Source organism: Zosterops lateralis, assembly GCF_965231275.1.
Source record: "Zosterops lateralis genome assembly, contig: HAP1_HAP1_SCAFFOLD_238, whole genome shotgun sequence".
NCBI lineage: Eukaryota > Metazoa > Chordata > Aves > Passeriformes > Zosteropidae > Zosterops > Zosterops lateralis.
In genome coordinates, this window is record NW_028154457.1 from 1 (window position 1) to 51,999 (window position 51,999).

General features: G+C 54.2%; 2 protein-coding genes across 3 annotated transcripts; one reads left to right on the plus strand and one right to left on the minus strand.

Moving 5' to 3' along the window:
• Nucleotides 1-12,840: 12,840 nt before the first annotated feature.
• LOC310923729 (uncharacterized protein) lies at nt 12,841-21,514 on the plus strand. Its single transcript, XM_083885649.1, has 2 exons — nt 12,841-13,069; nt 20,068-21,514. Exon 2 carries the CDS (start codon nt 20,095-20,097, stop codon nt 21,016-21,018), a length of 924 nt encoding a protein of 307 aa, XP_083741775.1. The 5' UTR covers nt 12,841-13,069; nt 20,068-20,094; the 3' UTR covers nt 21,019-21,514.
• Nucleotides 21,515-36,947: 15,433 nt separating this feature from the next.
• LOC310923730 (class I histocompatibility antigen, F10 alpha chain-like) lies at nt 36,948-40,656 on the minus strand (the record flags this gene model as incomplete). 2 transcript variants are annotated; one of them, XM_083885651.1, is made up of 8 exons in its annotated part: nt 36,948-36,979; nt 37,510-37,542; nt 37,662-37,697; nt 37,796-37,903; nt 37,982-38,254; nt 38,473-38,748; nt 39,093-39,356; nt 40,590-40,656. In XM_083885651.1, 8 exons carry the CDS (start codon nt 40,654-40,656, stop codon nt 36,963-36,965), a joined length of 1,074 nt encoding a protein of 357 aa, XP_083741777.1. The 2 variants fall into 2 exon arrangements, with proteins under 2 accessions (XP_083741777.1, XP_083741776.1); XM_083885650.1 differs by lacking the exons at nt 36,948-36,979; nt 37,510-37,542 and having other exon boundaries at nt 37,593-37,903.
• Nucleotides 40,657-51,999: the final 11,343 nt, after the last annotated feature.

Below are 51,999 nucleotides of genomic sequence, written 5' to 3' on the forward strand. Positions count from 1 at the left end.
GGACCCCCGAGATTATCCCAGTCCATCTCAGTCCGTCCAAGTCCATGCCCAGACTCCTCCAGTCCATTCCCAATCCATCCTACCTTATCCCAGTTCCTCCCAGTCCATTCCCAGTCCGTTCCCAGTCACTCCCAGTCAATCCCAGTCAATCTGAGTCTTTCCCAGTCCATCCCAGTCACTCCCAGTCCATTCCCAGTCCCTCCCAAGCCCACACCGCCCCTCCCCTCTCTCTCCCAGTGGCCCCCAGCTGATCCCAGTGTGTCCCCGCTCTCTCCCAGTGCCCCCCAGCGTTTCCATCTCGCTGCTGCCCTCCAGCTCGCAGGCCGGCAGTGCCAGAGGCCTGCTGTGCTCCGTGATGGATTTCTACCCCGCCCACATCCAGGTGAGGTGGTTCGAGGGCCAGCAGGAGCTGTCGGGCCAGGTGGTGGCCGCCGACGTGGTCCCCAACGGGGACTGGAGCCACCAGCTGCTGGTGCTGCTGGAAACGCCGCCCCGGCGCGGGCTGAGCTACACGTGCCAGGTGGAGCACGTCAGCCTGGAGCAGCCCCTGAGGCGCCACTGGGGTACGGGGGAGCCACTGGCCGGGCTGGCAGAGGCACTGGCGTGTGCTGGGAGCGAGTGGGAGGGAACTGGAGAGATCCTGGTTGAACCTGGGAGAGGGGCTGGGGGCTGTGGAAGGGCTGAGCAGGAGTCGGGAGGATGCTGGGGAGGGGGGTGTGGGGTCCCGGGGGTGCTGGTGGGCGCCGGGAGGGAGTTTGGGGGCGGCGGGTGGAAGCGGGAGGGATTGGAGTGAGGCTGGAGGGGCTGGGAGGAGCTGGGGGAGGGGCAAGCGGGGCTGGGGCTGAGGTGGGTTGTGCTGGGAAGAGAGTGGGAGGGGTGTGGGGGAGCGGTGGAGGGGCTGGGAAGGGACTGGGAGAGGGTTTGGGGGGGTCGTGGGGTGGTGGGGGGCGAGCGGTTTGGGGCTGTGGGCTGGTGAGAGGGGCCAGGAGGGGCTTTGCTGGGCGGTGGGGAGGGCGGGCAGGGATCGGGAGGAGGTTTTGGGGGCCGGTGGGTGGTGTGGGGGAGAGTGGGAGGGAGCCTGGAGGGGCTCGGGGTGTGGGTGAGAGGTTTTGGGGGGTCCTGACCCCTCTGGACCCCCCAGAGATGCCGCCGGACGCCGCCCGCAGCAAGATGCTGACGGGGATCGGGGGCTTGGTGTTGGGCTCGGTGTTCCTGGCGCTGGGGCTGGGCCTCTGCCTGTGCAAGAAGGTCAGGGGGGTCCCGGGGGTCGTGTCCCCCCTCCCCCAGAGCGTGTGTGCCCCCCCGGGGCCCCCCAGCCCGGTGTCACCCCCTTTTCTCTGCCCACAGAGCTCCTGAGCCGCCGGCGGCCGCAGCCCCTCCCCGTGGCCTCGGGCCCGGCCGGGACCCCCCGCTCCGTCCCCGAGATGATTTTGGGGGCCTCGTGTGTCCCCCCTGCCCGTGCCCAGAGCTGTCCCTGTGTCCCCGCCCGGCTGCTCCCAGTGTTCCCAACAAAGCTTCCCAGTTGTGCCCGGTGGGGTTTGTGGGGGGCTCTGGGGAGGGACTTGGGGGGGGCTGGGATTGGGGGGGCAGAGGCGGCCCCGGGCTGGATCGGGAATGGGGACCCCCGTGTGTCCCCCCGTGTCACCCCAAGGCTCTGGGGGGCCTCGGGAGGCTCCTGAACCCCAAGGCGGCTCCCAGGGAACCCCAAAAGGCGCCAGGACCCCCCGAAGGCTCTGGTGGGGGAATTTGGGGAGGGGGCGCGGGGGAGGCGCCCAGGCCGGGCCCAGAGCCCAGCGCTGCCCCAGCCCGACCTGCCCCGGCTCCATCGCGGCTCCTCCCGCGGGAAAAGGGGCACAAAGGGGGGCGCTGGGCCCGGGGGGAGCGGGAGAAGGGATGGAGGAGGAGGAGGAGGAAGGAGCGGGAGAAGCGCTGGAGAGAAGAGGAGGCCGAGGCAGGATTAGAAGGGAGAAGGAACGAGACCCCTCCCAATGCAATTTGGGTGTCCCAGACCCCTCACCCACTCTTTGGCCGTTCTGCCCTGGGGTGACTTTATGATGGTCAGTTCTATCCCCGTTTGTCCCTTTAGCCCAGGAATATTTTTTTCAATTTTCAATCCACATCTGACAGTGACGGGAGGGAGAAGGAGAAGTGTTGGAACGTCTCAGGCGTTTGTTCTCAAATCACAGACATGAGGACTTCAGTTTCCCTTCTCCTGGACTGTGTTGTCTGTGGCACGGACGGGGCTGTGAGCTCTCCTTTGCTTTTAGTTTGGGTTTTCTTTAGTTATCTGAGGGCAGAGGTTTATTGGGGCTGTTCAGGTATTGTTTGGCCCGGGAACACCAGGACACACCCACAAGAAGGACTCTCTGTCTCTCTCTGATCCACACAAGGTCTTTTCTGAATTTTCTGTCTCTTTAGAACAGCAGGACGTTGTTCCACTGTTTAATACTCTTTTTTTTCACACAAAGTGAATATTTTGCTTGTTAAATAATCAGGGTTTTTCCACTTTTCTCCAAGGAAATCTTTTACCAAACCAGTTTGTGAAGAATTTCCTTTCTAGAAGTACCCCATTGAGAAGTTTCTTCCCAAATTTTGCCCTAAACCAGGACAAATACCATTTGTTTTGGTGCCCAATGTTTGGCTCGAGAAAGTGGACGAAACCTGAACTGATTGAATTTTGGGTGCCCTCACCCTGTGCTGGGATAAAGCAGTCAGGACCCAGGTTGCTGCTTGTATTTATGGTGTCTCCCAGCGTGGAGACCTTCCTGTGTCTCTGGTCCTGGAGCTTCTTTCAGGTTTAAATTCCTTTCTGTTCCGTAGGTTAATTTTCTTATCAGGAAACAGCTCCAGGATTGTCCCTAACACGGAACTTTTACAGTAGAGGGGCCTGGATTAGAACAGCCCAAACCAGGACTTGGTCCCTGCCCGTGTTTTCCCTCCTCTCTCCCATCCTTTCCCCATTTCCCCCCAATCCCCACCCTCTGCCCCAGGTTGGGTTTGGGGGTCCCAGGCCCCTCCTGCCCAGTCTGGGGGTCCCGTCCCCCCTTTCCCTCCATTCTGGCCCCTCCCAGCAGCTTTTTCCTGGGAGGAATCCCCGAGTTTGGGGATTTTGGGGTGCAGGTCTGGAGGGGGACAGCTCTGGGTGGCTTTGCCCTCCCTGTTGTGGCCTTGTCCCCACATGTCACTGGCCATGTTTTATGGTGTAGCGGTTTTACATTCAGTGAATTTGTTTGCAAAATTTATCATCGTGGTTTGAGTGTTTACCTTTTTTTTTCCCTGTGAAATGTGAACTGGAGAAGCAAAACAGGCCTAAACTTAAACAAATAGATTCAAAGAACACCAAAAAAGTGGAAAACTGATTAAAAAAAAAAAAAAAAAAAAAAAAGAAACTTACAAACACTTCTCCTTCTGCGAACTGTTTGCTTTTTTACAAACAACATTGAGAGACACAAGCTGTAATTTTCAGTCAGTTTTATTATTTAAAGATAATCTTTTATCATTTTGTGAGAAGAGTCTCTGTAGAGTCTGAGGGAGAAATTCACTACAAGAAAAAATAGTCTGGTGGCTCTTTATGTCACAAATCTGCCACCACTTGGAATTTTTGCAGATTTCTGCAGTTCCACTCACTTGCAGCCGTTCCCTGTGGCTGCTCACGGGTCTCCCATGATATTTGGGGTACTATTTAAGAATGCTTCTTCTAGTGTAAAACAAGGATTCTCTGCTTTTATCTCTAAAATTGTCTCTGTCTCAAAAGAAACAGAGACTTTTTTTTACCCCAGGAGCCAAGGCCTCAAATAACTTTTTTTCCTAAAATTATTTTTGTCTCAAAGGCTGAGATCTTATTTTACCCTAGGAGAGGGAGCTTACTCTAAAATTCTCAATTAAATATCAAATATATTTGTCTACAACTTTTGACTAGAATTAGCATTCCCCCAAACAGCATGAATAAGTTACAGAAAATAATTGATTCTCTATAATTTACTAGAGAAGTCTAGGTAATAAGGCAACTCCTCACTCTCTTCTTCAAATACTTTTCTCCAGTTCTTTTCCACACTCTCCACATTTAAACTGCGCTGTGTCAATTCTTTCTCTCAGAGAAGGGTCGGTGCTGTGAGGAAAGGGTTAAATCTGCTCAGAGTTTTTCTCTCTCTCTGGCTGCAGTTTATGGTGTTGGATTTGCTGGTGATGAGGGGGAAAAGAACTCACACTGAGAGATCAGAGCACCGGGGGCAGTCTGGAATTAACAACAGGCAGGACCATAAATGCTTTTTTATAATTATTTTTGCCCACCCTTCAGTCTGCCCCTCCAGCCAAAAGGAAAAGGAAAACTCGGACAAAGCCTCATCTTTGCGTGGATATTACCAAAAGTCTCATTCGGGTTTCTCAGTGGTCAAACCATGTGCCAATAGCTCAGAATTGGCTTCTGGTAATTCCCTTTCCTTTCCCAAACAATCCTGAAGTCCCAACAGGGCAATAATCCATATTCCTCTTTAATTAAAAATCAAATTGTGTTAACACATAACACAGGTGTGACAGGCCATGTCCCAAGTGTCACTGGCCATGTCCCCACGTGTCACTGGCCATGTCCCCACGTGTCACTGGACATGTCCGAGGAGGAGGAGGAGGAGGAGGAGGAGGAGGAGGAGGAGGAAGAGCAGAGCAGGAAGGGTTGGATGGACGGGCACAGCCCAACAGGATGAGGTTTAACAAGTCCAAGTGCCCAGTCCTGCCCTTTGGCCACATTAACCCCTGCAGCGCCACGGGCTGGGCACGGTGTGGCTGGACAGTGGCCGGGCACAAAGGGACCTGGGGACACTGGGGACAGCAGCTGGACACGAGCCAGCAGTGTGCCCTGGGGGCCGAGAAGGCCAAGGGCTGCTGGCCTGGATCAGGAGTGGTGTGGCCAGCAGGAGCAGGGAGCTCATTCTGCCCCTGGGCTCGGCACTGCTTGGAGCCCTGGAGAATGAGAATTTCAGACTTTCTGTGCTGACAGGCACTGACCCCCCAGGAAAACTCTGCATTTGACCTGAGGCCGTGGAAAAGGCTTCCCAAATTATGGGATGGCACTGGGATTGTGGGTGTGCAGTTTGAATGGAGCTGTGTGGTCTCACACGGTGGAAAAATTAGAGTTTAGGCTTTTAGAATATACCAATATATATTTTAACAATGGAGGTTTTAGGGTGTGGGCTCAGTCTTTGTTTTGACCTTCTTCCTTCATATTCCTGGGTTTGGGTGGTATCTTTTAATTATGTAGAAAAATCAGTATTGTAGATCACAGGCTGTTGGTTATTGGGTTAAAAGTAAAAATAATTTAGATATCATTTAATGATTGGAGAGTTTGTTCTTAAAAGATCTTGGAAAGAGTTAGAGATGGAGCCATTTTTCACTTAGTTAGCCAGAACTCACAACTTGTGACGCTGTAACAAAGATAAGAATTAATTAACATCTGAGTCCAAACATGAAACAACCTCTCTGGTTCAATTAAACCCCGGCTCTAACAAGGAAAAGAAGATAAAAACCCACAGGCACTGGTGAGGGCTCACCTGGAGTGCTGTGTCCAGTTCTGGGTGTCTCAGTTTGGGAAATCCAGAATTCGGCCACCCCCAAACCCCCAAAATCTCGGAAAAGCGAGGAAAACCCATAGAAAAAAAACCCTCATGGGTCAAAGTTTTTCCCTAAAATCCCCCCAAATCCCGAAGAAATCTCCAATCCCAGGGTTGGACCCCCTTAACCCCCTCCATCCCCACATTCCCACAGATCCCGGGAACCCCAAATCCCAACCCCGCGGCTCCAGGACCCCCCAAACCCCACCTTGGACCCCCCAAATTCCGGGCAGGGTCAGGGCCAGCAGCAGCAGCAGCAGCCAGGGGAGGCTCCGCGCTCCATCCATGGCTCCTCGGGATCCCGGGAAATTGGGAAGGGCCGGTGCCGGTGCCAGAAAAGCGGCGGGAACTGGGGGGAGCGGGAGTGGGGGAGCAGCGCCCCAAAAAGCGCTCAGCCAATGGGAGCGCGGCGTCGCTGCGGGTCGGGACTTGCCGGAAAAAAAAATTAAAAAAAGGTCGCCCTGAAAAATTCCAGCCAATCAGAGTTCTTATTGCTGATGACTCATTAGTCGCCGGGTAGATCCTCTAAAAAACGGGTCGGAAACAGAACCCGCGAATCAGAGCGCGCAATAAACACCTCCAGCCAATCAGAGCGTGCCCCAAAAAAAGCCCCAGCCAATGAAACTCCGTCCAAAACCACGCCCGACCAATCAGGGAGCGCGTGGCTGATGACCCCGCGCTGCTCCGCGTTATTACTCTCAGTTCAGCTCTGCTGCTTTGGGGCTGGCGGCCCCTCCCGGCGCTGGCCATGGGGCGAGGGGCGGCAGCCGGGGCCGTACTGGGGGCACTGGTGGTGCTGGGAGCGGCCCCGGCTGCGGGCGCGGAGCTCTCGGGTGAGCGGGGGGACACGGGGGAAAAAGGGAAAGCTCGGAATGGGAGCGGGGGAGGAGGAGGAGGGGAGCCCCGAAAGGAAGAGCGGCGGGGGCTGAGGGTCGGGGGAAGGTGAGGGAGGGGTGGGAAAGTGGGGAAAGGTGGGTAGGGTGGGAAAGCGGAAGCGGCAGCGCGGGCAGGAGGGTCCCGGGGCGGCCGTGGGGCACAGGGGGTGCGGGGTGGGGATCCGGGGTGGCCCCCGAGCTCTGGGGGTGCTGGGGGGACACTCCCTGACCTGTGACCTGCACACCCAGGGGTGTTCCAGATGATGAGGAAGTCCGAGTGTCACTTCATTAACGGCACGGAGAAGGTGCGGTACGTGGAGAGGTTCATCTACAACCGGGAGCAGCTCGTGCACTTCGACAGCGACGTTGGTTACTACGTGGGGGACACCCCCGATGGGGAGAAACAGGCTCGGCACGCGAATAGCCAACGGGAGGACGTGGAGCACAAACGGAGTCAAGTGGACAATTACTGCCGGCGCAACTACGAGGTGTCCGCCCCGTTCCTCCTGGAGCGCAGGGGTGAGCGTGGGGCAGAGCGTGTCCCCTCGGGCCCTGCCCTGGCAGTGACCCTGGAGCCCCTCAAACCCTCCCTGGGAATCACCCCAGAGCCCTCAGCCCTCCTTGGGCCCATCCCCGGGGCCTCCTGTCCCTCACCGGGACCCCCGAGATTATCCCAGTCCATCTCAGTCCGTCCAGGTCCATGCCCAGACTCCTCCAGTCCATTCCCAATCCATCCTACCTTATCCCAGTTCCTCCCAGTCCATTCCCAGTCCGTTCCCAGTCACTCCCAGTCAATTCCCAGTCAATCCGAGTCTTTCCCAGTCCATCCCAGTCTCTCCCAGTCCATCCCAGTCTCTCCTAGTCCATTCCCAGTCCCTCCCAAGCCCACACCGCCCCTCCCCTCTCTCTCCCAGTGCCCCCCAGCGTTTCCATCTCGCTGCTGCCCTCCAGCTCCCAGGCCGGCAGTGCCAGAGGCCTGCTGTGCTCCGTGATGGATTTCTACCCCGCCCACATCCAGGTGAGGTGGTTCGAGGGCCAGCAGGAGCTGTCGGGCCAGGTGGTGGCCACCGACGTGGTCCCCAACGGGGACTGGAGCCACCAGCTGCTGGTGCTGCTGGAAACGCCGCCCCGGCGCGGGCTCAGCTACACGTGCCAGGTGGAGCACGTCAGCCTGGAGCAGCCCCTGAGGCGCCACTGGGGTACGGGGGAGCCACTGGCCGGGCTGGCAGAGGCACTGGCGTGTGCTGGGAGCGAGTGGGAGGGAACTGGAGAGATCCTGGTTGAACCTGGGAGAGGGGCCGGGGGCTGAGCAGGAGTCGGGAGGATGCTGGGGAGGGGGGTGTGGGGTCCCGGGGGTGCTGGTGGGCGCCGGGAGGGAGTTTGGGGGCGGCGGGTGGAAGTGGGAGGGATTGGAGTGAGGCTGGAGGGGCTGGGAGGAGCTGGGGGAGGGGCAAGCGGGGCTGGGGCTGAGGTGGGTTGTGCTGGGAAGAGAGTGGGAGGGGTGTGGGGGAGCGGTGGAGGGGCTGGGAAGGGACTGGGAGAGGGTTTGGGGGGGGGGTTGGTGGGGCTTTGGTGGGGGGCGAGCGGTTTGGGGCTGTGGGCTGGTGAGAGGGGCCAGGAGGGGCTTTGGTGGGCGGTGGGGAGGTTTTGAGGGCTCCTGGGTGTGCTGGGGGAGACTGAGAGGGAGTTTGGAGGGGCTTGGGGTGTCTGTGAGAGGTTTTGTGGGGTCCCGACCCCTCTGTCCCCCCAGAGATGCCGCCGGACGCCGCCCGCAGCAAGATGCTGATGGGGATCGGGGGCTTGGTGTTGGGCTCGGTGTTCCTGGCGCTGGGGCTGGGCCTCTGCCTGTGCAAGAAGGTCAGGGGGGTCCCGGGGGTCGTGTCCCCCCTCCCCCAGAGCGTGTGTGCCCCCCCGGGGCCCCCCAGCCCGGTGTCACCCCCTTTTCTCTGCCCACAGAGCTCCTGAGCCGCCGGCGGCCGCAGCCCCTCCCCGTGGCCTCGGGCCCGGCCGGGACCCCCCGCTCCGTCCCCAAGATGATTTTGGGGGCCTCGTGTGTCCCCCCTGCCCGTGCCCAGAGCTGTCCCTGTGTCCCCGCCCGGCTGCTCCCAGTGTTCCCAATAAAGCTTTGAAGTTTGCCCTGGTCTCGGGGAGCAGCTGCCCCAGAACCTCCCCCAGGGGTCTCCCAGCACAGCCAGAGCCGCTGGGCCTGGGGTCCCCAAAGCCCTCAGCAAGCCCCATGTCCTTCCCAGGAACCCTCAGCTCCCTCAAACCCAGCATCCCCCACAGCCCCTGCAAGTTCCCCCCATGGCACCGGCCATGCCCATGTCCCCACATGTCACTGGCCGTGTCCCACCCTGTCCTCACCCGTGGCTGTCTCCCCACAATGTTTCCATCCCTGTCATTGTCCCCCACGTCCTCATCTGTACCCGTGTTCCCCCCGTGTCCCCATGAATGACCATGTACCCCCCAAATATCCATGTGTCCCCATGTCACTCTCCATGTCCATGTCCCCTGTCATCCCAACCATGTCTTAGTTCCATGTCTTTATTTTTACCACAGTGTTGGATATTTTAAATGAAGAGAAATGAAAAGCAAATGAAGGCCAAAAGAAAAGGATTTCCCTGTCTGTGCCAGATGAGGATCCACATGCTTAGATGGGAGGGAAGTACCATTTCTGGAGGGGTTTCCACCGCAATCTCCAAAATCTTGGTCTTTGCCCCAGATCATCACCATTTGGCTGTGGAAGACACTCTTGGGCAATAGGAAATCAAAATCATGGAATCCCTGAGGTTGGAAAACACCTCCAAGACTATCCAGTATTTATTGATGCCCCCATGTTGGAGTTGAGATGGCCATGAACTCAGAGTGCTTCAACAAAAACTTCAGAGGCCTTCAAGTATCAGCACCTTGTTATCTAGAAGTTCTTCATACCTTTTCTATGTAGCAATCCTCCAGGCAGCTCCACACAGCTCAGGCTCTTTTTCTCCTTCTTCTCTCTTTCTTTGGCAGTTCCAGCTCACTGCTTCCTGTCCCTAGAAAAGCCACTGAACCCTGTCTGTCCCTCATGCAGTGGCTCACCTTATCTGTCCCTTGCCCAGCCTCCTGTCCCTTCCTCCTCACAGCACGGCCAGCAGATGCCAACTGACTCTCTACCAACTAACTCACTTTTGTATCACACCCATAGCTGTGAGGGCAAGGCTGTTCTCACTCTTCAGTAATTAACACAGCTGCAATATATAGGGGCAGGATTGCCCTTAGCACTACATCTGTCTCCCCATTCCCCCAGAAGACAGAATTGAACACAAAAGATTTTCTGGGGTTAAAAGACAACAGTGACGGCACAATCAGCCAATGGCGGCGAGCGAGGCCCGGGCTGTGCACACGGCCCACACCCGCCCCGCGCTCTCAGGCCCCGCCCCCGGGCTGTGGGAGGGGAAAGCCGCAGATGAGGAACCGCCCTGGGACGGGCCCGGGCCCGAGTCGGGATTGAGCTGGAAACACAAACAAAGTTCTCCGCACCTCCCGGCCCGCCTTTCCCAGCCCTGCGTGTTCGCTGCCACCGCCTCCGAGGAAAGCCCTCAGTTCTCCCGGCCCTACTCAGGAGCATCAGCGCATGGCTTTGATTTCGCCAAAAAAAAAAGGGAAAAGCCCCAAGGCCCTTGGGCTGAGTGGAGGAGGGGGGAGATTTCTGTGAGAAAACTCCAGAAATCTTTTTTCCCGAGGCGGGGAAGAACAAAGCCAAGCCCAGTGAGGCGGGTCGCTCCCAGCAGCGCCTCTCTGCCGTCCCAGCTGAAGCCCTCGCTGGCTGCTCCGGGCTGGACGGGCGCACCGGGAGCGCTGGGAAGGGGCCCCGGCTCGGGGCGCGGCCCCCGGGGCAGCCCCGCGGCAGCTCCAAGGCTCCGCCAGCCGGGATGGAACGTGGCAGGGGGAGCGGGGAAGGGACGGGGCTGCCGGCGCCGAGGGAACACCAGGGACACCGGGGGCGCTTCACAAGTATTTAATGAGAAACCCCAAAATTATAAAGAATAAAAGATCAGCAGCAACAGTGGCATCCTAAGTACTGATGGGGGTCATGCAGAGCCATCCCAAAGAAAGATGTGAATTGGAATGGACCCACAAGGATTGAGTCCAACCCTTAAGGCATTGGTGCCTGTGAGGTCAAATCACACATTGGCATTATTGGCACCTTGCCCCAGCCACAGTCACATGGAAGCACTTGCTTGTGGTCTGTATCCACAGTGTTATACCAATATAGATATAAAAGCTTAGTGTATAAATATAGTGTTAGAAGAAGGTATATGAAACCTGTTTCCACAGTGTTATATCTACATATATATACAGGCTTGGTGTATAAATGTGTAGTGCAAGAGAAACAGGATGAGTCCTGGAGTGGCTCCAGGAGAAAGAAACCCCCAGCCCCAGCCCAGCCACACCTCAGCTTCCACATCACCTCCTCTTCCTGCACGTTCATCTCCTGGAGACCAGGCACTGAGGTGACCCTGAGACAAAATACTGAGATGTTCATGAGATCAGGCACTGAGGTGACCCTGAGGGTCAGTGCAAGGCAGACACTGTGCCTGAGGAAGGACATCCCAGGGTCTGGGAAAGGGCAAAGCTGTGACTGCCCAGCACAGAGAAGGTGCTTTGTCCATCCCCTGTCACAGCCGAGTTTGGGCTCTGCTGCACAGATAGGGCATCAGGTATGAGCAGGGCACACTCCTGAGTTTATTCTCAGCCAGGAAAACACACTCTGCATCGCCCAGGACAGGAACCCTGCAAGGAGGAGCAGAGACAATGCTGGCAACACAGGGGACACATTGTGCTCCCATGCCCCCATTCCCTGCCCACATCCCCCAGGCCCTGCTCGGCTCCCTGGGACTCACGAGGAGTTGAAGCTGCTGCCGTCCTCCCACTGAAGCTGCTGCCCCCGTCTGCGCAGCCCCAGCCAGAGATTGACCTTCCGGCTGGGGCGGGACAGGAACTCCTGGGAAGTGAAGAGACCAGCAGTCAGATCTGCACCCCCAGCCCAGGAGCCCCCCAGGCCCCCCTCGGACACCCCACACCCCCAGCCCCTCACTCACCATTTCCTCATCCCTGAGCACGGCCAGGGAGGCCCTGAGCTCAGAGCACCGAGCCTGACCCTGATCCCAGGTGTGCTGATCCTTCGAGAGGAAGTAGCAGATCCTGCGGTACCCGACCCAGTCATCAGGACAGGCCAGCGGAGTGCCAGGAAAAGCTGCAATGTTTGTTTGTCTTCCCCCTGCAGAGGGAAGAGGAGAAGGTCCAGGATTCCCCTCCACAGGCAATAGGGACCCTGCTGTGCCCCGAGGGGCTGGGCTGAGGCAGCTGCTCCTCCCTTACCTGACAGCACAGCCAAGGCCGGCACCAAAGCCAGGACCAGCATCACGAGCAGAGTCAGGACCAGGGTGACCTTGGGATGGGATCTGAACCTCTCACCTGCAGCAGTAAAGAGTCCATGGCTGTGAGGACGGGGCTGTCCTGAGCACGCCCAGCCCTCACATCCCCCCACCCAACACCCGGGGGACACAGGAGGGATCCCCCATTCTGTGTGCCCCTCACTCAGCTGGCAGCAAGAGAAACAAGGGACAGGGGCACAGCCAGGGCCAGGGCACAGCCGGGGCCAGAACTGCCCAGCGCCGGGGGCAGCCGGGGGTGTCGGTCCCGGCCCCTGCGGGGGCCCAGCAGAGCAGGAGGGCTCTTCCAGAGCCCTGGAAACAGCCACAGCCCTGCCAGCCCTGTGCACCTGTGGGGTGACACTGTCCCCTCCCTACAGCCCACGGCGCTGGCCCTGCACTCACACAGAAACTGTAGGGGTTTCTTCTGTATGTTCTCAGCTTCTGATCCGTTCTGGCATTTCAGGGGCTTCTTCACCCTCCCAGTACTGGAGCGGGGCTCATTCTCCACATCTTCATTCATTGCACACCCACCAGTGGCCCCTTCCTGCTTAGGACAAGTGGCTTCTTGCTCCCCCCTCCGAGCTCCGCCAGTGCCGCCTCACCGGGCTCCGGCCGCTGCCGCCGCTCCCGGGCCCGCACACGCTCCGGAATGCGGAGTGGGACGGAGCTGGATCCTTTCTCGACCCGCGTTCTGAGCAATCCGCGCGTGGAACACGAGGAGAGGCGGGAGACATCAGGTGGAAGGGCAGCTTGGCGCTCTGCACGGAACGGCCCCGGCTGTTTTCCCGAACTCCAGCGGTTTCTCGGGAAAGGTGGCTGAGGAAAGACCCCGGCGCTGTGCCCGGAGGGACATCCCAGCCCAGTTTCACATCCGACTTTTCAAATTAGGGAAACAATGGAATAGTCACAGGGCGGGATCGCGGCAGTTCCGTGCCGCGCGCCAAGCCCGCCCCTCTCCCCCATTGGCCGACGTCTCCCGCCGCGTCTCCTTCTCGCGCGCTGATTGGTCAGAGCTGGGCTGAGGGACGATCCCGGCCCGCCCACTCCGCCATGCTCGGATCGGCCCCCGGAGCGCGGAGCGACTCTGGAAACCGGGACCGGCCCCGGGAGCGGCGGCAGCGGCCGGAGCCCGGTGAGGCGGCACTGGCGGAGCTCGGAGGCGGCCCCAGCGCAGGTGGGAGCCGCGCTCGGTTCTGCCGGGGCTCGGGGCTGGCTGCGGGCGGAGGGGGCGGCAGGGGGCTCCGGCGGGTTCCTTGTGCCGTGTCGGCGCCGTGTTGCCCGTGGCCTGAGGGCGCTGCGGGAGCGGCTGCCCGCGCTCTCCTTCCCGCCGCTGCCTCGGCAGGAGCCGCTGCCGGAGCAGCGCCGGCTCGTCCCGGTTCCTGTGGGGAGGACGGAGGTGGCCGCCCTGTCCCCGGGGGGGGCTGTGCGGGAAAATTCCCAGAGGTGGCCAGAGGTTTGTGTCCCCACAGGAGCCCGAGGAGTCCTGTAAAAGTGACTTTATTCCTGAACAAAGGGAGAGGCCGTGCGGCCTTTGCCGGGGGGTCTCTCCAGTTGTTGTAGGACGCGGCCTCCTTTTTCTCCTGATTTTCCCTTCTGCATCTCCCTGTCCCTTTGCCCCGTGGCGAAGGTCCTTGGAAAGTTCCGACTTCCCGATCCGCCTCCTGCATGTCCTCGTTAATATGCGCCCCCCTTTTGTAGAACATCCGATATTCACGGCTCTGCTCAGTCTTTGTTCTTCTTCTCCGTGTTCAGGAATTTCGCAGGGCCTTGGCTGAGCACAGTCCGTGTCAATGAGGAACATTTTCTGAAACTGATGGATTCTCCCGTTGCTCCCTTATCTCCCAGTCCCCGGCCCTGTCTCCAAGCAGATTCACTCGTTGACTCTGTTTTTTCTTGCTGGGTCCTCTTTGGTTTTGGGATTATTGTCAGTGACCTCAATTCTGAGGAAAACGAATATTCAGTCTTAGAATATTTTTCCAAAGTTCAATAAGGGAAAAACCAGTTCCATGTCCAGCGCTGGGTGTTCCTGGCGATCAGCCAAGGGACCCGTGGGTGCATTAAGACAGTGTTATCTCTGTACTGTTACTTTACTAAGGCACATACATGTTCATGAGTTTCATGCATTATTCAAATAGTCTTGGTAGCTTTCATTGTTATAGAAACTTTGCCTTTTTTTGGGTTTCTGTTCTGGCTTATCTAAATAACATCCTGTGGATCAGGTCAATATATTTTATTTCTTCTTGTGGCTTCATCCTGTTGTTTCACACTTCCCAGATACTGAACAGGTAACAAATTCTTCTCGAATTCTTCTCCCGTGCTCTGGTTGGTGTCACCCTTATCACTTGGAGAGGTCAGTCAGCAGATGTGGGAAACAACCTAATTGCTTTACACAGTTCTCTCGGTTACAAGAAGTATTTTAACATTTTATATTTTGCTAAGGCCTATGGTACAATACATTCATCACATAATTATTTCTATAAGCTGTAAGATGAATACATTAACGTAACACTCATCACACTACTATTTCCATGGGCTTTACTGTGCATACTAAAATGAGAAATAAGTTTTATTAACAGGCAGCTAAAAGAGATTATAAATTCCACTGCACTTGAAATCAATAACCACATATAAAGACTAATGCACAAATGTGAAAGCCAATATTATGGGGTCATTTTTAACAGTTCCTGTCCTTTTGTAGCCGTGTGTGGCTCAGGAGGCCTGGCTGCCACCTGCATCCCCTTGCTCAGCTGTGAATGAGCTGCCCTCAGCAAGGTGTGGTGCAGGGCCCAAAGATGAGAGTTGCTGTAGCACAACAGAGGAGAAAGAGCATTCGTTTAACCCAGGGCTGCATCAATTGATCTCTTTTCTCTAATTAAATCACCACAGACTTGGATTCCCAAGTGATTTCTCTGAGCCTGTGGTAGCACAAACAGCCCAGTGGTCTGATGCTCCCTGTGTGACACAGACAGTGCCAGCACATGTTGGAGTGGGGAGAGGGATGATTCCCCCCACTTCTTGTAGTGAAGTTTTCACACCATTCTCCACTGGCTGTTTCCCTTTGCAGCTGAAGCAATTTGTGTTGCAGAGTCAGATCTCCTTCCTGTGGGCTCTGCCTTTGGCTGTGCCAATTCCATCTGTGCAAGCAGGCAGAGCTTGGGCTGAGGGGCAGAGGGAATCAGCCCAATTCCTCCCGCAGGCAAGAAGAGCCTGGTGCACTGTCCCCACTTTTCCCCAGCAGTGTTAATTTGCATTTCTAAAGCTCCTCTCCTGGCTGCCTGGAATGGAGCTTCTCTTCCAGAGCAGCCACTGAATGACTCACATGTGCCCCCCCCCCCACAATCTGCTTTTAACTGTTAATTTAACTGTTAAATTCTTTTAACTGTTTATGCTTTAAAGGGTCACCTTTAAAGCCCTTCTAGTTTTGCAAAATGCAGCCTAAAGATGAACATCGAAAAATCCAAACCGAAATTTTGCCATCCCTAAGAGCCTCACACAAACATAGACAAAAACATTTCAAAGTAATCAAGTTTTATCTACTTTTTCTCCTGGGACTAAGAATTGATTCTCACCGCTGATCCAAACGTAACTGACAATATAAAAACAGGATTATTATGAGAAATCATTGTGGTGGTGTAATCTTGTCACAGAAACTGCGAGAAAAACAGAATTTGTCCAACAATATTTTTATTGTTAGAGAGTCAAGGCATTACTTGATTTTGGCCAGGATGTGCAACTGAAATCATTTCATCCACTCGTAGCCAGGGTGTGCAGAGGAAATCATTCCATGACACGTGAGTTTTACTGGATTTTTCCTAAACTTTCTACTGTCTGAACCCATAGAAATCCTTTGGTTTGATGTTCATTGCTTCCAAGTCGCTGAGTTCTGAGTATTTGGTTTCCTATTGGAGCCGGATTTCTTTGCCTCTGATGTTAATTAGGTCCTCACTCCTGGATTTCCTCATCAGCCTTTTCCAGACCAGGTGTCTCCAGCTATTCCAGGGCAGTGTCTGGGGCAGATGTTGGTTGCTGTTTGCTGATGGTCGTTGATGTTTTGTTGATGGTCGTTGTCTTTGTGGGTGTCTTTTGGGCTATTCCCAGTCTGCTGAGATGTTAAACTCATCTCTGTTGAGTGATGTAACATCCTTTAAAAGATAATATTTAAAATTCCTTTCCCAGGGCAAAGGCAGACCAAGCCTGACTAGAGAAATAAGATTTTTTTTAAATTTGAACTTGGTATATTTTGGAGCAATGTGATCCCATCCAGCCCCGTGTGTGAGTGTGACTGAGAGCCAGAGTGGAATTGTCCCGTTGTGTTCCCCAGCCCCTGTGGCGAGTGCAGGCACAGAAAGCCCTGAAGCTGAAGCAGTGGCAGCAAGGCTGGGCCCCCAGTGTCTGGAGATGGCCCAGGAGGTGCCCAGGCAGACTATTCCAGCAGAGGATCTGTGGGCAGGCACAGGGGCTTCCCCCGCTGTGGAGCCCTGGCTGCTGCTCCGGTGCCTTCAGGGCGGGTCAGTCGTGGCCTCCCATCCTCCTCCTGCAGCCGGGAAGTCCAAATCTCCTTTGGGCCTTCCGAGCCCTTGAGCCCAGGGTGAGGGGTCCCCCCGTGCTGAGCTGTGCTGGGGCTGTTTCTGTGCTCAGGGACAGTTGGGATGGGCCACTTGGCCCCCAGTGGTGCTTCTTCCCACTCCTCAGGCAGGGCCCCATGTCCTGCTTGGATGGTGTGAACAGCAAAGTCCCAAGGCAGGGTCTGTGCCAGCCCAGCTTCCAGTGGGAGAGATTTCACAGGAGACAGGATTCTGGCCACAGGCTGCTTTAAATACACATCCCTTATCTCCAGCCTGCACTAGGTGGAGAATTGCCAGGGGAAGGAATTCCAAAGATCAATCCCAAGGGAGATAATTGAATATCTGCCCTGGATCTGGCTCTTATTCTTGCCAGAGCCAATGGCAAAAGCCCCACCTGTGGCATCTTGGTTTCTGTCAGCAGCTTCCAAAGGTGTTTCTTTATTTCCCCATTCATTCTTTCTACCTGACCTGAGCTCTGGGGGTGCCAGGGGTTGTGGAGGTCCCATTGTGTTCCTAAAGCTGCCAGAACCCCCTGAAGGATCTTTCCTGTAAAATGAGTTCCCCTATTGTAGTTTATTGCTTCCACAATCCTTTCTCTTGGAATTATTTGTTTCAGAAATACCTTTCTAAGTGATCTAGTGATTACTGCAGAAGTCAGAATTGCTTTTGGCCCCCCTGTTGGGTGACATGGTGTCAGCAGGAGATATTTCAGCCTTCCTGCTCAGGGCATTTCAGTCCCAGGCTCTCACAGGCACACACAGCTCTGCCGGTTGAGCTGACCATGTGGGGGGTAACCTGTGCTTTGTCTGATTCCCTTTCCTAAATAACAGCGTGTCTTGTAACTCTTTTCCCTTCTGCTGCCCTTGGAGCCCCATCCAGAAACACCTTTTCTCCCTGAGGCCAGGGAATGTCTCATCAATCTCTCCCAGCCTGGCTCTGGAGCTCTGTCACCTCAGTGCAGTCATGGGTTTCTCCCCAGCCCCTGTGCAGGCTGTTCCAACAGGAGGCTGGGTTAAACCCTTCCCCTGTCCTCACTTCTAAATCCTCCTGTGCCACTGAACAAGTTTCCTGCTGTAATAACCCAGCCCTGCTCTTTTGGTTCTCAGAGCCTGAACTTGATGCCAGACTTGGACAACAGGAGATCCTTGTGCTGTCAGTTTTCAGGCCTCAGGTCCCATTCAAGCTGTGGCTGCACAATTCTGCAGACAGTGGGGCCACTCTGGCCACTGGGTTAAACATTTTAGCACAAGAATTCCTTTGGCCTGGCCCTGTTTAACACTCACATACAATTCCAGTTCATTTTCTGAGTCTGGAGGAGCCATGGCTTGAGCATCAATCATTTTGGGATTCTTTTTTTCATTTCTCAAGTTTTGGGGGGAAAGAGCAAGAGCAAGAGAGAGGGCACCTTGTTACAATCCATTCCCTCTCTTTTTGTGTTGAATATTCTAATTCACAGTGACCAACCGGTGCAAGATACAAAACCTACAAACTTTGCATGCAGCCTATGAGAACTACTATATTACCATGTCATTTTATATTCTAAACTCTAAAGACTACTTTTCTTATCTGCTTTTTCCCTGATCCCTTGCAAAGTGGAAAGGCTGCATTCCTGAGTCCTTTTGTTTCTGCCCTTCAACCCATCTCCAGCTAATCACCGTTTTCCTGCCTCCCGTGCCTACATGTCAAAGCTGGCTTTCATTTCTATTGCACTCACAGGTTTTTCATCTGCAGTATTTCTTGCCAGACAATCATATCCATAAGTCCTTCCTGTCCCATCTTTCCCAACAGTGCTGGTTGCTTCAGAGTAATTTGGAGAGGCTGGGAATCTAATTTTCCTCTTTCCCTGGGGCTGCCCACACTTGTGGGTTCACTTCAGCACAGGCCTTGCCAGACATTTGACACAGAGGTACAAGAGAACTGGCCTCTGTATCACCTTTTACAATATTAATTTGCATTCCCAATTTAGCCATCAAAGACCTTCCCAGTAAATTACAATGACAATGAGGAGCAAAGAAAACTTCCTGCATTTCAAACCCATCCCTGGCATCTGCTGATAGTGGTTGAATAAAACACAGCCCCTCATCTTTCCCACTTGTCCCCTGGATAATCAAAGACAGTTTTGGCCTTTTCCCCCCTTAGGTGTAAGATTGAGAGTGAGTGGAGAGGCCCCTGTGTGTATGAGGAAAGGCCTCGTGTGGATGCAGCCCCAGGCTGAATGTTGTCAAGGGCTCCAGTGTGGTGGGTCCCTGGTGTAATGGGAGCTGTGGCAGCCCTAGGAATCCATGTCCGTGCAGGGCTGGACTTGCTCCTGCTGAGGGTGCTGCTGTGTGTGCTTGCAGTGTCCCTGTGGGCTGCAGATGGATCCCTGCTTCCTTGGCAGGGGCTGTTTGGGTGGGCTCTCCCCTGCCGAGGAGGGCAATGCCTGTGCCAGGTGCTTGTGGCCGAGCCCGTCCCCTCGGTGCTGGGGCCCCCTTGGGCCCTGGGCTTCATCCCTCAGGGGCTGTGGAAACTCTGCCATGGCCTTTGCCTTCAGCTTGGCCTTTTCCTGCTCCCTTCTTGCCTTCACCTGCTGTGCCTTTGTGCCCAAGTGCTGCAGGGGCTTCTTGTGCCCCTCGTGCAGCCCCCCTGAGTGCCTGTGGGTGCTCATCCTCTGACAGCTGCTGAGCTTTCTGCACAATCATTCCTTTCTGCAGGGCCCAAACAAGATCCTTCAAAGATGATCTGGATCCTTCCCGGGATAATGCACATTTCCCAGCTGTTCCTTCCTTCCTTCCTTGGCGCTGGTGCTTGTGCTGGCCGTGCCCTGCAGAGCCCGTATCCCAGAGCCGGTGCCTGTGGTGCCGCAGTGTCCAAAGGCGGCTCCCCCGGCGGGCAGGGCCGGCAGCTCCACGGGGCCGGGCAGCGGCCGGGGCGTCCCGCAGCCTCCTGGGGGCCGGGGGCCAGTGCCGGCCCTGCCCGGGGGGTGGTGGGGTCAGGCAGCGCCCGGCGCTGAGCCCCGGCTGCCCCACAGCCCCGGCCCGGCCCCGCAGCTCCCCACAGGCCCCCAGCCCGTGCTCCCGGTGCCGCCCCTCTGCGCCCGCTCCTGCCGCTCCCCAGCACAGAGAAACCCCCTGGGATCCTGACCTCCTTGTTTGCCTCTCCTGCCAACCGGGCCTACAAACCATCTGCATCAGCTCCCAGAGTTTCAGCATTACACCCTGCTTGAAAACGTCCCAGTCCTCAGTATTTTTCTCTTCCTGCTCTTTTCCATCATCCTCTTTCTCACCACAGAGATTCCTCCTGCTGCCTCTTGCCTTAACTGTAATCCCGCACCCTCCCCTTCCCCCTCACCCTTCCCAGCACACCAACACCATCCATCCCCTGCTGTCTAAATCCCTTCTGGACTTCCCTTCTTGCCCCTCTGGGTGTCCATGTCCTTAATTACCCGAGTCTTGATGTTTGGGGAGTTTTTTATCTGTGTCTCGATGTTTGGAGGACTTTTGGGCTGAATCCTGGTGTTTTGGAGGTTTTCACAGACACAAGGTGCGAACTGACTTCCTGAGATGAACTTGCAGAAGGAGGAACCCCCAGCCTAAAGTGCTTTCCATTTGTTTTTTCCCCAAACCAGGATTTTTCATTGCCAAGGAGTGCCCAGATGGAGAAGGAGGAGGAAAAGCCCCGGAGATCCCGCAGGAGGAGGGGCTGCAAACCCAGCCCAGGGAGCTGCGAGGAGGAAAGAGCCGCCCTGTGCCAGGAGGGCGGCCGGAGATCCAGGCGGAGCTCAGAGCTGGTGGAGAAGCCTCATGGAGGGGAGAAGCCCCACAAGTGCCTGGAATGTGAGAAGGGCTTCAGGTGGAGCTCCCTCCTGATCCAGCACCAGAGGATCCACACTGGGGAACGGCCCTATGAGTGTGGGGAGTGTGGGAAGGGTTTCACCCGGAGCTCCCACCTGATCCAGCACCAGAAGATTCACACTGGGGAACGGCCCTATGAGTGTGGGGAGTGTGGGAAGTGTTTCAGCTACAGCTCCGTCCTGATCCGGCACCAAAAGATCCACACTGGTCAACGGCCCTTTGAGTGTGGGAAATGTGGGAAGAGGTTCAGAGACTGCACCAGCCTTATGCGCCACCAGGTAGTCCATACTGGGGAACGGCCCTATGAGTGTGGGGAATGTGGGAAGAGCTTTGGATGGAGCTCTCAGCTGAGAAATCACCAGTGTATCCACACCGGGGAGAAACCCTACGAGTGTTCTGAGTGTGGGAAGAGGTTTCAGAACAGCTCTGATCTCCTCAAACATCAGCGGATTCACACAGAGGAGAGGCCCTTCCGCTGCCCCGACTGTGGGAAGGGCTTCAAGCTCAACTCCACCCTCACTGTGCACCGGCGCATCCACACCGGGGAGAGGCCCTACGAGTGTCCTGAGTGTGGGAAGGGCTTCTCCACGAGCTCTAACTTGACCAAACACCAACAGAGGCGCCATAAGGGAAGCCCCACGAGTGCCCCGAGTGCGGGAAGAGCTTCGTGCGCTGCTCCAGCTCCATCCCCCATGGGAGGATCGGCGTTGGATGATCCCCAGTGACCCCGTTGGGCAGAGCCCTGGTGATCCGTGGTCCTGGTGATCCGTGTTGGGAAGACACCTGGCTGGGGGGGCTGCACTGGTTCCTGTCTCCCTGTGGGCACCTGGATGAATGCAGGGGCAGCAATATCCATGGGGATGTAAACTGACATCAAGAATTCATTGGGGAGAGTGGATTTGTTGTCTTTCAAGCCCAAAAAATTATTTTGAGTTCAGTCATATCTTCTAGTGGCATCAAGCAACACTGGATGGTCTTGAGGTCTTTTCCAACCTCAGTGATTCCATTCCAATTTTCTCTGGCCCAAGAGCTTCTTCTGCAGCCAAATGGTGATGGATTGGGCAAAGACCAAGATTTTGGAGACAGTGAGGTGGAAACAGCTTCTTTCCCTCCCACTCAACTATGTGGCTCCTCAGCCGGCATGTACAGGGAAATCCCTTTCTTTTGGCCTTGATTTGCTTTTCTTTTCAGCCTTTCAAAACACCTGAAACTGGGGTAAAAATAAAGGCATTGAAGTAAGACATGGGTGGGGATATGGGGGGACATAGACATGGGGACACGTGGACGTGGATGGGGACGTGGCCATTCATGGGGATGTGGGAGGACAGGGGCATGGACGGAGATATGGGGACAATGACAGGGATGGGAATGTGGTGGGGAGACAGCCATGGGTGAGGACAGGGTGGGACATGGCCAGTGACATGTGGGGCCATGGCCATGGCCAGTGCCATGGGGGGAACTTGCAGGGGCTGTGGGGGATGCTGGGTTTGAGGGAGTTGAGGGTTCCTGGGAAGGACATGGGGCTTGCTGAGGGCTTTGGGGACCCCAGGCCCAGTGGCTCTGGCTGTGCTGGGAGACCCTGGGGGAGGTTCTGGGGCAGCTGCTCCCCGAGACCAGGGCAAACTTCAAAGCTTTTTTGGGAACACTGGGAGCAGCCGGGCGGGGACAGAGTGACAGCGGGGCTGGGGGGACACACGAGGCCCCCAAAATCATCTCGGGGATGGAGCGGGGGGTCCCGGCCGGGCCCGAGGCCACGGGGAGGGGCTGCAGCCGCCGGCGGCTCAGGAGCTCTGTGGGCAGAGAAAAGGGGGTGACACCGGGCTGGGGGGCCTGGGGGGGGGGGGGGGGGCACACACGCTCTGGGGGAGGGGGGACACGACCCCCGGGACCCCCCCTCACCTTCTTGCACAGGCAGAGGCCCAGCCCCAGCACCAGGAACACCGAGCCCAACACGAAGCCCCCGATCCCCGTCAGCATCTTGGGGGGTGCGGGGGCAGCTTTCGGGGGTGGGGGGGCGCAGGATCTGGGAAACAGCGGCGGCTGCTGGGAAGGGACTGGGACGGAATGTGACAGGCTGGGATGGACTGGGACAGACTGGAACACCAGGATATACCAGGGCTGGGACCCAGCGGGACCAGAATTCGGGCACAAGGGATCATACTGGGATTTATTGGGACCACACTGAGGACTACTGGGAACATGCTGAGGGCAGCTTGGTGCTGTTGGCATATACTGGGCATGATTGGGATTGTACTGGGAGTAACTGGAATTGTACTGGGAGTGACTGGAACCAAAGCAGTGGTGAAAGGGTGCAGTTGGAAAGATGCAGGGGGCAGCTGGGATCATACTGGGATCGTACTGGGACTGACAAGGTCACACTTGGAGTGACTGGAATAATACTGGGAGGATCTGGGCATGGCAGGGATCATACAGGGAGTGACAGGGATCAAACCAGACTCATACTGGGAATGTCTGGAAGTTACTGGGATCATACTGGGGGTGACTGGACTCATTCTGGGATCATGCTTGGTGCAGCTGGGACCACAATGGGGCCAAATGGCATCCTAGAGGGAGTGACTGGGAGTGAGTGGGTTCATACTGGAAGTGTCTGGGGCCATACTGGACTCCTACTGGGAGGGATTGAGAGTGAAAGGAACCATACAGGGCATGACTGGGAGGAGCTGGGACCATGTTGGGGACAACTGGGACCTTATTGGGAGTGACTGGGACCATAAAAGCTTGAATGGAGTTTCTATCCTGAGACATTCCCGGGGTGCAGCGGCAGCTCCACATCCCCAGCCTGGGGGGTCAGAGCAGGGGAACCTCTGGCAGCACCTTCAGGGCACAGCCAGGGCAGGAAGGGCTGTGGGACGGCTCCTCCTGCAAACCTCCGGGAGGGGGACAAGGGCTGGGGGGAAATAGACAATAAACAGAGAGACATTGCTGCAGAAGGGCCTCATATTGCCTAAACTAAAGTGTCCAGTACCGAGTAACACCTTGAGGTTATGGAAATCCCAGAGCCCAAGTTGGATTCCCCCGTTTGAAGCTGAAGGAGGAGCTCCACTTGTGACTCTGCTTCATAACGACGAATGTGAAAATTCACCACAATTCCCGGTTCCCTCCCTCCTCTGCCCAGCGGTGCAGGGAGAAGGGATGGGAGTTACGGTCAGTTTGTGCCGCTGCTTCCCCCTTTAGGGACAGGAAGCCTTGCCCTGCTCCGGCAGGTGGGATCTGTCCATGGGGTCAGACCCTGCCCTGTCCAGCGGGGTCCCTCCCCAGCCGTGCGGTCACTCCTCGGCCCGGCCCTGAGGCGCGGGGCAGTCCCGGGGCAGCCGCGCTGCGGCCCCGTCAGCGGCACCGCCGGTTCGTGCCGGGCAGGAGCGGCAGAAGGAGCCGGGCGGCGGCGGGGGCTCAATCCCGCCCGGAGGAAGAAGAGGAAGAGGAAGGAGCCGGGGCCGCCTGCGGTGTCCGATCCCCGGGGAGCAGCGGGGAGGCCTCGGGGAGCGGCGGCGGGCGGGGCCCTGTTGGAGCCGCCCCGAGGGGTTTGTGCCGCCCCGGGTCCATGGAGGAGTCGCTCGGCGAGACGGGCGAGGTGGGAATGAAAGGAGAGGCTAAAATGGAGAGAAAAGACTAAAATGCAATCAACGGGCTGCACCAAGGGCATCTCTCCTGGTCGTGTCTGAAGCAGCTGCACCGAAGCACAGGCAGGGGGTGAATACAATAAAATACAGAGAATAGAGTAAAATAGAATAAAAAAACTACTCTGGGGAGTCCCTGGTGCCCGGTGTCACTAAAGAGCCGCTCTGTGGGATGGGCACTGCCGGGTGTGAGCAGAAGGGCAGGGCCGAGGCGGGTGCAAGGTGTGAATAGAATTGAACATGGAAAATAGAATAAAATACAAGAAAAGAACCGCACCGAGGGTTCTGCGCCGCCCGTGTCATGGAAGAACTGCACCGAGAGTGGCGAGAAGCAGCGGCAGTAGAGAATAGAATAAAAAATAACAGAAACCGCACTGGCAGTGGCCACTCCCCGACACTAAAAGAGCAGAACCGAGGGCTGGTCGGGGCAGCACCGAGGGGTCTGTTGCCTCCTCCGAGGCCTGGCGACCTGGTTTGGGAACGGCACGGCGACCACCTCAGGTCACTCGGGCCAAGAGCTCACAGACACCAATATGGTGGACGGCAAATGGCGTTTATTCACGAGTTACATGGCAATATATAACCTGTGTTTGTGTCATCACTTCCTTCACTTCCTTCTGCGTATGGAACTGGCCTAACTATTGGCTGACATAACATAACAGACAGCAACACTTATGGGGGAAGGGTAGCCCTGTCTTACCGTACAGCGCGATATCTCCCGTTCACTCGTCCCTGTCTACCGCATTTCCCCTCTCCCCTATGATTAACTGTATACGCAAACATATAAAAAGCTCAGGCATAACGCTTTTAAACTGTGAAACAAATAACTGTTGGGAGCTCTTGTTTAAAGCACGTGCTGATGCTCCACTAACATAATGTTGACTCTCTCTAAACGGCTTCTGACAAATGACACAAGACTATTCAGAACACATGGGGCAAAAATTAATACCAACAAGAGCCTCACAATTGGCCCGATCACGGTAGACACCAGGGTGGTCAGCCACGGGGACTGGTTAAAAAGCGATTGAAACCATCCTTGTTGGGCCTCTCTGTCTTTTCTTCTTTGGGCCAGTCTTTCCCTCAGTTTGGCCATCGAGTCTCTAACCACTCTGGTGTGGTTTGCATAGAAGCAGCACTCTTCCCTTAGGGCGGCACAGAGGCCCCCTTGCTGCATGAGTAAGAGATCCAGTCCTCGCCTATTTTGTAAGAAACCTCTGAGAGTGAGGACAATGATTTTTCTAAAAAGGAGATAGACCTTTCGATTTTTTTGCAAGTCCTCATCAATTGTCATTTGCAACTGTGATAGTCCTCGTTGTTGGGTCGCAAGAGCAGAGACATCTGTGGCGGTGCCTGTTGCTCCAAGGCTGAGCAGCACAGCTATGGTCACTCCTGTTAGTAGTTCTCTTTTCTGAAGTTGGTCGAGTTTTTCCACATGGAGGCTTAGCTCCTCTTCGGAATGGTATAGGACCCTAGGAATAATCACAACTTGGACACAAAAGTCGTTAGCATTACTAAAGTCAGAAACGAGCAAGCAGGGGGTGACTCCAGTGCGGTGACAAACCCATATTCCGGGTCTTGTCGGAATGGCCCATTTGTGACTCTTATCGACCGTGGCAACGGCCACACAAATACTTTTACTTTGTTCTGTTATGGCTGTGTTACCGACACATGTACCCAGGCCAGTGACATGGCTAAGAGTAATACCTGTTTGGGAGGTGTTCCATTTGCATTCAACTGAGTTGGGGTCATTCGAGTAAACCAAGGAGGCACTGATGGCAATGCCCTCATAAAATGGGGGTTTAGTGTCATAACACAACCAGCAGGAGTTAGTGAGGTTTGGGTTAGACTGGTTTAATGATATAAAAGCGGAATCTAGCATGCAAGAAAATGATGCATAAGGGGTTGTCTCGTGTACATTCAAACGGGTCGGCAGAGAGCTAAACAAGGTGGGGGTGAGGGTAGAACTGGGTTTTTGTTTTAATGTTTTTCTCATTAGGGCATGGTTGGGTCCTACCAGGTTGGGCTCTTGAGGCAGAGATCAGACTATCTGTATTACAAACCCAGGGTCTTGGCCCCATTTATGAATGAACACCGACCACATTTTTCCTACGGCCCAGCTTGTATCGTCTGGCCGTAAAACTGTTATCTTTAGTTGAGAGCAAGTGCCTCTTTCATATTTCATTCCATCCATTTCAAATTTGGGATGTCAGCATCCATCTGGGGCCCACGTTACTTTCAAATACTCGTCATCTCTGACCAGCTTCTGTCTATCAGATGTCACAATGGTTTCGCACTCCCAGTATCCACAGAACCAATATCCTGGGTAATTACAATAACTCTTCCCAGGATTTGAGCTAGGGCACCAATATGTCCCCCACACTGGTGTGCCTCCGGGCTTCAAGGGCTGCACATGTGGGTAGAGAATGTCTGCGAGCCCTACATAAAAACTGGGGGCACCTGTCACGGTACTATCTCTAATTACCTGTTGTCGGATTTTGGAGAAGCCATCAGAAAGGTCAGTAAGGGTGTGGCTCTGGTTCAGCCTGTGTTACGGCAACTAGCCCTAGAAGCAGGATGACACAAAGGCATCGATACTGCCTGATTTTTACCGACATGGAGTCCTCTGATGTCTTCAAGGTGTCTATTGGCCTGTCATCCTCTTCCCTGGCTGGGGCATACGGGTTACGAAGACATCCACAAATCCAGTCCTGTGGAGAGAAACTCACAGTTTTCATTTAGTTTTATCCCTCAGCTCTGGTTTAATGGACTTAAGCGGACACCATTTAATTTTGCCTTCTTTCTCAACAGCGGCATAGCCTCGCCCTGTTAAGACCAACTGCCACCCCAGTTCCCACTCTCCCAGCTCATTTCTGATTGTGACTGGTGGGCCTTCCTGTAGTGACTGAACAGCCCAATGTTTTTGGGCTGGACTTTTTGTCTCATCTCCCCTGGGAAACTGATTCAGCGCTAGCATCGCCGTGGCTAGCAATCGTGCCTGGTCTCCTGGAGGGACGGCATTTGCAAAGCCTTCTGCCTTAGCTAACATTTCTACTTTAGCTTTCAGAGTCTGATTAGCTCGCTCTACTATGGCCTGGCCTGTGCTGTTGTGCGGGATACCATGTACTAATGTAATGTTCCACTTGGAGGCAAATGTCGGATTGATTTGGAGACAAAGTTTGGGCCATTATCTGTTATAATCTGAGTTGGAATACCCAGCCACACCATGGGGGTCAGCCAGTGCTGGATGGTCACTTTGGAGTTGGTTTTTGGGTGTTTCGTGGCCACAATCATTCCTCTGTGTGTGTCTATGGTCACTGCCAACCAGGCTCTGGGCTTAAGCAGCTGGCAGAGCGTGAAATCCATCTGCCATATTTCAGAAGCTTTAAGGCCTCTGGGGTTAATTCCACTGGACCACAGTGTTGCCTTCTGACAGTGAGGGCAAGTAGCTACGATGTGTCTTGCATCGATGATGGAAACCCCACACTTTCTTGCTAACGCTTTAGCTCTGATGTGGAGTGTTTCGTGCAGCTGATGAGCGTCTCTGAGTGTCCACAGTCCTTTTGCCGTGGCATCAGCTTTATCATTGCCAGTCTGAAAAAATCCCTTAATTGGGTTATGGCTGTTGACATGAATGACCGACACGGTGCCTTCTCGGGAGAGGAGTGCTTCTTCTATCATTACAGCAGTCATGGACGCCGCTACTCCAGGCCTTGCCATGGCTAAGCAGAGCTTGGCCACAAACATTGAGTCGGTCACAATATTAAGATGTTCCTTCGTGAACAGTCCGCAGGCTAGCACTAAGGCCGATGCTTCCAACTGTTAAACTGAGAGTGTGTGATCTGTCATCTTGACACAGCGCCATTGTTCTTCCGACTGCCATAACGCTGCCGCAGTCAAGGTTGTTGAGGATGCGTCTGTGAAAAACCGTTGGTCCTGGAAGGGGTCGGTCCATGACTTTTGGCAGTAGGTCAATGTCTACAATTGCTAACAGCTCAGTCCATGGGGGCTTGGTGGCGTATCGGATCTCTCCAGCAAACCCAACGAGGGTTAGGGGCGTATGTTCTGACATTGCTACCGACAGAATGGGAAGCTGTTTGTGGAAAGGTAAGTATATCTTTGCAGGTTCAATGCCCAAGTGGTTCAGGGTGAGCTTCCTACCGTTCATAATAAGGTTGCCAAGGAACTCGACTCCTGGGGAAAACACACGTGAAGGTTTCCCCATGACTACCCACTGTATGGGTTTGGCCTTGTCGGGAGACCCCTGGGGTAGTGCTCCTACCCCCTCTCCTTCTGTGAAATGTACATACAAGTCAAGTGGTATGCCTGGATTCCATCTGGCAAGTGTGCTTGAGCATATCTGCTGTTCAAAGAAGTCGAGTGAGTTTGATGCTTCCGGAGTTAAGGCTTTCTGTTCCCATGGGTGCTTTCCTTTTAGAAGGTTATACAGGGGAGACATGACATCTGGTGGAATCAGAACAATGTTTCGGATCCACTGTAAAGATCCTACTAACTGCTGCATGTCATGGAGTGTTTTGATGCTCCGGCAAATTTTAATTTGTGGAGGAGTCACGCAGGAGTTTGTAATCTGCACTCCTAAAAAGGTTACACAGGGTCCTCTCTTTATTTTTTTGCTTGCGATCTCAAAGCCACTTGCTTTTAGTGTTTGTGAGACTGTTGACACTAATCGGTCTACCTGACCTGCGGATGGCGTGGCGATCAGAATGTCATCCACATACTGGACAATGGTTGCGGTTGGGTCAGTGTGCCAAATTGGTGCCAGTGCTCAGTCTACTGTAATTTGACAAATTGTGGGAGAGTTAACCATGCTTTGAGGTAACACTTTCCACTGCAAGCACAAGTTAGGGCGCTGACCATTTGGGAACACAACAGAAAAAGCAAATCGCTCTTTGTCTTCCTCATGTAGGGGTATCGAAAAAAATAGCCTTTAATATCAAGGACTGCACAGGGTTGTCCTTCTGGTATCATAGAATTCACAGGCAGCAGTGTCTGAACGGGACCCATTGGCTGAATTTTTTTATTCACTTGACACAAATCGTGAAGGAGGCGAAAACCTTCGCTGCTTCGTTTGGGTATCATGAAAACCAGGCTATTCCACGGGCTTGTGGAGGGCTCTGTGTGGCCTCGTTGTAACTCATGGTCAAGTAATTCAAGAAGGGCAGTCATTTGAGGCTCTGACAGGGGCCACTGCTCGACCCACACTGGGTCAGATGATTTCCATGTTAATTTGATTGGTGGGGGTGGGTGCGCAGCAGTGGCCCTCAGGATAAATTTGTCCCTCTGACTTTTAGTTGGGCTAGGGCGTCCCTCCCTAACAGGGGTGGGACTCCTGACATGACATAGGGAAAAGGTGTGACAGTTTTCTCAGGCCCTTTCTCCGTATGGAGCGTTATCACTATTAGCAGGGTGCTTTTTTGGGCTCAGGACAGTCCTCCGACTCCGCCTACCCTGGGGGCTTCTTCCAGGTTCCAGATCGGAGGCCAATTTGTCTCTGGGATAACCGTGAAATCTGCTCTGGTGTCAGTCAAAAAGGGGACACTGATAGTGATGTCGTTCATGCAAGGGTAATTCCAAGGGGGCACTGAGGAGTCACAGAGGCCGCAAATCCCCCACACTGTAGGAGGATTGTTACATTCTACTGCCAGGGCCACCCAGGGGGTCTCGCTCCTGGGGAGGAACTCTTGCTGTTTTGAGGATGTAGTCGAATCTAGCTGGGCTGTCGGGTGGGCCATGAAATTGGTTGCCTCCTGGGGGGATATTGGGTTCGGGAGCTCCCCGCCCTATCTGGGGTTGGCGTAATGGAGCTGCCTCACATCCCAAGTGGGAGGAGGCTGTGTGCAGCCTGACTGCCCCCTCCCCCTCCTGTTTCACTGGGTCTTGGTTCTGCATTCCCTGGCAAGGTGTCCCTTTTTCCCACAAGCCCAACATGGCCCTCTGGGCCGGTTTTCGCATGGGATGAGTGATGGTGGTGGGCCGTCCGACTGGGGAGAGTTTAGCGCGGGGTGGCCCATCTGGCTGCATTTAAAGCACGCCATCACATTGGCTATCGTGGTGCAAACGGCTGCCTGGATTGGGGCTAAATGTTCTTCTTTCGCAACGTGGTTAATCATGGCTGCGATCCTCGATCCAGCTGGTAACGATCAGAAAATTTCTTTAGTAGCCAAATTACATTGCTGGCGTAGGCACTCTGCTACAACCGGGCCTTTTGCCTCCATGGGTAAGGCCGAGGAGTCGACCACCGCCTGGAGTCGGTCCACAAATTGGGTAAAACTCTCACTCTTACTTTGTTTTATTGTGGACCATGGCGCCAGCTTGGCTATCACTCTACAAGCCATGCAGATGGCTTCTCTGGCTGCGCGGCTGGTTGCTGCAACCTCGCCTCCCCATAAATTCTGAGCCTGTGCTTGGGGGGTGATCATTGTCAGGTCTGTGCCCATCAACCATTGTAATCTAGAGCCTTGCAATGGGTGATCTGCTCCGGCTACCTGGGCCAGCTGCTTTGCGCAGTTATCTTCCCCACTCTTGTTTAAAAACAATCATTCCCACTCCATAAAAAGCAATCTGCATGTTTGTTTTATGTCAAACGGGAGCATATCATCATTTCCAAAGACACTATCTATGGGAGTAGAGACCATGGCAGAATTAATGCCTTTGTCTGCAATTGCTTTGACAATTGCCTGTAAATCTTTGGGGTTTACAGGGGAGTAAGTCCTTTGCCCTCCATCCGTCACTTGGACCAGGAATGCCAGGGTGGTCAGTACAGGCAATTTGTATCTTCTTCCAGTTTGTAAGAGGGACTTCTCTTTTTTTTCCCCTTTTGACTAAACCAGGGGAGATTGGATTTTTGATTTTGCCTGTGCTTGCTCCCTCACTTTCTGAGTCTGAATCTGTGGTAGACCAGCAGTCTAGCCAACCACTCCGGCTTGTATCTGAGTCAGAGGTGGAAGTCGACTGACTGGATGGTTCCAGGCTCTGATACCTTTTTCTCGGACTCAGCCCCATCTCGCCCCTCCTATGGGCGGGCTGTTCTCTCCCCCTGGGCTCGCCCCGCCTTCTGCTCATAGAGACTCTTGCCTTAAAAGGGCATGTCTTGCAGCAAGCGCCCTGATTGGGCCTCTGTCCTTTATTCACATCCCCTACCCCTCCGAGGTCAATTCTGCTGTTCCCCTTCTCCCAATTTCCTTCCCCTTTCCACTCGTGTGTGCTCACGGTTTCCGAGGGCCCCTCGTTGCGACTGCTAGTGATGTCTGTGCTCCGCCCTTCGTTTTGCCGCTTGGCACCATTTTGTGGGGCATAAGGTGGGGATCTGTCCCAAGTTCCTTTGGGCTCTAATTTACCTATAGCTTGTTTAAGCTCATCAATGGGCCCATCCCGCAATGATATTTGTTGTTCTATGGGCAGGTCACGGATAGGGGAACATTCAGGGACGGGACTGAGTGAACAAGAGGGCGATGAGGGGCGCTCCTGCTCTTGTGAGTCACTAGACTCGATAGCATCACCACCAATCGTGGTTTGTGTAGTCACCCCGACTCCCAACCTGGGTGTGGCAAACAAACATTTTTGAGCAGCTTTCCATGTTTCTTGCTCTTGTAGAGCTTTTTGCAAAGCCTGCACAGCTCTCCCCCATGATTTAAGGCTCTTTGCACTACCCAAGGACATTGTATCCTCAGCTAAAGCCTTGGTGCATTTTTCCCACACTTTTGGTTGGAGTATATCCACTGGTCAGTCAGTAACACCAGTTTGCAAAAGCCTAGTAATGGCAGAAATAAAGTCTTTAGGCTTACAATCAATACCCCATTGCTTATGTAACTGCAATACGACCTTTGCAAGGGCTTCCATCCTCCTCGCTGGTCCGGGAGTGTCCTCCCCGCCGGGCTGGTCCAGCCACTCCAGCTGCCATTCACCTGTCCAGTCAAACTTCCCGGGTTTCAGCACCACTTGTTGCCTCCTCCCAGGTGTGGCGGCCTGGTTCGGGAATGGCACGGCAACCACCCCAGGTTACTCGGGCCAAGAGCTCACAGACACCAATGTGGTGGATGGCAAATGGCGTTTATTCTCAAGTTGCAAAGCAATATATAACCTGCGTTCATGTCGTCACTTCCTCTTGCTTACATAACTAGCCTAACTGTTGGCTAACTTGACATAACAGACAGCAACATTTACAGGGGGAAGGGTGGCCCTGTCTTACCGTACAGCGCGATATCTTCAGGTCCATGGGAAATCCCAGGGTAGAAAACTCCTCTACAGGGAACTCAGGGAATGCACACCACACTGCTGTGACTTTGGTCTGCTCTCTGGGTGCCCCATGTTGGGCACCACTCTGTCACGGTGTCTGCCTGTGTCACTTGCCTCGGCCAGCCCTGGCACCACGGCAACACGGGGGCTCTTTCAGCGGGAGCAGAATCAGAGCTAGGGTGCAAGTGAATGAAGAGATGGAACTCTCCTGAGGATGAAGAAACTGGGCTTTATTGAAGGGGTCCTTCACACAGGGCCGTGCCTCAGAAGAGACCCTGAACACCTGGGTGCAGCAGCTTAAAAGGGTAGGCGTAACTCAGGGCAGGGCAGAACATGGGACCAATAGGGCACAGGTAGGGAGTGGCTCAGGGTATAACAGACACATACAACAACAAATCATATAGAACTGGGAGGGGAACTCCTGGATTCTGTCCAATCACACACCGTGCAACTGCACAAATGAAAGGCAAACCGAAAAAAAACGCTGATCACGCTTTAAATCATCCAGACCAACAACCTCGGAACTGGGGTGCCATGCAGAAAATAAAGCCAGTAGCAAAACCTGACAAACTACCAATGCATAAATGAAAAGGGAAAAACACCAACAAAACGAACACAAATCCCCACTGGAGCGCAATCTTCCCAGGGAGAGGCCAAACAAGCACCCCCCCACAGGGGCCACACGACCTAAGCTGTTCAGGCTGCAACTGCCTGATGGCTCCCTAAAGTGTGGTGCAAAGCCCCCTGAAGAGGTGCAGTGCCATGAGACTGAGTCTCCCAAAGTGTGCCCACAGCAGGGCGACACTCACCTAAGCTCTGGTGACGTGGGTTGAAAGGCGGCATGTGGGGGGCTCCTCCACCGAGGAGAACTTCCCTGGTGCTGGAAAGCTGCTCTCCTCTTCTGCCAGGAGTGCACACCCTACTAGAGGGCTGCTTCTACTGGCAGCATGTGAAGTGCTGAAGGCTCCGGAACGCGCTGGAGCGACAGTCTCTCAAAAAGCCTGGAGCACGGGGTCCGTTGATTGGCGGGCCGACTGTGTCAGCCCCCACGCTGCTTCGGTGACAGGCAGTGTGGCAGCCCCACACTGGGCACCAATCTGCGGCGATGCGTGTCCTCCAACGCTCGGCCAGCCCCGACACGCCCCCACAGGATCTATAGTCAGTGGGATCTTGGCTGCCCACCAGCCCTGCTGCGATGGTAGAGGAAGAAAGATGGGACCCTCAAAGGCTTAACTAGAACTTAGGTTTATTGGGCAGGAGGGAGGGAGCCCTCACCCGAAGACCAGTGCCTCAGAGAGACCCTGAATCTCAAGGGGGAGAGAGTTTTATACAGTGGGTGGAACTCAGGGTGGGTAGACATACAACCAATGGGGTATAACTGGGGAGTGTCTGCTGACATAACATGCATTGACATCAATCAATGAACAGGAGGTAGGAGGGGAAAGCTTGCAACCCAGCCAGTCCCCAGAGATCTCCCATCGAAGCTTCTGGACCTGGGGGACAGGTCCTGGAGTGACTGACAGGGCAGGAGGCTTTCCTAACATGTGATGGACAGGTACCCAAGGAGGGAAAGGAAAACCAATGAGGGGCTGTATCTGGGGAAGGCTGGGGGAGAAGTTTACAACTTGTAACAAAAGGGGAACTAAAACTAGAACTGCACTGAACCAGGGTACAAAGAACAACTGTCTTACAATAAAACTCATTATGAAAGTCACACCACCACAGGGTCTCGGCCACCCGGTGTCACTGAAGGAGCCACAGCGAGGGACGGGCGGGGCGCGGCCCCATCGAACCCCTCCAGCTCCGTGACGAGCGGTGACCCCGCGGGACCGCGCCAGGGCCGGGCGGAGGCGGCAGCCGGAGCTGGGGAAGCGGCTTTGAGCGGCGGAGACGAGCGGGGTGTTCCCAACCAGCTCCACTCAGCCCTCGGGCACTGGGCTGGGGTTGCCACAAACTTTTCAACCCCGGCCGTGGGTCCCACTGCTGTCTCCTCAGGCCCAGGAGCCCAGAAACCCCGGGAAATCAATCCCAGGCACTAAAAACCCTTCTCGTGCACAGTGAGGGCCATGGAGGGTCCTTATGAACTCCCATCCCCTCAGTCCCCCCGGGCACCGCGGGGCATTAGCGCAGCTCCCGCGGCTGTCCCGGCACCGGCTGCTGCCACAGGGCACGGGCTTGTCACACTTGGGTATTAAACAAATTTGGGGAGGAGGAGGACAGCCTTAGAACCCAGGGCTTTGCCCTCGGGAACTTGGAGCTGCACGAGGGGGATAAAGGATTCCCTGCACACACCGATGGCCCCGGCAGCGGCTCTGCCCCGCCAAGAACGGGGCTGTGTTTGGGAGAGGTGGGATGGCTGGGATGGGCTCTGCAATGAGACAGCCACATGTTGGCATGAAGAGCTTGGGGCCATGGGGTTACTGAGGAGCTTTTGGGGCACCTTCCAGTCCTGAGAGATGAGTTACTGGCAGGGGGAGACACCTGGCTCTGACATTGGAGTGGGGCCCGTATTAGGGAAGGATGTATGCTGGGGGTTAGATTTCTTTCTTTTTTACTTACAGAATTCTTTCCCACGAGTTTCTAGAAGACTAATTACTGGGTACTTATGGGTACTTAAACTAACTTCTGGGTACAGAGCAGAGGGGCCAAAGGAGAGCAGTTGTAGCACCTGGCTACACTTCTTTTTTTTCTCTGGGAGATTCTCTCGAGGGGGAAGATCCTGCGAGTTTTGGGGCAGGAAAAGGACAGGGGCTGGGGGCAGCTACGCTGTCTCTTACTCTCAGTTTTCAGAGAGAGGACGGCCAGGCTGCTGCTTGCTGCGGGAGGAGTTCACTGTAGCCACCAAGTCTGGTCCTGGGAAATCTACCACCATCTGCTCGTGTGCCCAGGAATTCTGAGCTCACCTTCTCCTGTCCTGCTGGAGCTGGGCCAGCCCTGCCCCTCCATTGCTGCTTCTTTGGTGCTGCTTTGAGGCTTTTCTGTACATTGTGGGCTCGCACTGCCTGCCTGCTGAGACCTTCTGTGTCTTCAGACACAGCTCCAGAGTTTCTGATCCATCCCTTCCATCCCTTCAGCCACAGCTCCGCAGTTTCTGATCCATCCCTTCCATCCCTTCAGCCACAGCTCCGCAGTTCCTGATCCATCCCTTCCATCCCTTCAGCCACAGCTCCGCAGTTTCTGATCCATCCCTTCCATCCCTTCCCGGCTCGGACAAAGCCGCCATTCCCGCGCGCTCCCCGAGCCCGCCCCACAGCGCCCCCTGCAGCCGCGGGGGGATCATCGCACCTGCCCCGCCCACCGGGAGCCACCAGCGCCCCTGCTGGCCGTGCCCAGAACTGCACCAAAGGGGAAAGTGCCGCGCACAGGGAAGCTGTTCCTGAGTTCTGCTTCTGTTTATTGTTAATGCTGTGCTTGGTGTTGTTTGCCTGGTTATACACACCAGTAAAGAATTGTTATTCCTATCCACTTACCTCTGCATGAGAGCCCCTTTATTTCAAAATTATAAATTGTGAATTAAATTTGAATAAAATTATAATTTGGAGGAAGAGGGTTTGACTTCTCAATTCCAAGGGAGGCTCTGGCTTTCCCTGGCAAACACTTGTCTTTCAAACTGAGACAACACCATTCTCTGAGTTAGTTTTAATATAAAAGTTAGTTCTAATAGTTATACTATAAAAGCAATTTAGCATTGTGCAGTCTTTGTTTTAATATTTCGCTAAGGCCTAGGACATAAAATCATTTATTGCAATGCCATTTCTGTAGACTATACAGTGCACACATAAACTGATAGGTTATGTTTCATCAAAAAGCAGCTGAAAGGAATTATAAATTGTACTGTATCAAAATCATTGTGATCAATATGCAAAAGTTGATACATGAATGCGAAAGCCAGTATTTTGTCATTTATGTTGTCATTTCTATTGTAATTTATAACCCGGGTTGGCTTCCTCTCCTGCAAGGCACTGAAGGGGGCTCATTCACCCCCTGCCCCCACGTCTCTGAGTGTCCCCAAGTTTCCCTAAGCATCCTTGAGTGCCCCCAAGTGTCACCATTGATGTCACTCTAAGAATTCTCATCAGGATTTGGGATAGTTTCAGTCAAAATTCCCCAAATTTGTTTCAGACACCACATGGGGAGGGGACAAATGCCACCAGCCATGTCCCCGATGGCGTCACCACCCCGATGACGGGACGTCGCTGTGCCCGCAGCAGCCTCGGGATGTCCTCGATGGCTCTTTGGCACCACTCGGCCACCGGGGCCATCGTGTGTCGGGTTTTTGGGGTGTCCTCACTGAAGACAAGGGCGATGGGCAGTTGTAAAAGCAAAGTCCTTTATTGCACGGCTAAATCAGCCTCATGGAGGCAGAGGTTGTCACAGCTCGAGCCAGTAAAGTCCCCATGGACCCAGCAGAAGGGGCAGCATCTTATCAGCAGCAGTGTGCAGGAAGCCTTCTAACAGAGTGTTTCATAAAGAACATCAAGTTTCATAACACAAAGTACATAAAGTTTCTGATACAGTCTACCACTTGGCCAGCGTGTAATGAGCCCCATGAAGATGTATCAAGCCTGAGGGTTGGCCTGAAACCTCCCAGAGTGGCTTCATAATATTTGCAAGAGGGCTCTTGCATTGGGAATATCTGGGCTTTGAAATATTGGAAAACAGGAAACTGATCTGTTAGCAAGAGCTGTGGGGTGGGTGGGAGCAGCAGGATGAGCTCTGCTGGCAGCTCTTGGTTTTCCTGGGAAGAGGAAGGGGCTGGATCCAGCTCCATGGATTGCTCAGGCAGTGATTCCTGCTGGGATGAGAGAGGGTCACAGTGTCATCCTGTCCCTGTCCCCATCCCACAGGATGGACCTGGCTGGAGCCCATGGAGAGCAGGAGCTGCTCCAGAATCCCACCTGATCCCACCTCAATCCTGCTCCATCCATCCCAACTGATTGCACCCCATCCATCCTGTCCCAATCCCTCTCTGGAATCCCAACCTGATCCCACTCAATCTATCCCAACTGATCCCCCACTGGAATCCTGCTTTCATCCAGAATCCCACCTGATTCCACCCCGTCCCTCCTGCCCCAGTCCTGCTCCATTCCATCCCACCTGATTCTTGTCTAGAATCCAACCCTGATCCTGCTCCATCCATCTTTCACCAATCCTGCTCCATCCATCCCACCAGATCCCACTCCAGAATCCAGCCCCAATCCCACTCTCCAATTCCATCTGATCCTGCTCTGGACCCCTGCTCTGATCCACAATCCCTCCCTGATCCCAGTCTGTCCATCCTGCCGCAGTCTCCCTCTGGAATCCCACCCTGATCCTGCTCCACACCTGCAGTCAAGCCGTTGGCTCCCACATCTTTTCCTGCAGAAAGAGAAGATCCATGAGATTCCAGCACAGATCACACACCAGGATTAACCCCAGGATCCATCCTGGGATCTGCACAGAGGGGATCCAGAGCTGGATCCACCACTGGGACTCACTGGCTGCCATGTTGTATCCATCCCTGTCCCTCCTCCCTGGGGAAAAACAGTGGGATCAGCGTCAGTGGCACAGGATTCCTGGAACGGTGCCGGGTGGATCCGTGCCCCTTCCCGACCCCCATCCCGTGTGTTACCGGATTGGAGCTTCCAGACAATGAATCCAATGAGGACAGTGAGGATGAGGATGGCAGCGATGACGGACACAGCGACCACCACGGTGAGATTCCCGCCAGATGTCGGCTCTGGGAAATGCGGGATGGTGAGGAGGGGAAGGGGAACCCCCATCTGGGAATTCCCAATTCCCACATTGCCAGCCTCACCCCAAGCGAAGATCCCGGGCTCCAGCATTCCGGGATGCTCCACCCGGCACCGGTACTGCTCCCGCTCCTCCGGCAGCGCCTCGATCCTGGCCCAGGTGTGGAAGGTGCCGTCGCTGTTGGGAACGATCCCGCCCCACTCCGTCTCCTGATCCCACATTTCATCCCCCTTCAGCCAGTTGACTGCGATGGTCCTGGGGTAGAATCCGTAGGCGTGGCAGGACAAGATCAGCGTCCCGTGTTCCTCTTTTCCGGACACATGGACATCAGGGGGCTCTGGAATGGGATAACGGTGAGATGCATCCATGGAATTCCCACTGGAATGGGATGGGGGTGAGATCTGCCCATGGAATTCCCACTGGAATGGGATGATGATGACATCTACCCATGGAATTCCATGGGAACGGGATGGGAGTGACATCTACCCATGGAATTCCAACAGAAATTACTGTGTTCTCCAATCCTCCATTCCCAAATCCCAAATTCCCACCCACCTTTGTGCTCCAGCTCCTTCTGCCCGTATCTGACGTATTTCCGGAGCCATTCAGGGCACTCGTGCTTCAGGTAATTCATCTGCCTCTCAGCCATGGTCCCGTCCTGTTCCCAGCGCCTCCTGGTGATTTCAGCAGCGCCGTCGGCCGCCACAAATCTCCCGGATCCCAGATCAAGGGAGATGAAATCCCGCCCGTCATAGGCAATCCGGTAGGATCCACGGACGCTTCCGTCAGACAGGAGGTCACAGCCCTTAAGCCGCTGTATGGTGTGGAAACCTGGGGGGATTGTACCCACAGAGACCCCTGGAATTGTGTCCCAGCCCCACTGAGCCCGATTCCAGCCCTATGGAGACCCAGAGTCTGATGGAGACCCACAGAACCTCATCCCAGCCCCTTGGACCTCATGGATGCACACCCGAATCACATGGGATGGAACCCCAGGGATCCCAACCTGGCCCCACAGATCCCATCTCAGCCGCATGGATCCATGTCCAAAGCCCATGGATCACAGGAAATCCCATATCATCCTAATGGATCCCCATCTCAGCCCCTTAGAGCCCTGTGAATCCACATCCAAGACCTACAGATCCCATCCCAGCCCCACAGATCCCCCCACTCACGCCTGCTCTGGTTGTACCGGTCCCACGCTGTCTTCAGGTCCACAGCACACACGTGCTGGTTCCCCACATTGATCTGGGTGTTCCTATCCCAATATTCCGGCTCAGCTCCATCCTTCATCCACTGTGTCAGTGGCTCCACCCGGCCCCGCTCGCTGTCGTAGCGTGTGATGGGGATCCCATCCACAAACCCCATTTCCATGTACTGGGGGATCCCCGGGCTGGGCTCTGACACTGCCACACTGAGGTAACGCAGGGAGTGGAGAACTGGGGGGACACAGAGATTTGGGGGGTCATTGAGGGGTCAGGGATCAATGAAAGGGGAAACTGGGAGAGGGGATGCAGGGGGAGATTGGTACAGGTTAAGGAGGTGCAGGGGGTTCCCTGTGCTCAGAGATGGAAATTCAGGGGGGTCCCAGTGCCCAGAATCCCCCCAGGGACCCTCCATGAGCCCCGGGGACCCTCCCAGGCCCCCTGGGACCCCCATGCACAGGGTGCAGAACTGGGGGGATGCAGAGATTGGGGGTCTGGGGGCGTCCAAGGGTCAGGAAGGGGAACCGGGAGAGCCGGGAAGGGTCCAAGGTTCAAGGAAGGGACTGGGAGAGGTGGGATGGGGGATCCAGGGGGTCCCTGTGCCCAGGAAAGGGGGGTCCGGGCGTCCCCGGTGTTGAGGGAAGTGGGGTCTGGGAGCTGGGAAAGGCAGGAATGGGGGTCCAGGGGGTCCCTGGGTCAGGGAAAGGGGGGTCTGGGGCTGGGAGAGGCGGCGGATCCCGGAGGCGCAGCCTGGGCAACGGGAAAGAGAAAGAGACCGAGGGAACGCGCTGGGGGAGGGGACGGGGCAAAGGGGGAATTCCAGGGAATTCATCTGGATCCCATTGGATCCCCCTGAGACCCCCCCGAGACCCCTGGGACGGCCGGGACCCTCCGGGACCCCGTTTGGGAAGCGGCGGGAGCGGAAAACGGGGGGACACGGAAAGTTGGGGGATCTGGGGGGTGCAAAGGTGAAGGAAAAGGGCGGGTCTGGGGTCTGGGAAAAGCAGGATGCCCGAAAAGGGGGTGCAGGGGGGTCCCAGGGCACTGACGGGGGTGCGGGGGGGTCCCGGTGGCCGGAAATGGAGATTTAAGAGTGTCCCAGTGCCCAAAAATGGGGCTTCGAGGGGAGTTTCCTTCCCGAAATTCGGGGTTCAAGGGGGTTCCGGTGCCAGAAAACGGCGTTTCAGGGGTGCTGGTTCCCAGGAATGGGGGTCCGGGGGGATATCGGTGCCTCTGGATAAGGGGGTGCAGGGGGGTCCCAGAACACTGACGGGGGTCCGGGGGGTCCCGGTGCCCGATAAGGGGGTACAGGGGGGTCCCGGTGCTGGGGAAGGGGATGGAGGGGGGTCACAGGACCCAAACTGGGGGTCAAGGGGTGTTCCTGTGCCCGGGAATGGATGTTCACGGTGGTCTCGGTGCCCGGGAGTTGCAGTTAAGGGCGGTCCCGGTTTTGGGGTTCCCACTCACCTCTCGTGGCGCCCCCAGGGTCCCCCAGGAGCCCCAAGAGCGCCCCCAGACCCAGCGCTGGAGCCATCGCGCTGCTCCGCTGCGGCCCCGCCCCCAGAGCCGCCTCCCGCCCCGCCATTGGCGCCGCTATTTCACACTCGCCAATTGTGACCCGGGGTTTGAGTGACGTCACCGGTCGCCGGGCAGATCCCGATCTCGCGGGTTGGGACGCGGAAGCGGAAGAGACCGAGGGAGGGGACGGGGAATCCCAGAGAATTCGTCTGGATCCCTCTGGATCCCCGCTGGACCCCCCTGGAGCCCTCTGAGAAACACCTGGGACCCCCTGGGACCCCCTTAAAAGCGCCGGGAGTGGAGAACTGGGGGGGACACGGAAATTTGAGAGATCTTGGGGTGCAAAGGTGAAAGAAGAAGGCGGGTCTGGGGTCTGGGAAGGGCGGGAGGCCCGGGAAGGGCTGAAGGGGATCCCGGTGCCGGATAACGGGATGCAGCGGGTCCCGGTGCCCGGGAAATGGGGCTCAGGGGCGTCCCTTCCCGGATTCTGGGGTTCCAGGGGTCCCGGCACCTGAAAATGGAGGTTCAGGGGGGTCCCGGCGCCCCGAAATGAACGTTCAGGGGGTCTCTGTGCCCAGGAAGGGGGTTCGCCCAGAAATGGAAGTGCGGTGGGGTCCCCGTGCCCGGGAATGGCGGGTCAGGGGGGTCCCGGGGCCGGGGGCAGTCACTGATCCCCGGGCGGGTCCCGGTGCCGCAGCTTGGGAGACGCGAAAGTGACCGGGGGGAGCGCGGGGAGGGGACAGAGGAAACCCTGGGAATTCCCCTGAATCCCCCCGGGACCTCCCAGGACCCCCCACAGGACGCGCAGGGGGTGGATGCAGAGATTGGGGGGTCTGGGGGTCCCCGGTGTTGAGGGCAGTGGGGTCTGGGAGCTGGGAAAGGCAGGAATGGGGGTCCAGGGGGTCCCTGGGTCAGGGAAAGGGGGGTCTGGGGCTGGGAGAGGCGAGCGGATCCCGGGGACGCAGTTTGGGGAAAGTGAGACGGGAGGAAAGGGGAATTCCAGGGAATTCATCTGGATCCCACTGGATCTCCGCTGGGACCCCCTGGGACCCCCTGGAACCCCCTTCCAGGAAGCGCCGGGAATGGAGAACTGGGGGGACGGAGAAATTTGGGGGATCTGGGGGTCCAAAAGCCGAGGAAAAGGCGGGTCTGGGCTCTGGGAAATGCGGGATGGCCGCGGAGGGGCTGCAGGGGGGTCCCAGAGCACTGACGGGGGTGCGGGGGGGTCCCGGTCCCGGATAACGGGGTGCAGGGGGGTCCCGGTGCTGGAGAAGGGAGGACAGGGGAGTCCCCGTGCCCGGGAATGGGGGTTCAGGGGGAGTTTCCCTCCCGGAATTGGGGGTTCAAGGGGGTCCTGGTGCCCAGAAATGGGGGTTCAGGTGGATCTCGGTGCCCAACAAGGGGCTGCAGGGGGGTCCCGGTGCTGGGGAAGGGGATGGAGGGGGACCCCAGGACCCAAACTGGGGCTCAGGGGGTTCCCGTGCCCGGATAAGGCGGTTCAGGGGGGTCCCGGTCTCGGGCAGTCCCACTCCCGTCGCCCCCCGGCTCCCCCAGGAGCCCCAGGAGCCCCCCAGCCCCAGCGCTGGAGCCATCGCAGCCGCCCCCGATCGCGGCTCCGGCGCAGTTTGGGAGACGCCAAAGTGCCCGAGGGAGCGCGGGGGGAGGGAAAAGGGGAATTCCAGGGAACTGCCCGGGATCCCCTCCTGGAACCCCTCGGGATCCCTCAGGGATCCATCTGGGACCCTCCAGGGCCGCGCCCTGCGGGACCCCCGCGCTCCTCTCGCCCTCTCTCCTCTCCCTTTCCTTCGGGTTGTGATCAATACATATTATAGGATTGGCTTAGGGCAAATATTAAAGTGAATAACTCTATGGGTTATGTTGGAAATTCGTGCTGTATTAATAGAGTCTCTTTTTGTAGTGTGTTTGTCGTGGTTTGAAAGCAAAATGAGTGAGAGGGTCCAAGTCAGAAATACAATTTAATAACAAGAAAGGTAAAAAAGGTAAAATAAAAAAAAAATAAAATAAATGCAATAATACAAAAGACCACGGACAGAGTCAGAACACACCCTGAGCAGGGTGGTGGGAGCAGTCCAGGTGAAGTGCTCTTCCTGAAGCAGTGATCCTGTAGAAAGGTCTGGAAGCTCTGGTCTTCTAGGAATCCAGTGGGTCAGGGCTGCTTGTACTGTCCCAAACCCCAGATTCTCTCCAGGTGGGAATGCTTGGCTCCTCCCCCTGGGCATTGGGAGCATCTCCCAATGGGATGAGGAGTCGTGCAGTGGGTCCTTGATGGCCCATTAAACAGAGAGAGCTCCTGGAGGGAGTTCCCTGTGAGTCCTGGGCAAGGCATTGATGGGCCATGAGCAGAAGAGCCCAAAGGAGGGGCCTGGGAAAACACTGCCCCACTTGGTTTAACAGTTCATGGAGATCGTGATAGAATAAATACTTTGTGTACATCCTACACTGCAACCCAGGACAGTACCTAATTGGCTAAAAACAGAATAAAAATGCACAACTTTAGGAACGCATACACAAGACTCACAGAAACACCGACTTTGACCCACGTCATGGGTCACCAACATGCGGGAGCTCAGGACCTCTGGACAACCAACCAATATGATTTGGCAGAAGCTGTTTACTGTTTACATTAAATTATATTTGTACATTCTAAAATGAATGTTCACACCACCACATGTTATTTGATTGGTGCCTCCATCTTGTCCATGCCTCCAGCACACACCTTTGAGTGAATATCATTGGTTACAGTCCATGGCTTCACTGGGCCATCCGGTGGCCCTGATGTCCCCTCCCCATGTCCCTCTTGTCACAGCTGTCCCTCAGGTAGCACAGTCCAGCCCCGCCAGTGACACCGGACCCTCGGCCACCAGTGACACCCCAGGTGGGTCCTTGTCCCCTCCCTGTCACCCCCCCGGGCTGCACAGAGGGACCCTTGGGGACATGGAGCTGAGATGTCCCCAAGACCCTCTTGTGTCCCCATGTCCCTCAGGAACCTTTGGGGACACAGATCCAAGATGTCCCCAAGGCCCTCCTGTGTCCCCATGTCCCTCCCATGTTCCTCAGGGACACTGGGACCCCGTGGGGACACAGATCCAGGTGTCCCCAAGACCCTTTTCTGTCCCCAAGGGACACTGGGGACACAGATCTGGGTGCTCCCATGTCCCTCTTGTGTCCCCATGTCCCTTCTCCCTTCCTTGGGAACATGGATCCAGCTGTCCCTATATCCCTCCTGAGTCCCCAGGGGACATTGGGGACCATTGGGGACACGGATCCAGATGCCCCCAAGACCCTTTTCTGTCCCCAAGGGACACCAGAGACCACTGGGGACACAGATCTGGAGTGTCCCTGTGTGAAAAACGAGGTTCACTTTCTTGGTAAATTTTAAGAAAGTAGGTCTAATAAAAAATAAGACAATTAGGAGACAGAAAAAACAAAGTAGGGCCAGCTGAGTGACTTGGCATTCAGCTCAGTCAACACCTTGCTATTTCAGAGGCTTCTTTAAATACCCTTTCTATTGCATCTGTCTGTTGAATTCCACAAACTAGTTTCCATATTCCAGGAACTGTTTAGCATGGCCCCTGCTTGGGTTCACCTCTTTAGAGCATGTGTGTTTCTGGGCTGTGTCTTCATTATGACCTCCAGCTTGGGCCTTAGTCCCCACCTCCCACAGGTGTTGATAGTTGGCACGTCAGCAGCAGGGAACCCATCACATGTTTGCTGGATGTTATCCCAACCAAACAGGCCGTCCAGTTACAGGCACAATTCCATATCAGCCATCCCACTACCATATTTAAGTTTTGCTAATAGCAGAAATAAAAACTATATCCTTACAGCAAAGTTGTTATACATATAGCATTCACCTTAATATTTGCAAGAAGCCAACTTTATAATATACATTTATAACATACTACATTAATACAATATAACTTTCTAACATAACACATATAGTATTTATTTCAATATTTGTGAAAAAGCCAATCATATAATATGTATTTATAACAATCCTCCCTCTTTTTTTTTATAACTCATTTGGCATGAACAATATTCCTTGTTTTCTGGTCTTCATTATTTGCTCATTTTTTTCACAGATCAATTTTGCTTTTTTAAAGGAGTCTTCTATATTGTTTTGTTTCTTTAGTACCATGATCTTTTGTGCTGTTCCAGATGTAGTCAATTTTGGGTCTGTGGGCATTGTTACTACTTGCAGGCCTTGAACTACATTTGTGATCAGCCAAATAAAATGGGATCAAACAAGGGAGAAATATCAGAACAGCAGTAGCACATAAAACCAAAAATCTTAGCTTTCTCTGCCATTTTATTCCCAATAGTTATCCCACCAGCTGGTTTTTAGCATTGATTCCCACTTTTGAACCAGTACATGAGCTATTTTTCTGATATCATTGACCATATCCAGGATGGCACCCCATTGTCATCTATTTTCAAACAATCTGATGTATTAAATTTTCCACAAACACCCCTTTCTTCATCTAGTAAATAATCTAAAGCTAACTTACTTTGATATACTGCAGCCCTGGTTTGCTGTTGTTGACTTGACATTAATTCCAACGCCAGAACAGTTTTGTTTGTTATTATTTCTACAACAGCCTGGAGTCTTATGATGCGGTTCAGCACATAAATTGGGGTCTGATGTCCCCAGCTCCCATCCTGTGCCCAGGTGGCTGGCCCATATGTTTCCAATATGCGTTCAGGGGGCCATTCATCATCCCCCATTTCTGGAATCCTCCAATTACATCCCTTTTATTTCTTTTTAAGTCCTCATAAACTGGTATCCCTAATTGATCTCCCTTTGGTCCTGGTAAAAAAAAGAATCCTGGTTGTATAATTCCCAAAGTGCAGCTCCCTTTCCACCTAGAGGGGAGCCTTGGGTGTGCTCTCTTTCCACATATCCAAAATAAGCCATCTGGTGCTTTCCAATAATCATTTCCCTGTCAATTTATATTCTCCCAAAATTTGGATATTTCTGAGATGCCAAAATAAGGATTTTTTTCCTTTATCATTACATCAAAAATTTCCAATTTTGTTATTATATCTACAATTCCCCTCTTTCATTTTCTTTTGAGTCCAATACCAAGTTGGTTCCTCTGGGATTCACCATGTGAAAGTTCTATTGCTAAGTTTATAACTCTTACAGGGATTATTTCCTACTTCTTTAATGAAATTTTTCCCAGTGCTCCAGACATTCTTCCCCTATTGCTGTTGAGCTTAAAATCCACCCTTCTGGCTGGTTTTCCCCTTTTAGATTTGTCTGGTTCCACTTAAGGAGTTCAGCCGGCCCTGAGCTACTGCCTTTCCATGGCCATTCCTCTGACACCAAAGCCCCTCCACAGACCCATCAGTTGGTTATGTTGAGTTCCTCACTTATCCTTTCCCCCAATTCCACAAACAGATTTTTCCTCAGTCTTGAAGTCTCTTTTTCTTTTTCTAGTTGCTGGTCCAGTTTTGTATACAAACCTTGTAGTGAAATTTGCAGAGTTAGATTGCTGTGCTGGCTTTGTCTTTCTGCTTGCCAGTTGTTCTTTTACCAAATCCTGGATTTTATTCCCAATTGTATATGTGAAACAAAATCTCTCCCCTTTTGGACATTCACTTCCCAACCTGTTACCGCTTGTTCCCAAGTTTTCTGCAGTCCAATATTTTTCCCCATTGTGCACACAATTACCAACTTGGATGGGTTATAACAGTGGCTGTTGACATGAGTGTGAGGGATAAAAAAGAAACCTCTGTGTCTTTCCATGTGCAGCTTTCGGTAACACCTGTGACATGACTTTGCTGGTGTCCTGTAAGGGAAAAGACAGAAAATGAGTGACAGGAAAAGGAATAACAGAGGTCCTGTATGGCTTATCCCCCCTCCTCCCAGGCCTGTGGGGTTGTACCCACAGCAGGAGTAGATGATCTTCTTGGTGGCCAGTACAGTGGCCACCGGTCTTGTCCTCTATTTCAACTGACAATTGTCAATTCCTCTTTGTTAATTTCCAGGCAAATCCTTTGTGACACTTTTTAACTGTAGTTTTCCCACTGTTCCTCAGGTATTTCCCACTTAACAGGCACCAGTAATTCCCATCCACAGAGCAAAATTACCATTTCAACCGTTCTTATTTCTTACCAGGGTAGGGAATAGATTTGGCACTTGACACTTCATACAATGCGAGTGTCACTTTAGTGAATTACAATAGCAATTTTTTAATACTTTAAACATTTACATTTAACCCAGCTAGCATATCTGTTATTGTAATGAATCAGACAGGGTGTATGGTATGACTCTGATGGAGGTTTTAACTCCTCTTTTTCTTTGTGTAAGTCACAGACTAAGGCCAAAATATGAGAATGCTCTGACTGAAACAGTCTTGCTCCTCTTTTTGTTTGAAGTGGAAGTATTCCTCTCCAAGGAGGGTATTAGAGGTGTCTCAGAACTTGTCCAGGCTGCACTTGAAACCACTGATAGAAGCTTGGCCTTATTTCCCAGTTAGGTTTGATTCTTTGTACCTCCCTTGGATCATTCGGGTCCTCCCAGTTCATCACCCCCCAGTCCCCATTGAAGAGTCAATTTGGTGTCCCCTGGTTTGGATGTTACAGTCCATTCCTTCGGTTCCTCCAGGGGTCCTTTGGTGCTGCTGGCTGGATCCCCCCTCGTTCCCTGCTCCGGGTCACAGCCTCAGGCTCAGCAATGCCTGGAAAGGACCTTCCCATCCTGGAGTTAAAGATTGTTCTTTCCATGTTTTCACCAGTACACACTCCCCTGGATGGATGTTGTGGATTTTAAAGTCTAAAGGTGTGGTTTGTGGGATTATCCCTTTTAACTGTAAATTTTTAGGGGTTTTTGCAATTGTGTTGACATATTTCTTAACACCCATTTCCCCGAGGTCAGAGGTGGCTGTGTCATGTTGGGTGGTCAGAAAGGGTAACCCAAACATCATCTCATGAGGTGACACTGCCAGGTCTGACCTGGGTTGGGTCTGAACCCTCAATAAAGCCAAAGGTTGGCATTTTACTCACGACATTTGGGTTTCAATTATTAATTTAGTTAAAGTTCCCTTTAAATTTTGGTTCATTCCCTCTACCCAGCCTGAACTCTGTGGGTGCCATGGGGTGTGTAATTCCCATTTTATCCCCAAGCCTTGAGTTATTTGCTGTAAGACTTTTGACATGAAATGTGTTCCTCTGTCCAAGTCTATCCTATTAACCATTCCATCCCTGGGAATAATTTGTTCCAAAAGGGTTTTACATCCCACATTGGCTGTGGCTCTGACAGTGGGAACAGCCTCCACCCAATGAGTCAGGTGGTCTGTTATTACTAATAAAAACTTCCATCTCTGTACTTGGGGAAGGTCAGTAAAATCCACTTGGATACTTTGAAATGGTCGGAGAGCTAACTCCCCACCTCCTAATGTTGTTTTCCTCATTACCTTTTTATTTACCTTTTGGCAGATTATACATCTTTCAGTTACTTGTTTTGCCAATCCAAAAATCCCAATACACCCATAATTCCTTAGAAAGTGATCACACAAAGCTTGGGTACCCCAATGAGTTTTTTGATGTATGTTTTCTAATATTTTCCTAGTGAGCAGCTTGTTAAGTAACTGTCTCCTGTCAGGAAGTTTCCATTTCCCAGATTCATCTGGCTTTCCTCCTGTTTTACTTAATTCCTTTTCTTCTGTTTCACTGAACTTTGGAGTTTCTAATTCTTCCTTATTTGAGGTCAAAATTAACACAACCCTTTGGATCCCATTCTCTGCTGCATCTTTAGCTCCTTGATCTGCCAAATTATTTCCCCTTATTTCCGAGGTCATTCCCTTTTGATGTCCATTAATATGCACTACAGCAATCTCCTCAGGCAGTTTTAATGTCTCTGAAACCTCTAAAGTGAGTCCTTCATGTATCAATAATCCCTTTCCCTTTGAATTAAGTAATTCTCTTTCTTCCCAAATTTTTCCAAAGGTGTGTTCTACCCCAAAAGCATACCTTGAATCAGTATATATGGTTCCTTTCTCACTGGCTAAATATTCCAGTGACCTTTTTAGAGCATTTAGTTTACAAGTTTGAGCGGACAAGTTTGAAGGTAATTTTCCTTTTTCCAGGGTTTGCATGTTTTTCCCATCCACCAAAGCAAACCCTGACATACTTTTTCCTTATAAACACCTGAAAGAATCATCCACATATATTGTTTCCCCTGTGAAACGGCTTGCTCTTTGAGATCCTCTCATACTTTAGTTTGGTATTGGATAATTTCTAAACAATTATGTCTTAGGTTACTTTTTGGTTCTCCATACAAAAATTGAGCTGGATTTAAACTTTTGTTTACTTCTAATGTCAAGCCATCAGTGTCTATCAGGATTGCTTCCTATTTCAGCACCCCAGACTCTGTTACCCGTTTTTCAGCTCTCTGGTTTAACACATTTGGGCTGCATGAGGTGCACACACAATTAGTTCACCCCCAGGAGTGCACAGGGCTCTCTTCTACCAGAACTGCAGCAGCTGCTGTGGCTTGAACACACTCTGGGCAGCCGTGGCTCCCTGGGCCCAACACCTTTGATCAATGAGCTGTTGGTCTCTTCCCTCCTCCCCACTCCTGAGCCACAACTCCATGAGCTGCTCCACTTTCCACAGTCACAAACAGATGAAAGGGTTTTTCTAATGAGGGAAAGCTCAAGGCTGGCACTGAGGCCAGTTTTGACTTCAGTCCTTCTAATTTATCATCCTCTTCCTTGGTCCACTTTATGTTATCTCCCTCTGTCAATTTTCCATATAAAAATGTGACTGCCTGTGTATAGCCTTCAATCCATAATCTACAATATCCCAATAATCCGAGTAGATTTCTGATTTCCTTCTTTGAAGAGGGAGGGGGGAAAGATAAAATTCCTGCAATTCTCTCGGGGTTCAGCTTTTGGCTGCCCTTGCTTATTAAGTGCCCGAGATATTTCACTTCAGATTCTACAAATTGCAGTTTCCCCTTTGATACTCTGAGTCCTTTTCCCCCAGAAAATTCAGAAGTTTCATGGCAGCCTCCCCAACTTCACCTTCACCTTCCCCTGATAATAAGGGATCACCCGCATATTGTATAACTTGTATTCCGGGAGGAGCGGGGAAAGTTTGCCCAAAGCCCGCGCTGCCCGTCCCGCAGGCCCTTCCCGTGGCCGAGCTGTGGCTCCGCGGGCTCGGGATTTGGCCTTTCAAAGGAAACCGGCCCCGCCCAGCGGGAGCGGCGGTTCCCAAGGCAACGGTGCCCAGCGCGGGGGGTGCTGGGATTGCCGGAGAGGGCGGGGCGGGGGCGGGGATTGGCCCGGGGCTGAGTCCTCCAGGCGTGGGGGGGCGTAGGCGGGAGCTGCTGCCGGAACCACCGAGAGGACGAGCGGCGGCCGAGCCTGAGCACGGAGTCTCTGCGCATGCTCCCGGCACGGGCGGAGCGGCCGGGCCGGGGCCGGCCGGAGCAGCCCCGGGACAAGCGGTCAGGGGATGGGCGGCCCGAGCGGCCGGGACGGGCCGGGCCGGGCCGGGCGGGGTTTGTGGCGGAGCTGCCGCGGGCCGTGCGGCCGGGATTGGGGCGGGCAGATCCCCCGGCATGTCCGGGGCAGCGATCGCAGACTGCGCGGTCGGGGCTGGGGCCGGCGCAGGGGGAGCCCCGGGCGGAGCGGCCACCGGTGCGGCCGATACAAACGGCGGGGCGGCCGCCGGCACCGGGGCTGGGGCGGGCGGTGGGGCCGGGGACGGCGGGGCGGCTTCTAAGCCCAAATTTCTTGGTGTTTTTTTAATACGTTTTTTCTCCAACCCTCAATTCGGCAGGTTCTAGGCCCAAAGTTCCTGTTTTGTTTTTTTTTCCCCCCCCAAACCCTCAATTAGGCAGCTTCTAAGCCCGAATTTCCTGGGTGGTTTTTTTTTGTTTGTTTGTTTGATTGTTTTTTGTTGTTGTTGTTTTTTTTTGTTTTGTTTTTTTTTTTTTTTTTTTTTTTTTTTTTTTTTTTTTTTTTTTTTTTTCCCAAAACCCTCAGTTCAGCAGCTTCTTAGCCCGAATTTCCTGTTTGGTTTTTTTTTTTCCCAAACCCTCAATTTGGCAGCTTCTAAGCACAAATTTGTTGTTTTATTTTGGTTCTTTCCCCAAACCCTAATTCAGCAGCTTCTAAGCTCCAATTTCTTGGGTTTTTTTGAGGTTATTTTTAAACCCTCAATCTGGCTAAAAAAAAATTTAGCCCCCCCCCCCCTCCTTTTTATCCTGTTTCTCAGTGGGTTGTACTGGCAAACCCCCAGCTCCCTTCCTTCAGAGGGCCCAGCCCCTTTCTTTGGGGCCCCGTCCCCACCCCGGGGTCTCTCTCAGTCCTTTCATCTCTGGCTTCGCCTCCGTCCTGGCTCCTCTCTGGCCAAAGGACAGACACGCAGCTCAGGGAGCTCCAGACTGGCTTTGTAGAGCTGGGAACCCAGTCCACGTCTCAACTCACATCTCACACCCCGTAACCTGCCATGGCCTTTGCCTTCAGCTTGGCCTTTTCCTGCTCCCTTCTTGCCTTCACCTGCTGTGCCTTTGTGCCAAGTGCTGCAGGGGCTTCTTGTGCCCCTCGTGCAGCCCCCTGAGTGCCTGTGGGTGCTCATCCTCTGACAGCTGCTGAGCTTTCTGCACAATCATTCCTTTCTGCAGGGCCCAAACAAGATCCTTCAAAGATGATCTGGATCCTTGCCGGGATAATGCACATTTCCCAGCTCTTCCTTCCTTCCTTCCTTCCTTCCTTGGCGCTGGTGCTTGTGCTGGCCGTGCCCTGCAGAGCCCGTATCCCAGAGCCGGTGCCTGTGGTGCCGCAGTGTCCAAAGGCGGCTCCCCCGGCGGGCAGGGCCGGCAGCTCCACGGGGCCGGGCAGCGGCCGGGGCGTCCCGCAGCCTCCTGGGGGCCGGGGGCCAGTGCCGGCCCTGCCCGGGGGGTGGTGGGGTCAGGCAGCGCCCGGCGCTGAGCCCCGGCTGCCCCACAGCCCCGGCCCGGCCCCGCAGCTCCCACAGGCCCCCAGCCCGTGCTCCCGGTGCCGCCCCTCTGCGCCCCGCCTCCTGCCGCTCCCCAGCACAGAGAAACCCCCTGGGATCCTGACCTCCTTGTTTGCCTCTCCTGCCAACCGGGCTACAAACCATCTGCATCAGCTCCCGGAGTTTGAGCATTACACCCTGCTTGAAAACGTCCCAGCCCTCAGTATTTTTCTCTTCCTGCTCTTTTCCATCATCCTCTTTCTCACCACAGAGATTCCTCCTGCTGCCTCTTGCCTTAACTGTAATCCTGCACCCTCCCCTTCCCCCTCACCCTTCCCAGCACACCAACACCATCCATCCCCTGCTGTCTAAAATCCCTTCTGGA

Coding starts and splice junctions, on each gene's coding strand:
- LOC310923729 (XM_083885649.1), top strand. CDS start 20,095: ATGGAGAAGGAGGAGGAAAAGCCCCGGAGATCCCGCAGGAGGAGGGGC.